Source organism: Halichondria panicea, chromosome 5 (assembly GCF_963675165.1).
Source record: "Halichondria panicea chromosome 5, odHalPani1.1, whole genome shotgun sequence".
NCBI lineage: Eukaryota > Metazoa > Porifera > Demospongiae > Suberitida > Halichondriidae > Halichondria > Halichondria panicea.
The window spans coordinates 6,764,874-6,834,718 of record NC_087381.1 but is presented as its reverse complement, the minus strand read 5'-3'; the positions used below and the strand labels follow the sequence as shown (position 1 = coordinate 6,834,718).

Genomic DNA, 69,845 nt, shown 5'->3' with positions numbered 1-69,845 from the left:
GGGGGGTGTGTTGGGGGCAACATGATACTTAAACACTATAACATAATTATTTGCAATGCTGTAAGATGCTAGCTTCATAATTATGGTCAATATAATGTCTGCAAAAAAATTAATTCTAGTGACGTTTATATACTGCTAATGCTAACTAGACTTTACTTCTAAGATAGTAACTTTATATCATTAATGTACGTACAAGTTTTCAGCTTATAGCTAGTACTAAGAACATTGCAGCAATATACACAGACCTCAACAAGATGTGGGCTAGCTAGCTATGAACTGTGAGCACAGTATATAATTATATACGTAATTACTATCGTCTTACCAATTGCAGTTCCATCTTGAGTGAAGAAGTTTACAGAAATTTCCACACCTTCGGCAATCTCTCCGTCCAGGATAGACAGCATCATGGCAACAGGGCCGTCAGTCTCGCTCACATTATAGCTATCAGTTACAAAGCCGATTATCACAGCTGTGTGTGTGTGTGTGTGTGTGTGTGTGTGTGTGTGTGTGTGTGTGTGTGTGTGTGTGTGTGTGTGTGTGTGTGTGTGTGTGTGTGTGTGTATACATGTGTGTGTATGTGTGTGTGTGTGTGTGTGTGTGTGTGTGTGTGTGTGTGTATACATGTGTGTGTGTATGTGTGTGTGTGTGGGGGGGGTTATAAATAATTACGTCTGCAATTCACAATAAATGAAAATATTTGCTACCCGATTTAAATAATATTTTTTATTAAAAGTTGTTCAAAAAATTCCATAGTGATGTTTCTAGTCACATCACGGTCCATGTATGGAGGTGGTAGTATATGCAACGGGTGATAGTTGTACAACACAACAAGTTTTAGACAAAGGCTATTATCAGCAAGCAGACGGTCACTGTCTGTTATGGTATACCTTTGAACTATCATCAGACCACTACAGAGATAGCATTGTCTCAGTAGCTCACTATAGGCTGTACACATTGTGAAGGCAATACTCACACCATAATGATTAGAATAGCAATTATGATATCATTGATATCGTACTTGCATGCATAATCACTATGTTTCTAGCTAAAGTTATGTGATTACAACCGCACTACGCAATATATTATTATGTGTTAAACAGCCCTCCTATAATTATAATCCTTGTAATAATAATTATGCACACACATGCAACACAACACAATAACTATATATAACGTACTGTCATCGTCAGCAATGTTAGCTTGAGCCATGTCTGGACCCAGGGTCACAAAACTGGGAAGCACACCAGAGGCACTCAGTGAGGCAGAGAAAGACTCAGCAAACTCATAAATCTGATCATTCTCAAGGTCCACTGAGATGACCTGCTCCCCCTGACCAGTCAGAGTGATAGAAGTAGAGGCCTGAGTGTAGTCACTGCCACTGCCAATGCCACTGCCAATGCCACTGCCAGCTAAGGGGGGGTACATTATATACATGCATGTAATAAAAGCTTTTACTCGTATTATCGATTTGACAGTCGAGTTTTGTCAACCTAAAGCATGCGGTGTAACGAAAAGCTTCAGTGGAAATTATGCATGCATGTCCTTACAACGCAGACAATTGTGTTCGACTCAGCCATATAGTGCAAGCTTTATGTGGTTAGATGTGAAAGAGGGACATGCTTACAAAAATTACTCGGTAAAAGTGAGTCTGTGCATGTGAATAGTTAGCTTAAATAGCTTTTCTCTTCTGATCTCCATGCATGCACTTACTAATAGCTGATCCGTCAGAAGTAGCAAAGTTGATAGTGACAGGGACAGCCAGGTTTCCCTCAATGACACCAATCCTGAAGTCTACTGTGCCGTCAGCTTCGTTCACATCATAGGAGGTATCCAGGAAACCAATACGGGCAACTACAGAATTGATCAGTACATACATGCAGTTACACATGCTAATTAAGACCATGTTTACAGCAATACACATTATGCTATAATAATTATTAACTATGGCTCCCACAATAATTTCTAAACAAATTTGAAATATAAAAATAGACTATATAATTTTCCATAATATGCACTCATTATAATCTGAGCAATAGCGTTGTCTTACCATTAGCATCTAATATCTCCACGGTAGCAGTATCAGTGCCTAGCTGCAGTCTATCAGCCTCATCGGCCTGGAGGTTCAGGCCCACGCCATTAAACTGGATCGACGGGTTGGAGAGGGTCAGCCCGAATGACTCGATTCCCTCGGAAAATTCATCAGGAAGGATGGTCACAGAGTGAGAGGTCGTTTGCTGGCCAGAGGTCAACTGGACACTACCACTCCCGGCCATATAGTCCAAGCCAGCTGCACAAGGAAAATAGTACAACATTCATTATTAATGTTCTCTAAACATGGTCATCAGTGTTACACAGTAGAGATATGAAGTGGTATTGCTTGCATAATTGAAAAAAATATGCACGCTGGTCATTACTAGTGGTCGGTTAAGTTTACCACTTGTTAGGCATTAATTGAAAATAGCTACCACTGATATAGAAAATTCTCGAGTGCATTACTGGCATGAAACATTTACTCTTAAAGAAATAATAGGATTTATAGCTATGGAACTTACCTTGTGCACCTCCAGTTACTAGATCTTGTGTCTGATATTGTGCCAGCAGTTGGAAAGCTCCCGGGTCACCGCTGGAGATACTGACAGAGACATCACTAGATCCAGAGTTCTCACCAAAGGAATAGCTGACAGGATTGTAGCCAAATACGACCACTGCATGAGAGAGAGGATGAAACCATGCAGCCATTGAATTAATATTGACAATAATAACCCTTTGTTTGTTCCCCCACTCCCCTCAACTCATAATTGTTGACTATATGCACACACACACACACACACACACACTATATAGACATAATTTTATACATACCATCCTCATCAGTGATGGTTGCCTGAGCAGTATCTGGGCCGAGTGTAAACCTTTCAAGAGAACCAGAGAAAGACAAAGAGCCTCCAAAAGTTTCCGTCAGCTCAAAAATGGAGTCTTCTTCAATGACTACATCCACTGAGGAAGTTAGACTGGATGGGCCAAAGGTGATGGATTGACCAGCTATAGCAGTGTAGTCAGAACCAGCAATGGCGGCTCTTCCTTCACCAAGACCGGTTAGATCATTCGTGGAGAAATCAACAGTTACTTCTCGTCCGAGTGTGACGCCATTAGTGACACCAACCTGGAAGCTGACCACCTCCCCGGCCTCAGCACCAGAGTAAGGAGCATTGATAAACCCAATAGAGAGAGCTGTACACAGGAATGAATGAACACTGTTTAGCAGAATATTTACTGTCAACACAATTACAGTAACAACACTTGTTTATTGTTAGGCTGTTAGCATCTAATTAGCAGGTAGTGTGGTAATTTTGTAACTACATTATCAGCACAAGGTATGTTACTGCAAAAGCATAATCATCATTTACAAAATGTTTGCTCAAGCAACTGTGACAAATTTGGGCACTTGTTATATACGTAGCTATGTATGATAGATTGCAGATCACTCACGTGTAAGGTCTAGGATTTCCACATTGACCACACTTGGTTCAATGGTGACCTGATCTCTCACTTCCTGAGGCACAAACTCATCGAACTCTAGTGAGATAGAGAAGCTCTCTGTCTCCTCGTATATGTTATCAGGGTTGATCCTCACGTCCACACAAGCTCTGCGATTATTGCTATCAAGAGTTCTAAAAGCATCAAGGGTGAGGGGCACGAAGTCACCACCAAAACCACCTGCAAAATACAATAATAAAGGCGTGCTGTATGTACACAATAGACACAAATATTACACTACCCTATTATCATTGATTTACAGATCAGTTGATTTACCTATTGCACTTCCATCATTAGTCACTGGGACAAGGTCGAGACTCAAACCAAACTCCTGATCATCTGGTGGGTTCATCACTCGGAAGCACACTTCAAATGTGCTGACATTCTCAAATACAGTATAGTTCTGCTCCAATCCAACAACGATAGCTGCGTGTATGTAGGTCAGTAACATGACACAAATGCAGACAATTTCTTTCAAGTATGCTCTTGCTCATACAACACTTTTATTGTACAAGAGGCAAAGCAATCAGTTCCTGAACTGTATATAAGCTGCATGCACAGTCACTGTGGAGCGCCTATAAGCAGGCCACCCTCTATAATACAGCCAGCACCAAAGTTTCTCCAGTGTAAGTGTTTGCATGGACCTCTATTAACAGGCCCTCTTTATTACAGCCAGTGTTTGTCTATAAAATTCACAGTTTGTATATGTACATCAATTTGCCACTCCACACTGCTTATAATTATACAGCCAAACTTACGATCATCATCTGCGATGACAATGAATGTAGAGGGGAACAGGACATCATCACCATCAGCACTGGGAGCAGTAAACGATGGATGCAGTGGATTTTCAGAAGGCTGGGAACTCGCTTGGAAAGCTTCCGTACCCTCGGCAATATCATCGGGGAAGAGTACAAAAGGGAAATCCAATACTTGATCATTTGGTCCAAATTCTAATACAATCGTATTTTCTCCAGGTTGGCTTACAACGTAATCATTGTCTGCGACTGCAGTGGATAGGGTGGCTGCTCGTATGTTCGCATTGGGCGTGGCTTCATTGATGCCGACAATAACCACATAACTTTGTTCAGTAATTCGACCATTTTGCTTTCGCAGAAACACCACCCCGGAAATCTCTTCCTCAAATTGAGGCTCATTGAAGTTATAACTTATATTTTCGAAACCAATTTGAAGGTCTGCAGGAAAAAGAGAATAATAATTATGTTAATAATTAGCTTTGAGAAAAAGCAGCAAACAAACTGAACTAGCTGTTATTGAACGGTGCATTGTAATATCGAAAACAAGCTGCGTGAGGCATGCATTCACGTAATACTGGTAGATATCCACGGTTATATCAGGGATGTACCCACATGCACTGCATGGTTAGTGGTGGTGATGGTGGTTGGTACTAACCACCTCTTAGGCCTATAGCTTACTAAAAGAGGCAAATTTGTGTATTCAATTGAGGCCACTTCGAAAAATTCTGGACACACATCACATTAACTGTTAATTAATATACTCACCGTCATCATCGTTGATTCTAGCTAGTGAACTTCGACGACCAATCGAAATCTGAGAATTTATAGACGACTGAAGAGTGAGGTCAATCACAAACACTTCCTCTTGAGCCTCATCAATATCATCATCAGTTATTGGCACTGGAACCGGAACATCGTTCACTTGGTTACCAAATTCGTCAGCTTCGAAAACGACAGTAATCACACTGTCATTGAAATCTTGACGTTGAGGTGCTGTAAAAAAATACGTAACAGATAAGTTACACTAACAACATGAGCTATAATTATAATAATTATACATGCAAGTATTCCACACGTAGTGCATGGTGTTACTAACCACCTCTTAGGCCAATTTTACTACGTGTTTTGCTTAGCAAAAATCAGGGAGAAACTTATTGTGTTTGACGCAAACATTTACATACAAAATTAAAAAAGCTACCACTTGATGAAAATTCAAGCTGTAATTTTTATGGTCAGAATTTCTATATCGTGCAGCTTACTGATTAGAGCACGATTGGGGGAGCGAGTGTTGTTGTTAGCTGGTACGTTGGGTAGTGCAGGTATACCAGCCAGCAAGGCATCTCCTACAGTGTACGGAGTGACCTCCAACACGACTCGACTGGCAATACGGAGATTCTTGTTCACTTGAGCGTTGATTTGAAGCTCACTTTCACTGGATCGATAATCGTTCTCAGTCAGCTGGAATATCACCACTGCAGGGGAAGAATATTTACGTCACGAATGAACTTCCATTAATTTCACCTCACTTGAACAAAAAGCAGAATTAAATGCTACACACAGTGTATAGAAGAGCCTCTATAATTATAGTGTGGTTCCCACTGCGTAACTCAGTAAATTATTATAGCTATAATTATTATAGTACGTTTTCTCTTGCAATTCTACATGTATACATTCTACACTACTCTCTGGTATTATTAAGTTATAGGCACAAACATCCAAAGTATCAACATAGTTACATAATCCTTACTGTCACTGTCGATGATAGCCAGCTCAAATGTGTCACGTGTCAGCAATCCCCTAGGTGGTGTTGTACTGATACTCAGTTCCAGTTGGGCAGACTCCATGGGCTCTTGAGCAACACTGTCCACTCGATACGTAACAATGATATCTTGATTCACACCCGGACGAACTGTGTATCTCTCGGTACTGATCTGAAAATCTGTGACCGGATCTGCAAAAAAATAACAATTTAACGCAAGTCCAGTGGCAATGATTATAGATTTGCAGCTAAAACAGAATTTTAACAATTTTGGGATATTTCAAGAATTAATAATATTAGACAATTAGCCTCACCTGCAGTCCCACCATCAGCTACAGCGATGTTTCCTCTGATAAGATTGTTAACCGAGGCAGGTCGTTTGATGTAGCCAATACTAACCGTATAGCCTTGTCCCCTCTCCTCTTCTTCCAGCCTCTCCTCAAGAAATCCAAACACTGTGGAGATTGTACAATGATACATGTACTCATAAGTTACGCTATATATAGTGTCTATTGTGGTCACCCTATAATATGCTAGGCCACTATTAATACAGCCAGGTTAATAGGCCCCAAGTCTCCATAGCATGTGTGTCACATCTAAGGGTGCGTGACAGCTAGTTTCACTGACATTAACTCGATAATAATTATAATTTTACATGTACACAATAACTGCAGTGCCTATTGAGAGATGACATACCAACACAGTCGATGCATTGTCCCAGTAGGTTGTAGGAGAGTCCGGCAGTGCTGACACAGCACTCTCTGACTTGAGCAGCAGCTGACTCAATCAAGGTGAGAGGGATGTTGTCTCCACCACACTGGTTCCCAGCGAAGCAACCGGTGATGTTAGTGGGACCTTAAAAAGGAGCATTATATAATTATATGCAACACAATTACATAATTATAACAAGTAGTTTTCCACTATAATTTATGCCACAATAGTAGATAGACTCACATGGTACACATCTTCCTGCACTGTCTGTGTAAGCCACTCCCCCACCAGTAGCACAACACTCGCCACGACCCTGAGCTTGACTGGGCTCAAAGGCAGCAGTGCAGCCAAGGTTAGCCGAGCAAAGCACATTGCCTGGGAATGGAGGAGAAAAAATTATATAATTACATGAGCTCTATACAAAGATATGCAATCACATAATTCTTAAAGCAGGGATGTGGTCATGTAGTGGTTGGTACTAACCACCTCTCTAGACAAAAATACCCACAACCATCTAAACACAGGATTTCTTAGGCCTATTGTTTACCACATAGCTAATTGGGCAAAATTTGAGTGTTGAATTAATATTGAAGAATGGCCATGTATGAATCTTATAAATCTTACCTGAGCACAATTCACAGACATCGCCTCCTGCATTGAAAGCCAAGAATCCATCATCACAGCAGTCCTGACCTGAGGCCCTGAATCCTGCACTGGTACCACTGCAACCAAATATCTCAGTACTGAAACATTGGGCTTGAGCCATACCTGCATGTTCAAGGATCAGGAGAAAACAATGAGATGATTTGCACAAAGTTGCATTGTCTGCAAAACTGCATGAAGGCCAATTACGATGTACATGCATAATATATATGCAGTGTGTGTGGTACAAAATGGCCCCTCTACAAAAGCCACCTCTGTATAATATTTGTTCCCAGTATGAAAGACGTTCAGACAGCAGGGTAACAACATGCAGTTGGGGTTAGGGTTGTGCTGAGCACAATAGAGGATAATAAATATTATAGAAGCCATGCATGTATGTCTGACAGCTCTTCCACAACAGATGGTGTGGTTTCTATCACCTTTGTTGTCTAGGAATGTGTGGATTTGGTCTAACTAGTCACAATGCTAGGCACACACACACACACACACTGTACTGGTGCATGCAGACACAGGATCTGTTGCCATGCATAGCTAAATAATTATGCCATACATAATTTTATATACATGTACATTTATGTAGAGTCATGGATTTTAACGTTTACTGCTGACAGCATGCAACCTTGATAGGTGCAGTTTGCAACGGCTCATATCATGCAAAGTAATAGCTAGATCTCTACATTGTCAATTAAACAAAAGGTTGATTTCCAGTACATAAAATAAAATGTTGTAGCCATAATTATATCTAGAGTGCATGCAATTTCTGCTCACCTAGATCGACAGAACTTGCCAAACACAGAAGGGCCAGTGCAACGTAAGCAATACACTGACCAGCCATGGCAAAAATCTCGCTCTCAATAAACTAACTAGCCACTATAGCTAGAAATTTGTGGGGACAATGAATTTCTTCAACGTTTTTATACAATACTTTGCGTGGGTGTGTGAACACCCACGCGATTTGATTGTGGTATTGTATCCGTGTACATGTGTACATGCTGCCATGTAGCTATCTCTACAATTCTAGTATAGAGATATTAGAAAAGAGCTGGCTTTACCTAGCTTGTCTAAATAACTACCAGCATGTCATATTATATTTATGCCCCTCTCTCTCTCACTCTCTCTCTCTCTAGTAAAAGCACATAGATCTATAATTATACTGAGTGCTACAATCCAATATCCTCAAGGGATTAGGTTTTAGACACTGTGTGGCTGCAGTACGTATATTGTGTGTACAATGGTGCAGAGCAGGTGGTATATGACTTATGACATTCCAGTGACCATTCAGTTATAGCCAGATGGTACACAATAGTATGTGTCCACCACTGGAATTTATTGTCACAACAATATTATACTCCAATCTTTAACAACAGCTGAAGTATCACACACACACACACACACACACACACACACACACACACACACACAAACACATCACCACGCTAGCCCACTTTAGCTCAATCATATTTACCTCGCTAGCCCACTTTAGCTCAATCATATTTACCTGCATTGCCGAATGATTCTCGCTAAAATTTAATTTCAATCTGTTACCTCGCTTGATTCTCAGGTGCAGAACAAGTGCTCTCACCCACTGTCCTCATAATGTTGGCCCCTTTTCCTATTGATAACCAATAACCTAGTGAAACCTCTCCCCTTTTCCACATAATAGCCGGAATGTGCAGAGGGATCCTAATTTATATGTTTTCGGCGACCTCGAGCTCAATCCTGCAACTGCAGGATATATTGTACACCCTCGGCTACGCACCAAATGATACCTCCAATTTTCAGCTAGCAACTTCATGCATAATAATATATTGCGCTCTGTGACATTAGTCAATAGTATCTAGCTAAAAAATATTTGGTTCCTATAATATATAATTTAATTTAGCTAGTAACATGCGCATGTATATACAAAGCAGTCATTTTCAACATCAATCGTATAAGCTAGTACTATAAAAATGGGTCATAGCATGCATGCATGTATCGAATAATAATTAAATCACTGTTTATAATTATTGTTTGCTAATAAGCTAGTGTTTTGTCTGTCAACGAACAATTATTATCATTATTTATATTACACACTGTCATAATCAGTATAATTATTATCGGAAACTGCTCAATACATAAACTTTATAAGTATGAATAAAAGCAAAGACAACAATAAAAATGTATAACATGCAGAGTGATGATAAGTTGAATTGAACACTTTGAATGAATGACTGGATAGTAAGAGTATAATGGCAGCTAGTTCAAGAGAGGTGAGAGGTTAGTTAGTTTCTTTGATGCTGTGACTTGCAACCAATTCCTGCACAAGAGAAAAGTCAAAAATGAAAGCGTGCAATGCTCGTCAGTGCACCAGATATCCCCCCCCCCCCCACTGCATTGCACAGACAGTCCCCCACCATGCATCTACCCATTGCACAGGGGACAAAAAAATGGCATTACTCAAATCGCTTACGTACATTAACATGTGGACATTTTGGGACCTATGGAGAGTCACATGACCTGTTTAAGTGGTTGATTTCTATGATTATGCTTCTATTGAGTTGGGACTTAATAGATATAAGAGGTGTCCGTGTTTCAAGGGGTTCCACTGTAATACTACTGAATTGAAACTCCTCCCCCTGACACACCCCTCACCATAGCAGCTGTGACGTTCATCGACCCTTCGGCAGAAAACAAGTCTAAAGTTGTTTCTTCGTTGCAAGCTTGGAGCAATTCACTCAGCTCATCACTAGCTGTACGAGCGACAAAAGCTGGCTTCTGTGTGTGTGTATGGGGTGGGGGGGTAAGTGACTGTGTGTGTGTGTGTGTGTGTGTGTGTGTGTGTGTGTGTGTGTGTGTGTGTGTGTGTGTGTGTGTGTGTGTGTGTGTGTGTGTGTGTGTGTGTGTGTGTGTGTGTGTGTGTGTGTGTGTGTGTGTGTGTGTGTGTGTGTGTGTGTGTGTGTGTGTGTGTGTGTGTGTGTGTGTGTGTGTGTGTGTGTGTGTGTGTGTGTGTGTGTGTGTGAGGTGTGTGTGTGTCTGTGTGTATACAAAATGTGCAATATACATTGAACGTTGTAGCATGCAGTTCTCTTCATTACGTATCTTTGCTCAGGCAATATACACCTAGATGTATAGTCTAACAAGAACATATACCGTGCATGCAGTAATGTTTTATTCCCCCAGGGGATTTCCAAACATGCATAGGTACCAGTATTCCTTCAAACACGTATATATAAAGATATTTCCTGTTCCCATGCATTCTCTCTATTGAAGCTACTCTTGATCTCAGCATTAGTGCAACCACGAGGTCACAACACAGAGAGAGCAGTAAACAAGCCTAACCACAACATATGGAACAACCCTCAGTAGTAGCTCTGCTGTGATCACAAAGATGCAGTTTCCTTGTTTAGAAATAAATAGTGATGTCAGATATAATCTAGTAACTTCAAATAAAATATGCGCAAACACTTGACAGGCGATTGTATTTGTAAAACATAACAAAACGGGTTCAATCGAAATCGTTTTCTAGTGACTTTATTATTTAATAACGTGCACGCTTGACCACGAGTATTTTGACTGGGGCTACTGTCATCAAAGGTTGGTGGATGTGTGTGTGGTGACTGTGGTGACTGTGATCCCCTCTAAGCAGGTTAGAGCCTCTGATAGCACTCACTTGTTTGTTGCTAAACACCTGACCACACCTAAAACTGATTAGCACCTTCCAAAGAGAACAAACACATGCACACACTTTCAAAACATAGATAGCTTGCTATCAGTGTGCAAACTGTTAGGAGTTGGTTGCTACGAACAAAATACGTTTCACAATCGACTAAGTATAGTATCGAGTATAGCTCATTGGATACATTGACTCAGTTGTGCCTTTGCCCTCGGGCCTAAGTCACTACTGAGCCAATATATCCCATGTGGCACTCGTGCATGTGTCATAAAATACCCTACAGCGGGTGTAGGTATAAAATTTTGCAAAAAGACCGTTCGCGAATTCGGAATAGCAGCCTTTTGTAGCATGCATGCATGCGATATTAAATTGGTGGGTGTAAATGTTTGTGGTATAATTATGCTTACTCAGCGAAAACCGTGAACATTAATCTTATACCCTTGAAATACATGCAATTATACCTGCATAAATTATAATTATGATAATGGCTACTCATTTTGGAACATCTATGGATATTTTGCTTTTTTGTCTGCTTTTTAATCAACAAAATTCACATACACACACTAAAACCAATTTAATTTTTGTCAGCACATTTCCATTTCACACATAATTATATAATAGGACCTGCAGAGTGAGTGAGGCAGGAGACATGCTAATAGCCTCAGGAATACAATTATGGAGGTACTAACAAGATGACACTAGCTGCTAACTGGAAGTACACAATGCTCAATACAGAGACTGCTAAATACAAACATTAGCTTCTAACAAGGTTCCTCCTGTAAGGTCAGCCATGAGGGCAAACAGATGGACACCATAACAGAGTGTCAATAATCACCACATGAGGTGATAACCATGCATCATAATGCATCCTCATTGGCACCTTTCGAGCACTAATGTGTTAAAATATTATTGCAGTATAGCTAGTATACATGTAGGCGAGAAAACAAATCTTACCTGTGCATGTGTAAATATCTAGAAACAGGTTTTTGTGTGCACAGTGGAGCTGTCTATTGTAGTCACCCTCATGAGGCAGGCCACCCTCTATAATACAGCCACTGCATGTTGGTCTGCTTAAGGGCAACCACATATATAATTATAGAGACAGGTTTCGCATTTAATATTCACGACAACACAATGAGATTCTCATTTTAGGTTTTACAGACAATGAGACATACAGATGAAGGTATAGAGTGCATACTTAGACACAATACAAATAGACCATGTGATACAAAGATGTATTGTGCGTTACTTGAGCAGACCAACAGTGACTGTATTATAGAGGGTGGCCTGCTAACACAGGTACAAACACATGCTATGGAGACTTTGGGGCCCATTAACCTGGCTGTATTATAGAGACCACATAGTACAATTAAAAACTAAAAATTCCTTGTTTTTAGTTTATCGAGATAATGGAATGCTTTCAGGATATAAAACCATGACGCTACACCACTCTTCTCCTACACAAGCGAACCAGACTTATTATTACAAAACTGTATCGATATCCATTCCAACCTCGGGTGGGCCGCCTCTTAAACAAGACTCCCATAAAAGAGACAATCAGGCATTTGTCATGGCAACTGATTGCTGGCCAGCTTTGAAGACCTGGCTAAAGAGACTGTTCGTTTTAGGGAGTTGTTTGATGTGGCTGAAGACACAGGTGGCCTGATGTCAGTCAACAGATGGGGCGGTGATGACAAGTTATGCCACACACATTGGCAAGACCTCCTTGTATACTAACTAAATTAATTAACACCTTGAGGCATCGTATTACTAGGAATACTTAGCGTCTGAAAAACTGTTTGCGAATGAGCCAAAATTAGTGTCTTTGCGATCTAACTTGGCAAGGGTCGTGATGTCATACAGCACCATAAAGTATACGTTTTTGCAGTTTTTACGTTCATCATTGGTGGATCTACACAAAAAAATACGTTTAGTACTCACAAAACATTCATACAGTAGATCATTGGTGGATCTACACAGTGTTGCTACACAGGGCATGTGCATGTACAGGGAAGTCTTCAAAGGCCAACAGTGGCTGCATTATAGAGGGTGGCCAGCTAACACAGGTCCAAACACATGCTAACACTTAGCCCAGCTGTATTATAGAGGGTGGTCTGATTATAAGGTAACCACAATACACAAGATATTGCATGTTACACAACAAACAAGCAAACCAACTCGCACATGTATACCCTCAAATAAAAGATCCAAGTATAAGTATAGCAATGTGTACGCACATTTTCAGCAAACTTTCTATAAATGAAAGGACGGACAGACGTAATAACTATGCTCTGAAAGATCAGACTGAACAAAACATCAAGGGAAGCCTTGAGTCTCATACCCACATATACTGTAGGTTCTTAGTACAGCCATTAAGAAGCTCTAAGATACAGATGTGGTAAATTAGATCTGAGTAATCAGATTCCATCTGTCACCATACCAAAGCGATGGTATCAGCACAGACCCACAGTGTGTGCAGTGCATACTTGAGGTTCCGCAGTCACAAAGAAACAGCTGGTTGGTGGTGGCCAGGGCGAGCTGGGAACACATCTGAACCCAGCCTAGGAATGCACAAACACTTATAACCATCTGACCACATTACAAGCCACTTCCTGTGATAGCCAATAATAACTATGCCAACTATGACTATTGGTACACAATCTCATCTCGTGCTCATAGATAAAGGTCAGAGAAGGTACGATGTTTTTGTCCCCTTTGGTCCTGCAACCCCAGAAACCCTGAAAATGGGCTTATGTTAACAAATCAAGCTTCCTCGTCGTCCTGGGCTGTTGGGGTTAGCTTTTGTGAAGTTAGTACCGATTTGGGACGCTGTTCAGGAGCAAATAGGCGCTTGATTGAGCACTTTAATTACATTCCGTTCACATGTAGGCCTAGTTTGTTTAATGCTGAGTTAGCTAATCAAGTGTTTTAAATTACTCCTGCACGTCATACCTCCTTTGCTGGTGAAAAACCTTTACGAATGAGCCAAATCAGCAGAAAATTTGACCCTTTGCGATCTAACTATTGCGTTCTGGCAAGGATCGTGTGTATTTACTAGTACTAATTTACGGATCAGTTCGCAAATGTTTGATGCTCGTAAAACATTCTAGTTAATACGGCACACGCCTTATGAGTGGGTTAATAACATTGCAGTCTAGTAGACATGATAGCCCCGCCCACTCACAATATCTCCGACATTGACGAGTAGGAAGCCCTCCTGTTCCCCCGTCACTGAGAGTGAGTCCAGCCCCTCCATCACTGGGTCATCATCACCCTGTAACAAGTTATAATTATATAGCAACGGTTACAACTGTAGGAACAGTTATTCAAATACTGTATAGCGGGAAATGTTCATAAATATAAAATAATAAAAACAGTAAATTTTCCCGTTTTTTTGAGGACAACTAGGAGAAACTACCACGCACCAGTGTTTTATATATTATCATTTCGCATGCTGCAGATCTTACTTGCACAGTGCCTGCTGATTCTTGTCTCTCGATGATCTCTCTAGGCAAGACCGAACTGAACGGATGATGGGGTTGTCTCTGTGTGTGTGGTGTGGGCGTGTGTGTGTGGTGTGGGAGTGTGATGTGGGTGTGTGAAGGTGTGGGTGGGTGAATGAGCAATGAAGAATTGTTTATATGCTGTAGTCCGACAACTATTTCTTATCATCACTCGGTGTTTAATCAGACCGGGCCATTGTACTCACCTTGTTGATCGGTGAGTAATGACCCTCCGCAAATGGCAGCTCCATCCTCTTCAACGAGGTACTGGGGAACAATGGACATCTTATGAGCAGAATGCAGTATAGCTCAATGTTGTCAAGGCAATGGCTTAACTTTTGTGGATTGTCGAATGAATTTTGCATTACGGTATGTCAATGCAAGTTAATGTGTTAGCAAGCCACCCTCTATAATACAACCAGGTTAATAGGCCTCTCTATAATTATATACGTGTAGTTCCACGTTTCCAAGCAAAAGCAATGGTCAAATTCCTCATTACAACTGAAAAGTTGGCCAAAACAAGTAATTAGTTGGCAAGAGAAGCGAAACTTTCAGACTACAAACGATTAAACAATTAACGGATTAGTTACTGAGCTTACTGTTCAGTGTCCTTAGGAGGTGAAAACTGCTGAGTTGGCAACAAAGACTCGCTGATAGATCTGTGAGGTAAAAAGAAATATTGAAATCGTCATCACAGGATAAACCATCGTGCGTGCCATAACCCATTGTATTACAAAATCTACAGACCACAACAAGACCAGATGTACAGATAATTGTGATACTGTAATTATAGACCTTCTGTTTTTCTGCAGAAAGTGAAGCCTTTTTAATTGGCAACTAATGTAAGTGTGAATCATAAAGATGTATTCAGTAGCTCTAAGGAGGCCATCAAATGGTGTGCTTAAATCTAAGATCTGTGACTGCTAAAAATCCTTTAAATTACACAAAAAGATGGTTTAATTAGCAAATCCTACATACATGTACAGTGTATATGAATAAGGAACAAGTACACAGGCCCCGCCCACCTCTCTCCGTGCAGTGTGAGGGTGCTCCGATAGCTCAGGGATATGCTGATGGTGCCGTATGGACAAGCAGTGGACGCAAATTTTACGTGTTTGAAATCTCTCTCGTAGTTAGGGAGATCAGGATGACCACAGTACACTCTGAAACTGTGTGTGTAAGCGTGGAGGGGAAGAGGTCAGCTTCAAAGGCTATTATAGTGTTTATGCAATCGGCCTTTGTGGGGATCTAAACACACCATAAGATTAGATAGGCCTTTCACAGGACAACAAAATGCATTTAAAATGTGAAATTAGACAATCTAATTCCTGTTATGGGCACTCTTGGTATCAATACAGGTACATTTTGAGAAAATCACTGAAGGCAAAGAGCTATTGAATGAAACTTTTTTATTGTAAATGGGCTTCAAACCAAACATGAAAAGGCCTCTCACGTTACTATAGTTACTGTATCTTGTTTAGTTGACTATAACTATCTGCATGTATTGTTATAGTAATACATTATTATTGAGTTATGGTATTGCCCGTGTCTGTGAAATGATATTCACAACTTTGCTAACAAGTTAGCAGGTGGGTGACTTACTTGAACTTGTTCCCATCATCCAAGTGGCGGGAGTAGCGATAAGCCGGGGTGGAGCGTGAGAGGGTGATGACACTCTTGAGCATGAGGCTGAGTCGAGGATAAAGGGAGTGGCCCACTGACACACTAATGTCACGTGACCTGTATTTGTGGAGGGGGGGGGGCAGAAGAGTTGAAGTATGCACCTTGCAAACTATATACATGTATATACAGAGCACATGTATCACATGTATCACATCTAAGAAGGAACATTTCGTGTGTATGACTGATAATAATTATAGTGAAGACAGACCAACAGTGACTGTATTATAGAGGGTGGCCTGCTAACACAGGTCCAAACACATGCTATGGAGACTCTGGAGCCCATTAACCTGGCTGTATTATAGAGGGTGGCCTGCTAACACAGGTCCAAACACATGCTATGGAGACTCTGGGGCCCATTAACCTGGCTGTATTATAGAGGGTGGCCTGCTAACAGGTTAACCACAATAGACTAGTTTCACTGTGTAATGAAAACATTGTACACGTAAATATATTTGTACTCACTGTGGGTCAAGGGTCAAAGTCCATGTCTCCAGTACGAGTGAGTCCCCATCGTTAGTGTCCATAATGATCTCAAGGCATACCGGACAATCCTGCTCTGGTAGTCGTCCCTCTAATGATCGTCTCAACTCAGCACTCACTTGCTTGTCATCAGGCAGGGACAAGTTGAACTGTGTGTGTGTGTGGAGGGTGTGTGTGGGCGTGTGTGAGTGTGTGTGTGTGGGCGTGTGGACTTACCCAGTCATTACCAGTGGGTACGGAACGTGTTCGTATCTTGTCTCCTCTCCGAGACTGGACCACCGTCTGTACCACCTGTACACATCACACATATCACACACACACACACAATACACACCCTGGCCCCACACACACACCATACACACGCACACACAGCCTCTATATACCCCCTATGATAACCTCCCGCGTACCTTGGCCGTCAAAAACTTGAGAAACTTGTCAAACTCTCTTTTCTCTTGAAAGCTCATTGTTGATAGATAGGGATCAAAGGTCAACAAGCTAGACAAAAGCTAATTTGAGCCCCACCCACTTTTCAGCTAGTGGGTGTTGAATTGCGGGGGCGACCTAGTTTCTCCAGGACATGAGACGACGACCTTTACCGATTTTGCAATTATGTTATAGGTAAAGATCGTTTTTTCCTTGTATTAAAATTTGATGCCAGCACCTCCATAATTATCACATCATATCCCAAAATTCTACCTTCAAACCACATGAATATCATCATTAGCAGCATCATTCAATTTTTTTCACAAAAATGGTTGTATATAAAAATATTTAATTTGGGGAGCACCTGAGACATGAATCTAAAAGCTGATAATCTTCTACACATGCTATATATGTAGTCATGGAAACGTGTCCATTCTGTACGAGGGAGTTTCTTATTTAGTATGGTCGACAATTTCCTTCTTGAGGTCAGAGGTCACTTTAGGGGGTGCTTTGCCGTCCATGTCCTTTACACGCCCACGCTTCTCGTCCTGTGAGGAGTGAGAAGTGGAGTGTGAATAAACACTCTCTATAACAGACAGTGCCCAGAAATTTTGAAATGCATGGTGAACTATTTTCAAATCTACACAAATATTTGCCGGTAAACTATATAGGCCTATAGGAGGAGCTTAATACCGACCACCACGGCCAGTGTGTGGGCACAATCCTGCTACCGTATTACTAGTGAGCATTTAACATTTGCGAACTTAGCGAGGGTTGATCAATTCGCAACAATAAAATCACAAAATCTATACTAGTAAATACACACGATCATTGCCAGAACACAATAGTTAAATCGCAAAGGGTCTGATTTGGCTCATACACAAAAAGCTACAGGAGCATGCATCAAACATAAATATACAAACTTAATTTAATATCACAAATACATACACCACTTGTATGACATCACAATCTTTGCCTGTTTGATATAGCAAAGTGTCTCGTTCGCAATGGTTTTCACTCGCACAAATTAATTTTTATACGGTATTGGTACAAGTATAGGGCAAAAAATATTGAGGTATAGATTACAGTACTTATAGTAACAGTGACTATACAGCACACTTGCTACTACCCACCCCCTCACACAAGCCACATCCACTCACGTCCATTGCACGGTCGGCCTGCTTCTGGTGGACCTTTCTCATTGTCTCCTCTTGAGAACGGGTTTTAGCTTCGGCCGTCATATACTCTTGTCTAGCAGTCTCTGCCATAATCTTTGCCTCTTTTTTTCCTGCCTCCCTTGCGATCGACTCGAGCACCGCGGCCTTGGCATCGGATAGAGCACCTTGAGGAGGTTCCCCGTTCTCAATGAGACGTCTGTGTGTGTGTAGTGTGTGTGTGTGTGTGTGTGTGTGTGGTGTGTAGTGTGTGTGTGTAGTGTGTGTGGGTGTAGTGTGCATGCGTGTGTACTGTATAATGTTTAAGGCAGGATTATCCGATACAATAATCACTTCTAGACAAAAATAACCACCTTGACTTTTAGACCTATAACATAGTTTACCACATAAAAGACGCAAATGACATTATTATTGTGTGTGCTGAATTGAAAATGGCAACCACTTATAGAAATGTTTAGTGGGCACATCACTGTTACTAAGACAACGCGTATACACTTGCTATACATACAGATAAGCCTATCAACATGTAGTGAACTAGACCTACATCGTAACATGTATAAGATACCAGATGTGGTTATAGTACCAATCAACCACCACTACCGACCAGTGTGGGCACATGTGCCCTTGGAATTACGTGCAGTGCGGAGGTACCCCCTGGGACTACATGCAGTGTGGAGGTACCTTTGTCTCTCTGCCTCCATGGCTGAGATGGCCTCTCTCTGTGCTGCCTTGCGTGTGAGCTCCTCCTGGAAATGAAGCTTCATGTCCTCTAGTACTTGACTAGGGGGAGTGGAGTAGATAGGCTGTGTGGGTGTGTGTGTGGGTGTGTGTGGGGAGTGTGTGTGTGTGTGTGTGTGTGTGTGAGGGTGTGTATTTAATAGTATACAAATCAGAGTTAACAATAATTATTGCCTGGACAAGGCTAACGTAAAGTCCAAGTATTCTACAGTATGTACACTAATTAAGAGTCCTGAAAATTGAATAGTTTCTCCAGTAGCAGTAGCTCTACTAGTGTAAAGTGGTGAACTAATATCCAGGACCTAAGGAAAGGTGACATGGCGCTAACTGTATAGCTAGACCAAGAAATCAATGAGCACCAAGAGTGTTAACAAGAATCGAACACCTCGGTAATATAATTATAAAGAGAGGGACGGCCAGTTTAAGTTCTAGCACCCCCCCCCCCACATGCACTCAGTTATAAACAATCAAAGATAGCTTGCTGTGATTTAGATATAATTATAATTATAGCCACACTTTTTCAGAATAATTACGGACAATTTGGGCCTATGCAAAATAAAATACTGATTCACTGTATTGTAAATACTCTTACGTTCGCCACACAAGATCCCGCCCACTCACACACACAAGACCTGCCCACTCACAAGACTCCCGCCTGCCCACCCACACACACACGACCCCGCCCACTCACCTTGACCTGGTGTTGGGTGGCGAGCAATTCTTTCTGCACGTCCAACAGACGATTGGCAATATTCACACGACGTGTTATCTCCTCCTCGTTTAGTGCCTCCTCTACGCGTCTCTTACGCTCTGTTTCCATGGCAACATCGGCTTGCTTGGTCTCCACCTGTAACAAAAAATATTTATAAGAACATTAACATTATAATACAGGCCGTTCTTTATAAAAAGTTTGGTACATCATTTAAAACAGCTAGTAGGGACCTGCATCGTTTATTTCCTATAAATGGAATTTCAAATGACTACAGGTTTCACTAACCGCTTGGACGAGTTGTTGCTGCATGTTCAGTTTCCTGTCCTCAGTGATCCTCCGAGTCTGCTCCTCTTTAACAGCAGCATCCACCTGTGTAGGCAAGTTAGTGTTGGTCAATATTATAGTAACGCTTAGAATGGGAATTTAACAATAAATTAGTGGTGGCCCTTGGGAATTAAGACCAACAGTGGCTGTATTATAACAATAGACAAGATTATTTTGCTTTGTGCATAATCATTATAATTATAATTATATAATAATACGTAGAAAGACCAGTGTACTGCATATATATATATGAATATTATCAACTGTACCTATAGCTAATGAGTATGTGTGTTTATGGCTACTCTACTGAGAGCTGCTTTGAAGGTAGAGGTGTTGGTAAGTGCTCCAATCAAAATCACGTTAATACAATTATTAATAACAAGCGAAATTTGCTTGTGCTTTGAGAATATTATCAACAAAGTGAGCTAGTCTACAAAGGGCCGTGGTGTTGATGTAACGACAACATTCTACAAGCTTCTAGACTACATAGCTGTATGTAGATAATTAAAAGCAGGCCAAATTCTTAACCTATATAGCACAGCTGTAAAACAAGTGTATAATTATTGTATACCATCAGAGATGTATCTACCTCGAGGAGGGAGGGCGTGTAACTATATGCATCAGTCAACATACTCATCAAAATTCAAGTGAAGATTGGATGCTAAAGACTTTTCCTCAATTCATGGAGTAGGCTAGTTAACCAGCTATAGGTGTTCTTGGATCCAGGATCGTGACTATGCTGATATACAGTACTGATAGTGCTACAGTTGTTCTAGTGAGGTCTCTAGCTAAAGAGCTCCAGGGTCAAAGTTTAAACCAATGGCTGCTAAAACATGATCTATGAATAATTTCTTATTAATTAGTATGCAGCCAGTTGCATCCCTCTTGTCTATACTCTAGCTCTCGTCTATGCCCGCCTAACCTTCATGGTCCGGATCCTCTTGAGTAAGTCTTCCTGCACGTCAATCAGTTTGTTGTATGTCACCATACGAGCCTTGCCCTCGTCTGATTGGTCGTTAGTGCTGGCATCTATCCGACGCTCACGCTCAGCCTCCACATCCTCGTGGACCTGAAGGGGTTAATGCTGTAATTAATTGCTCTGGACTAATGGTCAATATTATTTCAACACTTGTTACGCAAATGTCCTCAAGTTATACACGTAGCTAATGTGAAAATAGTTTCTATAGTGATGGCCCTGGGCAGACCAACAGTGGCTGTATTATAGAGGGTGGCCTGCTAACACAGATCTAAACACATGCTATGGAAAATTTGGGGCCCATTAATCTGGCTGTATTATAGAGGGTGGCCTGCTAACACAGATCTAAACACATGCTATGGAAAATTTGGGGACCATTAATCTGGCTGTATTATAGAGGGTGGCCTAGCTGCTTCATGAGGGTGACCACATAGCTAGAGACAGCTCCACTAGATACTGTACAACAGTTCTTATTGATAATGATAATACATCACTAGCTCACCTGTTTAGCGGTTGCCTTTCTGACAAGTTCATCGTGAACATCTCTCTTCTTGTCCTCAGTGATCCTCTGTCCTTGTTCCAGCTCCTCAGCAGCCTTCACCTGGGGGTTAAACACAAGGGGTTAATCACAAGGGATTAATCACTGAAACCAGAGGAGGTCCGACAGCAGCTCAGCAATTAGCAAGCACTTAGCCTCTGATTGCACTCGGCAATAACGCTATACGTGGGAGGATTAGTGTTCAATCGGACACAATAATCTCTAGAGCTGCACTGCGCCAGTCGGACCTCCAGTACACTGACCATGAAATGATGAATGAACAGCCCAAGTTGGAGTACTTATTTTTATCGTTGTGGTTTTTTATTGAGTGAACTCTCAGTGGTAGCTGGAGCACTCAGTTATTTTGTGTTGAATTAATTACATGAGAATAATTGAATTGGCACCTTCGTGCTGTTTAGTGATGCATGGCAGTGAGTCAAAGCACCCACCCACGGATTACGTTATATGTGGAGGGTGTAGGTTGAGTGGGCGTGTACTCAGCAGTATGTGAGTGGGCGTGTACTCACAGTATGCGGGGGAGGGAGGAGTAATTCATTAGTAGTCAATACAGATCATTAATTATCCAGTACAAAAGGTAATCAATCATAATCATGTTTGATCATGATTGTAAGCTGAGAACAGAGTATGCCAATAGCTACTGATAGGCACATGTGCTTGTATTTATTTATTAGTAGACCCTCGCTAATCCGGACCCCTTTAGTCCGAAACCTCGCAAATCCGGTCAAAATGAAAAAGAGCGGCTATCAATAGTCTAATGAATCAGCAATCAGCAATCATTTTATTAATAATACCTCGCTCAGTACAATGGCCACTGCATAGAAAACTCACAGATCTAGACTACTCTATTGGAGAGAAAGATGAGACAAAAAGATTCTATAGCTATAGCAGCTCCCTCCTGGCCACAGTAATAGTTCATACTAACATGTACACAATGACATCCGTGTATTCGGATCAGCGATACTACTGTCTGTATGTTTTACTGTATACAGAAAATCATGAACTGCAATTCTAGTTAAGAGTCAGCAACTATTTTAATTAATCAGACATGACCTGTATACAAACTTGAAATACGAGTGTTCTGGTTCCAAATCAGATGAAAAACATAACCTACAGCTATGACAACTGAGAAAAAATAATGAACCCTTAGCTCTAATTATATTCACGAGATGTATTAACCATTGTTGTGGTAAACTAAGACCTGATGATGCTTCACTACTATTGACTCTAGTGCTAGTTTGTCAATAAAGGATCTTTGACCTCCCTAAAGAGACCACCTCTCTATTGAGACCACTCAGTACTGTCCCTACAATGCTATCACTATTGACCTCCCTAAAGAGACCCCTCTCTATTGAGACCACTCAGTACTGTCCCTACAATGCTATCACTGTTGACCTCTCTATTGAGACCACTCAGTACTGTCCCTACAATGCTATCACTATTGATCTCCCTATAGAGACCACCTCTCCATTGAGACCACTGTCCCTACCATGCTACCACTATTGACCTCCCTATAGAGACCACCTCTCTATTGAGACCAATCAGTACTGTCCCTACCATTAATGCTCTGCTATTAACACTGCATTCAATGGACCTAGCTGTTAAACTGATACTCTAAAACTTTAAATTAATTGCAAATGGCATTTCTGCACACAAGGAATGGCGTCAAAACACAACCTTTACGAAGCACTAACCCAATCAACAACCAGACATAACTTAACCACAAACAAATATTTAGATGAAGCTACAAGACTTAATAGTTTGGCAAACAGCTCTGGACATCGCCCTCAGGGCTATACATGGTCAGGGCAGAGGAGACATGTAGCTATGACAACAATGCATTAAGTTATCAGACAGCTCTCATCTGTGCCCAACTTTAGGCATACCCTGAGAACTGTTGAAAGTGCGTACTCCCCTTAACCTTTGTTTTGTATGCACAAGAGCGTAACTTGTAGAATTGGAGCTATCGCAATATATTGTACACCATGCATGCATATATAATTATAACTTTATCGATGAGATTGAGTCTATATTGCAATGCAACACTTCGAGGTTAGGGGGGAGAGTTGACCACATGCTGATGTGAGGGAGGTTACAGTTAGGCTGGCATGTGTGTTTGGCACTCTTATACTATAGTACAATACTCAGGAGGCCCACTACAGACACAGATACATGTAGTGGAGGGAGCCTAACCTTAGCACACTATAATTAACATAGAGAGCTAGAAAACACACACGATTACAGAAAGCTAAGAATTACACGATCGAGAACAATAGACCAATAGACCGAACAATAGACCATTCGAAGGTGGAAAATAAAATGTTAATGACAGACGAGGTGTCACTTTCCAACAAGAATTTTAATACTGTCACGTTAATTAACCACATAACTTGTATTGTATTTCAAATTTCTTACTATTATTATTCGTTGAGCCCTACGTTATTCACAGTGCACACAGCTACCAGCTAACTAACTAGTACAATGCAGCCTGCAGCAGCTATACATACAAGCACATGTGCCTATATAATTAAAGCACACAATATATATTACATACCTTCATGAGGTTGATGGTTCTGACCAGGTCTTCTTGCACTACAATCAGCTTGTCATAGACTGCGTTCTTCTGTGTGCTCCCTTGCGTCTCCTCGCTGATGCGTCGCGCACGCTCCTCTTCCTCTGCTGCAGCCAGCACCTTGATCGCCATCTCACGCATTAGCTGCTCTTGCACATGGTCTAGCTGGTCAACTGACACGTCTGGTAGCGCTTGTACGGTAGTCGACATCTCTTGCTTTGCTTCGTCTGTAGCTGTACTCGAAAATTTGCTTGAACAGAAAGCTAGCTCGTCACTTCTTTGCCAATTTGCAGACCTGTGTGTGTCTTTGGCTTTTAGACTGGACCACATTACAAGAAATTTACAAGCCATTTACAAGGCCAGTCCCACCCACCCACGCATTTGGCATGTCACGATGTTGATCTTTTCCATATGAAATGAACAAACGTCACTACAGGCTAATTGCGTGGGAGTTTATTGCCACAACAACTTCAATTTGCAAAACAACTCAATTTTAGGGCCAATTTTGTGGTAAAATTGGAGGTTTATTCCATGAAAATATTCAATGACTTGCTTATAATTATTGTGAATATATAATATTATTTTATCTGTTTGTTCCACATCACAGAGACACACACACACCCCACACGGCAGATATTCCTGGGAGGGCCCATCTGTACGGACAGCGGTGTCAAGATGACAGAGGACAAGGAGCTGACAGAACAACCTGATCCTGTCTTCATCAACGGGTAAAGAGAGGTGATAGAATCCATGTAGATCTAATTAGGGAGGTACTGAATCGCATTGAGTGCATGCAGCTAGCTTGTGCACATTCATTTTTTGATGAGTTCACTGATTATATTCATTAGCTGGTATTCGATATGAATATCCTCACCACTGACATGCTAGACACACCCTCTATTGTGTGTAAGGGAAATCCCATTACACATGTGACTGCATGCATGTTCATGAATAAACCATACTAGAGTACATGTTACATGCATGCTTAGCCTCGATTCCAGGCCGCAGGGAAAACCACTGTTGAAGGGGCTGGAGTCGAGGCTATTAGAGACATCTAAATGTTCCTGACCCACTTTAATTTCAATGCAGAGATAATTAATTAAGTAGTTTGCTTTGATAAATTATGATTATGTTACAAAAATAATTATTATATGTACAACTGTGGTCATTTGCTATTATTATTACATACATAAATTACAAGGGCGTATACGCCCTTGATAATTATAACCTTTGTGACAAAATCTATTTTACAGGCAAAAATAAAATAATACATGTTCATCATGCAATATCTCTACTGACTAGTCGGTTATCTAATCAGTAGCTATTTTACAGTCAACTATAGCACCAGGAGTACATGAATATTCATGTATACTCCTGATAGCACACAATTATATACACATCACTATATCTATCATAATCAGTGCTTGTACAACCCGACACACTGCATGTGTAATCACTTCATCAGTCCAGTGTACGATCTGCAATCAGGAAAAGTGAAAATAATCATGGTATATAATCATAGCTATGCTCAGTTGCTTTCTAGAGGGGAGAGGGAAAGGGGGAGGGGCACTGATGCACATGTACTTACAATTGCTGACAGATTTTAACAGCTGACAGATTTTATCAGCTGTGTCTCCTTTCCCCAATATCAGTACAATATCCAGTAGACCTCTGTAAGTTGCTCGTAAAGGATCATGTTGTTTCCAGACTCGCAGGCACTTCATCATGGCTGTTTGAGTTCCTTCGCTATGGTACAACCTATTCATATCGGCTTGTTCAGCAGGAGCTAGTCCCATGGCACTCGAATAGATGCTCACATCATCAAAATATAAGGCCAGTATGGAAGTATCAGAGTTCTCTATTTTACTATTGAGTTGCTTGTCAGTCAGATTGTATCGCCTCGTTAGTTCTTGGAGAGTGACTCGATTAGCGGGTGATCCTATATAGAGGCAGCAAATAACAATGGTGGTAAATAATTCACTGTCTTCATCAGCTAAAAAAAAGCCACGTGCATGTCTAGCGTGGCTCTGTCTACATGGATTCACAACAAAATTAATCTATATATATTCCTATTGACATAATTATATATACCTGAAAGAGAAAGCATCGAAAAATATGATGGGTGTTCTTCTCCAAGTGTAGCATAATAGTCATAGTCCTGTGAATATTATTATTATCGGAGTATACGCATAGTCATTTTCACACTGCATGGCTATTGAGCAGTTTTGTTACATTCATGCAGTATCTCACAAGTACATAATTATTACACCATTACGTAAGCATCTCCGTGCATCAGATGTTTCTCCAATTGTCCTCCTGTACAATTTTTGCAAGATACAATTATTAGCTATAAATTGGCTCATACATTATAGCAATGTTAGTTAATATAACAGCATACAAACTTACGAACAAAAGTGGCTGATGGCCTCCTTTTCTTATCTTCCTGCAAGCAGGCCATAACGTGTGGCTTAAGAGGGTGCAAGCCGGCTTTAATTTCTTCAAAATATGATGATCGCTCCCTTCCAGAATTGACGTTTTCCAGTCTGAGAGCAATCTGTATCATGATCACTCCACAAGAGAACACGTCTAGACTTTGATCATAATCTTCCTTTTCCTCGTGAAGTGCTTCACGAGGTAGGTAACCCATGCGATGACCAATAGTGGTGTTGAATTTTAAAGGATCGAGTAGTTTGGACATTCCAAAGTCAGAGATCTTAGCTATGGGAAAGGGTTGACTTTGCTTTAACAAGACATTAACGCCACAAAGATCGCGGTGAATGATATTCCTGCTGTGGATGTAGGCAAGACCAGAAGCCAGGTCCTTTGAGAGGCTAATCTCACACTGACTTGTGAGGGAGCTCGAGTGATCATGTGTAGAGAGATAAGTGCTCAAGTTGCAATCCATCAGCTCTGTTACTAACATGATATTTCCTGATGAATGCTCAGTTGTTGCCAAGTGTTGAAGTACATTTGGATGCTCAAACGATTCCAGAACAATGCTTTCACGACCAAATGCACGAATTGCATTTTGCTGTCCTGGACCAACAGGAAAGTTGGCCTTCATTGGTGTGGCAACATGGTGCAACATCTTTACAGCACACACCTCATTCTTGTACGTTCCTTTGTAAACCATTCCATAGGCTCCAGAACCGATAGCTTCATTGAAATCAATGAAAAGTTCATCATTTATCTTTTGAACACCTGACATTTTGTGCTAGTGTAGAGATGAAAGATTGCAGGAACTATATTATTATTTGACTATCACATGCGAGTTTCTACATGTAGAATGATGCTTTTACTGCATGTAGCTATAGTTGGTATTCTTGGAAGCACCTCACCACAGACATTCCATACACACCCTATGTACGTATATGTCAGAGGAGGTACGACATAGGTTGACCTTTTGCTAATGAGTTACTCCCGTATTGCATTCCTGCAGCATGACAGGATGTCACGCCCACATTTACCTAGAGGAGGTGTGGCCTCGCGTCATAATTAAATCATCAAGTTTCACAGAGGAATTGTGAGTGTACGGAGAAAGAAGGGAATATACGGAAGCACAACACCAAAACTTGCTCTCCTAGCTAGCTAAAAGGCTACAAACGATGGTAGTACTCCACAGTAGTTATAAATAATGCCTAACTATATCCTGTGACATAAGAAAATGAATAGCATAGTCATAGTTGAAGAAATGAGCTATAAACTTACAGTGTAAGAGTTTGTTGCGCTTTCTATGGCTCCTGTGTTAATGTAATACTTATAGTAGATACTAAGATTGATAAACTAGTAGAAAATGCCTCTTGGAGAGACTCCAGAAGAGATAAACACAAAGAACAGTAAAATAGCGCTGACGGTGCATAAAATACTTGCTGAGTCAACACAAATAGCATGTGGGCGTGACATCCTGTCATGCTGCAGGAATGCAATACAGGAGTAACTCATTAGCAAAAGGTCAACCTATGTCGTACCTCCTCTGCGTATGAGATGCTCCCTCTCTTTCAGCCTGCTCAGGTCCGCCATTCAATGCATACGTGGCGCTCGTTCATCAAGAGGCCACGCTATGAAGATGTCACCTGTGGACCTGGTTATAGCAGAGGCCAGCTTGCAGCAAAACTAACAAACTAACTGTTCACCTCATGTACACACTATTTTACATACACTGTTCTTTGTTTTATTATTTTATTATACTATTATTTACTTGCTTCCACCATAAAGGTGTTGTTTACTCCCAAAAAAAAAAAAAAATAATTATAATTATGGTGGAAACATGTGACTATGAATAATTACACAGAGAAAATAGGTGTGCTGTATTAGCACCGTGGTGTGCTAAACAGTGATTCAGCACACTACATGTGCTGTTTTGTAGGCATATAGCACAGCCTACGTGTTGTATTGGTGTGCTTTTTCATGGCTTGTAATTTTGATGTTCGATTAATGTACTGTGCTAAATGTAATGGGTGTGCTGAAACAGGTAAACATGCTAATTCAGCACAGTGTGCTGTTTTCAGTACCAAATAAGGGCATGCAGTACAACAGATGTGCAGCTGCAGCTGCATAGCAACAAAGACTTTATTTGCTGTTCTTGCAAAGAAGAAAAGAAGCTGAGTTTAGACTGTTTGACAAAACCTGTGGAACTCGGTAAGTTTCCTTCAACATGCTGAACAATGCTGTACAATGTAATTGCACAGCTATTGTATAATAATTATTGTACCAGGTGTCATACAGTACACAGGGGAGCATCTGTACAATGTAATTGCACAGCTATTGTATAATAATTATTGTGCCAATTGTACCAGGGTGTCATACAGTACACAGGGGGAGTATCCCCTCTGGCTCCAACCCCCCCCCCCTAAAATTTGCATTCAGGTATTAGTAATGTTGTATGACTGAGTATCCATAGCCTGTATACTAACAGGGTATTGAAGTAACATGCAGTTGACTTTTTTTTAAAGAATGCCTTATATTTCCCCCCTCTACTTTAAAATCCTGGGTGTCATACAGGATTTTAAACTCACAGTTCTTTACTGTGAGACTACTCTGGTCCCGGTGAATGTCCGGAGCGCTATAGCTATTCGTTAACACATAAAGCTTAGTTTCATTGCATGCATGTCTGACCAAGAACCACTGCCGTTTTCGACTGTACTTGTCATAGCGTACGTTGCACTATTATTGTATAGATGCAGTAAGCGGTCAATATAAGTTCCGTTTATGTAGTACGCCAGTACGTTTACACTGTATTAAAAGCATTGCAATTTACCGTTGCACGTTGCAAGTATACATTTTGCAAAAAAACAAACAAAGAGACAATCCTAGTCACCTCGAGTATCGTAGCTAGACTAGTTACTTAGCTATATGCTGTACATACTTGATGCTATGTTTCAATATATATAATTTATAATTATTGTACATACTAGATCTACTGCTTTTCACGTGTATATACATTATAGTTGTGAGACGCCAACTGCCCAGAGGGAAACCACGCCATTCGCAAAAATACACCTAATTCCCTCTCACGTCTAAAGTTCTTTCAAAATGGTGGTCGTACTTTTTTGAAGGTACTATAATTAATTATTGTTGTAAGAATTGATGTGAAAAACCATATTGCAGGATGATGCTGAAAGTGACACGTGTTGGAGAGAGCATTATACTGGACACCCTTGTATGACCAGACCATTGTAAAGTATCGACACAATTGGAGGTATGTATTATTATGCTGCTGTGTTGCCACAATGTTTTAGGTATAGTGGCTTTGCCCAAAAAAACAATTGCAACAGTATACCATACTTATCTGACTTAGTTATCTGTCTATATACGTATACAGCGGTCAATATCCCATTCCGTTTGCATAGTACGTTTAAAGTGTTTCCATTTTGATAAGTTAAAAGCGTATTTTACTGTACTGTTGCTATATACCATTGCACTTTACAAATGCGGAGTGCTGTGTTTTTGAATACAAAGCGACAATCCTCTAGTAATAAAATATCCAGCTAAATTTTGCTTAGCTATAAGCCTATATAGTTCTAACATAGATCTAACAAATATATATAACGCACCATTCACCGCACTATTTTTATTAGCATAATTATGCCTCGAGGCGTAGCCGCACGAGGGATACGGTAAAGCTGACTGTGTGTGTGTGTGTGTGTGTGTATTCCAGCAGTAACTGCTCAACGGTTGCAATGCGACGAAAACTAACAGCTTCTATAGGCTTTTAGCCACGTTCTCTTGGATTTTGATTCGTGGATTAGCAAACTAAAGCTTCTTTCTCGAGTTATGGCTAGTTTGACTCACATTGAAGGCTGTTGCAGTCTCTTCAGAATCTTTCATAGCATCATCTGTCCGCACAAACTTTCTATTCAACATATGAGTTAGCCTTGCACTAAAGCGCTAGCTTTTTGTTAGCTACAATACTCAGAAAATATCTGTTAAAACAGCTAGCTAGCAGTAGCCATTTGTGACACACCCTTTAATTATTCCTGTGGATGTAATGCGCATGCGCGCTCATTCCCCATGTGTGAGAAAATAATATCCAAGATCCAGATCCTCCTGGCAGAATCGTCTTTGTCTTGAGGGCCTGGTAAGCCACCATATAACAATAATAGATAACAATATGCATGTACACAGGTCTTTTCTTCTTAGATATTATATACACTGAACTACAGTACAGATCCTGGAAGAATCAATTTTCTTCTTTCTTGAGGTCCTGGTAAGCCACATAATACAATCAATAGATGCATGTAAATAAATCTTTTCTTCTCAGTGACTTTATATAGATAAGCTAACTTTAATATAAAATTCATTATAGAAACTAATAATTATAACACTCTAATACTTTTGAGCGAAAGCACAACATGGCGAGAGGCATTAGCACAGCGCCAGCTTGAACACTAGTTGCTATAGCTATCTTACATGTAGCTATAATACAAAGCTAGCAAGCTGCAAAATTTCATGATAACTATAGCTGCATGGGTGACCAAAGTAATTTTAACAACAGAAAAAAGCTCTTATCTTGAGCGTCCTTTTTAGCGTTTAATTTGCGCTGTATCAGTGTATTATGCACGTACTACGTAAACGGAACGGGGACTTTATATTTACCACTTTGTAAGTTCATAATTGATAAAAATTGCTGCTACGAAAATCCCAAATTTCCTTGTGCGTAAAACGATTTTTGATTGCCACACACCCTCCTAATTAATGCAAATCTATACTGCCACCTGGTGGCACATTGTCTGCCCGGCCTTGCAGCTGTAGCTGTTCCTCTTAAGCTAACAGTTCTATTGATATAATAATTTATAGGATAACGCAGTTTAATTAAACTTTTCGGATTAAGCTTTATATGCAGCTCTTTTCTGACAATTAAGGGAAGGCTTGTAGTGGATTATATTTGTTGTTTAGCCCTTACAACGAGTATTGTCAGTGGAAGACAACTTCTCAATCTGCTCTCTGTACGAGATAATTGATGGGCCCGAATATTGATGCTGCTCTATAATAGCACAACAAGAACTCATTTGCATTATCATAGTCTTGCAAACTTAATTGTGCGTAAAAACGACTATAATGTCTTACTAAGAGTTCATTAGGAAGAGTACGCAACTCCACTAACCGTACTAGTAGCATAGATTGAAGAGTTAGAGGGATAGGAAACGGAGTGGTGCACATGATGATTTTACATTGAATCTGCAGTGGAGCCTCGAAAATTATCCGCGCTACGCCCTATGAACGAGGCTATTAAGCACATTTTTGCCGGGTAACTCCCAAAGCTGTGTTTCCTCGAGACATCATCTCTTTCAGCAACTTATAACACGCCTAGTCCATGAGCCACGTGTAGTACTTGCTAATGACTGACCACACCCAGTAAAAAGAGACTTTCCAATAAGTACTAGTTAATGCACGGTTGCGAGTGCTCTATGGATATTATTGGCCAAGCGGAAGTTCGAGAAGCTTATGTAGCTCGAGGCGAAGCCGAGTGCTACATGATGCTTCGAGAACTTCCGCGAGGCCAATAATATCCATTGAGCACGAGCGTAAAACAGTGCATTAACTGGTTTGTAGTTTTTAGCTTAATTCTTGCAGCTACCAATAGCTATCGGCTCTAGTATAGAGCTAACTACTAAGTAGAATAGCAACCTTCTACGAAAAGATTTTGCTATTTCTGATTCTGGAGAGACTGAAATGCCGCCTTCAACGTACTGGTAAGCAAAACTAGCCTTTACTCGAGAATAAAGCCTTTGTTAGCAAGATAGCATTGCTAGAAGCTTATAGAATCACTTAGCTGTACTCGCATTGCAACCATGGAGCAGTTGTAGCTATTATAAAATTCGATGGCTTAAAAATCAATTATTTTGACCACCAACCGTGCTCTACCTACCCCAGCCATGCTCTAACTACCAAACTGTTCCAAAAATGCCAACCACAGAATAATAGAGCACGGTCTGTGGTTACTACAGTTGTAGATCCTAGTCTATGGCATTTGTTAGCATAGTTTTTCCTTTGATCTTTGTACAAAAAAACTACAAAGTTATATGTTCCCAAGGCTGTTTTAGAGCTATTGGAACATGTAACGTGTAAGCGTGCTGGTTATGACTACTACAATAGGTATAGACCTTGAAATATAAGTGAGTTGCACGGACTAAGCACAGTTTATTATATATGCACTGAGTGTAGAAATAGATATTGTTGTGATGGCCTCGATTAAACCGCAGCGTAGCGCGGATGTTACTCGAGATACCAACCGTTTCCTATCCCTCTAACTCTTCAATCTATGCAAGCATTCTGTCTAACTTACGTACAACCACATGCTGTTGTATAAACTGTAAAATCTTAAAATTAATCTGCACGAATGGATGAAGTGATGATTACCACTAATTTTATTCATTGCTTTTCCTTATCAGCATTGTTATTGTTATTGTTGTATCTCAAGTGACTGTGGTTACATGCAATAGTGAGTTTGCCTCCTGTGTACAGACTATTGGTGTTGCGTACTCTTCCTCTTGGTCTTACCTGTGTTATATGACTCTTTCTGTAGCTGGAATTCTTTGCTTTTGGCTCATGTACTTTTCATGCACTCGGCATTTGTCATGAATCACAGCAAATACTTTTCTTATTTCGCCCCATAATAATTATAAGTTTCATCGCAATGCATACTTTGTTCATGCTATGACTGATGTTATGTACCTAATCTATACGCACTTAATTATTCTTATATAATTTTATACTTGGTTATAATTCTACTGGCTTTTATGTGACATATTTTTCTACTTCACGCATGCAGGTGATACTGAGAAGTCAAAGGCAGTATCTTGCAATTGCAGTGAACTGAGTGCAGACTTGTTGTGTTGCATGTTAAAAGAAACCTTTCACTTTCGTATATCCTTATCGTTTGTTTAGATACAATTTTAATACTGAATTGATGTATTGTTGTTTTTAATGTTTGAAATTAATTTAGCACAATACAATCAGCACAGATGGATGTTTCAGCACATTAGAATTTAGCACATGTGTCGGTTTAGCACATTAGGTTGTTTAGCACATGTGCAAATGTGCTAAAACTGGAGACATTGGTTTAGCACGGTTTTCTGTGCTAAATCAGCACGTCTTTTTTCTCTGTGTATACAACAGTGTTAGTCTCGAATTCCAGCCGTTTCAAGAATGCAACCGATTTAAATTGTGGGTTATTATCCATGTGGACCAACTGCGCAGGCACAAAAAGCTTCTAAGTCTTGCATTCAACATGTTGAAAAAGGTGGCAAACCTAGAGACCTTTCTCACTAACCCCATAGTCTAACTACAAATCCCAAAAGGGAAAATTCAGATCGGAACTCCGCCACCACATGCATGCAGGAAAGACCTCCTCAATGAATTTCTAGACAGCTTGGATGAGACAGACAGAGATCAGAAAAAACTGTTTAGCGACATCAGAAGGTACTTTGGTAAATCTCACACACCTACCACCTCACTAGTGGTAAACGGTATTGAATTCACCCCAGAAAACATTTTGGAGGGATGGATGACACACTACACCAAGCTGTTTTGCCCTCTGACGATCCGTCCTACAATTCTAACTTACTGTAAAAGCTGCTATGGAAAGAATACTGGCATACCCACAGGAACATGCATGCACCTACTCTATAAGCTTTAGCAGCATGGAGGTCTAGGAGGCCATCAAATCGCTGCCACTAGGCAAGGCAGCCGGCCCAGATTGTATATAGAGCCAGAGACATGCAGGAGATTCGCTGGTGCTCCACATACTCATCTCTTTAATGCAATTGCAAACCAAGGCTACATCCCAAAGCAGTTCAGGGTTGGCCTTCTCATTCCTATCCTGAAAGGTCCAAGCAAATTAAGACCACAAAGATCCAGGCAATTATCGTGCACTGCACCGGCAGCCCTGCCCCCATCCAGTGTAGACAGCACTACTTCAGTTACTGATTCAGGAGCACTGGTATATGTGACACAAGCTGTTGTAGTGCCACCTTCAATGGCAAGAACAGGAGTTCTCGACAATGCTGAAAAAAATATAAGATTATTTAACTTGCTCTTTGGATTGTTGCATGTAACAACATTAAACTCTGCGATGTATTAAGTACTGTGTAGCGGGCATATTTCGAGGGTATAAATTTTTGCAGAATGACCGTTAGAAAGGTGTTCACGGATTTGCATGCAGCCTTTTTGTAGCCATGCATGCAATAGTAAATTCATGGATATATAAAATTTATGTTCGCTGCACATGCTTAATCAGCGAAACCTGCGAACATTTATACTCGAAATATACCGGCTATAATTATGATATACTTACTCTGAGCATTGAGCAGGTCAAACTGGACACCATGCAGTAGTAGCACCAAACAGGGATTGACTTCATGTTAGCTATAATAAAACAAAGTGTGCTGAGCAAAGGGTTAGTATAGCCTCGATCCCAGGCCGATTAGGCTAGAGCACATGCACTTTATTTTTTAGTGTATGCTGCAGATTTCTTCAGAGAAACAGTATTACAGTAACTATAATAATAGATCTATATAGTACTTGAAAAATGAAAGGAATTTTTAAACTATACTGTATGCATGCATCTGTGCGTTGCTCCAATTAAAGAAGTCTGTTCTACTGCATATTGTTGCAGCTTGTTAATTATTCTTCTGTGGTATATCGTGCCCATAAAACGTATTTAGGTCATTAGTCAAGAATAGCTATTGTCCAGGACTATAGACACATGCAATTAAGTAACTCTCAGCGAATATCCCTCTACATAATTATGTATAATAATTATACAGAAGAAGGTAATGTCGGGTGTACTTGATTCATGCATGCATGCAGTGCACATTTTCAGCTCCTGAATAGATCTATACTTGAATTCTTTTTGCATTATTATGTTAATTGTAATTATAGGCCTCGGTTGTTATGTTAGAGATATTGCTTATTCAGTATTATTTTATTATTCTATTTAACCTATTATTATTAGTTATTATAACATGCATGTATATATATCGCTTCTCTCCAATTTTGCCAAAAACTACTTTTAACAAGGATTACTCCGTTAGTTCAGCTCAACCCATGAGAACCGGCTGGAATTCGAGACTACAACAGTGTATAGTTATGCACCTCTGCAGGGCTTATACCTATACATGTATATATCAATTATTATGTACTCTTGTGTGATTATATGTTTTATATGCGGTTAGCAAATACCAGAAGTCAAACTATAAAAGAAAATAAGTGTGTGCACAGGACAGACATTGTAGTACATTGTTCCATTGTAGAGGGTAAAACACTCTTTCAATTTTATACACATGAAATCTCATGTGAAATCGTAACCACAAATGCTGCAAGCTTTGTATTGTAATAATTATTTCATCTCTGAGAACTAAATTATAATTCAGTCTTTTATATAATTATTTCAGTTAAAAACAACAACAAAAATTGTCCAATATCTCCACTCTAGATCCAAATATCCGAGGTGCAGTCGCCGCCAGGGTAACGTATCTCATGGGCCAATGACGGGCCTTCGGGCTCGAGGCCAAAATCGATGAAGAAGTCTTTGTCCAGAGTCAGTCCTCCACTCTCAGTGTTGACGTCCATTCGCAGGAGGAAGGAGCCATTTCTGTAGAGGAGGGGGGCGGGGGTTAATAATGATAGCATTGTAGAGGAGGGGGGCGGGGGTTAACAATGATAGCATTGTTGTGTATAAGGACAACTATTAAGACAGAATCTGTTGTCTGCAATGAAACATGACTATTGTGTGTCCCATGCAGGCCATGATACAGCCGATGTCTCCTTTGTTTGGACCTGTGTTAGCAGCTAGTCACCCCCTCTATTTTACAGCCAGGTTAATGGGCCCAAGAGTCTCCATAGCATGTGTTTGGACCTGTGTTATTATGTATGTTGGTCTATCCCTATACAGAGACAATTATAGCAATGGGGCGGATAAAGAAGTGATTTTTGGTATGTTCAAGGGGGCCAGGACCACTATATAGAAAGATATACATGTACATCTTCAACAAACAAAATTAAGGTACTGTATACAACATTCATTTGAGTTAGTTCACTGTTCTAAGCTTTAATGTGGTTTGGCATGGCGTCAAGAACAACCATGCAGTGGCGGATCCAGGGGGAGATCCCAGGGCCGGTGCCACGGATCCCCCCTTTCAGACTAAGCTATTGTGGCTTTACTACAGCTACCAGCTAGCTATTTATCAGTTTTGTAGCTATTGTAATTTGATTGTACCTGTTGTTCTGATGCATCAACTGCCAAAGGAGTGTTCAGGCTAATTGCGTGGGAGTTTATTGCCACAACAACTTCATTTGCAAAACAACTCAATCTCAGAGCCTCCAACAAATCAGTTTTAGGGCAAATTTTGTGGAGGTTTATTCCATGAAAATATTCAATGACTTGCTTATAATTATTGACATTGTGAATATTTTATCTGTTTCCACATCACAGAGACACACACACACCCCACACGGCAGATATTCCTGGGAGGGTCCATCTGTACGGACACGGTGTCAAGGTGACAGAGGACAAGAAGCTGACAGAACAACCTGATCCTGTCTTTATCAACGGGTAAAGAGAGGTGATAGAATCCATGTAGATCTAATTAGGGAGGTACTGAATCGCATTGAGTACATGCAGCTAGCTTGTGCACATTCATTTTTTGATGAGTTCACTGATTATATTCATTAACTGGTATAGCCTCGATTCAAGGCCGATTAAAATACGTATTTTAATCGGCCTGGAATCGAGGCTATAGCTGCATGGTATTGATATGAATACCCTCACCACTGACATTGCTAGACACACCCTCTATTGTGTGTATAAGGGGAATCCCATTACACATGTGACTGCGTTCATGAATAAACCATACTAGAGTACATGTACATGCATGCTTAGCCTTGATTCCAGGCCGCAGGGAAAACCACTGTTGAAGGGGCTGGAGTCGAGGCTATTAGAGACATCTGACCAACTTTAATTTCCATGCAGAGATAATTAATTAAGTAGTTTGCTTTGATATAAATTATGATTATGTTACAAAAATAATTATTATATGTACAGCTGTGGTCATTTGCTATTATTACATACAAAATTATAACCTTTGTGACAAAATCTATTTTACAGGCAAAAATAAAATAATACATGTTCATCATGCAATATCTCTACTGACTAGTCGGTTATCTAATCAGTACAGTGCAACAACCAAAGAGAGTAGATTTTTTTGATTTTTGATTTTTTTCACATTTTGTGGCATATCTTCTGAAGTAAAAGTGATATGATCTATTTGAGTGCAGGTACTGAAAGTTCAACTATTGGCGCTTCCATTGGACCACCACCTGTTACATCATATGACATCATCACTATGAAATGGCTATCTGAAGATGTGTACCTCCGAAAATATGTTAGGAATAGTTATTTGTTTGAGTTAAGATCTGAAATTTGTTGTGTATGTACCTGAGTATATTGCTCATCTTTTGAGCTTCAACGGAAGTCTGGGCTACTAGTAAGTTCTGAGAAATACTGCATTTTGTTGTTTTTTGGTGGCAAATATTGTTAGGAATACAACTTTCGATTTTATGCTAGTTAAGGTCTGATTTTTGAGAAGCATGTACTACAATAGTGTAAAATTCATTTGCACTAACTTACAGGAGCTAAACAAGTCTCTTCTTTGCTAGAGCGGCCCTTCTTGTCAAAAAGGTGATTTTGCTCCGTTTTGCTACTTTTGCTGACGTATGCAATGATATTCATTGATTTGTGACATCACAAATCATCTTGTTGTTATTTGCTACATCAGGTCATGTGATGTCTACCTGCAACTACACAGTTGGTGTTGGTCATTTTGTGTCACAGGGGCGTGGCAATTGAGCTTACTACGTAGCCAAATCGTCCAAAAAGTCATAAAAACCACTGTTTTTGACAAGATGGGCCACTCTAGCAAAGAAGAGGCTAGCCTAACTCCTGTAAGTTAGTACAGATGAAAAGTACACTATTGTAGTACATGCTGCTCAAAAATCAGACCTTAACTAATATAAAATCGAAAGTTGTATTCTTAACATATTTGCCACCAAAAAACAACAAAATGCAGTATTTCTCAGAACTTACTAGTAGCCCAGACTTCCGTTGAAGCTCAAAAGATGAGCAATATACTCAGGTACATACACAACAAATTTCAGATCTTAACTCAAACAAATAAGCTACTTCTATTCCTAACATATTTTCGGAAGTACACATCTTCAGACAGCCATTTTATATTGATGATGTCATGTGATGTAACAGGTGGTGGTCCAATGGAAGCGCCAATAGTTGAACTTTCAGTACCTGCACTCAAATAGATCATATCACTTTTACTTTAGAAGATATGCCACAAAATGTAAAAAATGTGTACCAAAAAAAAAAATCTACTTTCTTTGGTTGTTGCACTGTAGCTATTTTACAGTCAACTAGCACACAATTATATACACATCACTATCTATCATAATCAGTGCTTGTACAACCTGACACACTGCATGTGTAATCACTTCATCAGTCCAGTGTACGATCTGCAATCAGGAAAAGTCAGTGAAAATAATCATGGTATATATAGCTATACTCAGTTGCTTTCTAGAGGGGAGAGGGAAAGGGGGAGGGGCACTGATACACATGTACTTACAATTGCTGACAGATTTGATGAGCTGTGTCTCCTTTCCCCAATCCCAGTACAATATCCAGTAGAGCTCTGTAAGTTGCTCGTAAAGGATCACGTTGTTTCCAGACTCGCAGGCACCTCATCATGGCTATTTGAGTTCCTTCTCTATGGTACAAATTCACATCGGCTTGTTCAGCATGAGCTAGTCCCATGGCACTCGAATAGATGCTCACATTATCAAAATATAAGGCCAGTTTGGGAGTATCAGAGTCCTCTATTTCACGGTTGAGTTGCTCGTCAGTCAGATTGTATCGCCTCGTTAGTTCTTGGAGAGTGACTCGATTAGCGGGTGATCCTATAGAGGCAGCAAATAACAATGGTGGTAAATAATTCACTGTCTTCATCAGCTATAAAAAAGCCACGTGCATGTCTAGCGTGGCTCTGTCTACATGGATTCACAACAAAATTAATCTATATATTCCTATTGACATAATTATATATACCTGAAAGAGAAAGCATCGAAAAAGATGGGCGTTCTTCTCCAAGTGTAGCATAATAGTCATAGTCCTGTGAATATTATTATTATCGGAGTATACGCATAGTCATTTTCACACGGTTATTGTGCAGTTTTGTTACATTCATGCAGTATCTCACAAGTACATAATTATTACACCATTACGTAAGTATCTCCGTGCATCAGATGTTTCTCCAATTGTCCTCCTGTACAAATATAGCTATAAATTAGCTCATACATTATAGCAATGTTAGCTAATATAACAGCATACAAACTTACGAACAAAAGTGGCTGATGGCCTCCTTTTCTTATCTTCCTGCAAGCAGGCCATAACGTGTGGCTTAAGAGGGTGCAAGCCGGCTTTAATTTCTTCAAAATATGATGATCGCTCCCTTCCAGAATTGACGTTTTCCAGTCTGAGAGCAATCTGTATCATGATCACTCCACAAGAGAACACGTCTAGACTTTGATCATAATCTTCCTTTTCCTCGTGAAGTGCTTCACGAGGTAGGTAACCCATGCGATGACCAATAGTGGTGTTGAATTTTAAAGGATCGAGTAGTTTGGACATTCCAAAGTCAGAGATCTTAGCTATGGGAAAGGGTTGACTTTGCTTTAACAAGACATTAACGCCACAAAGATCGCGGTGAATGATCTTCCTGCTGTGGATGTAGGCAAGACCAGAAGCCAGGTCCTTTGAGAGGCTAATCTCACACTGACTTGTGAGGGAGCTCGAGTGATCATGTGTAGAGAGATAAGTGCTCAAGTTGCAATCCATCAGCTCTGTTACTAACATGATATTTCCTGATGAATGCTCAGTTGTTGCCAAGTGTTGAAGTACATTTGGATGCTCAAACGATTCCAGAACAATGCTTTCACGACCAAATGCACAAATTGCATTTTGCTGTCCTGGACCAACAGGAAAGTTGGCCTTCATTGGTGTGGCAACATGGTGCAACATCTTTACAGCACACACCTCATTCTTGTACGTTCCTTTGTAAACCATTCCATAGGCTCCAGAACCAATAGCTTCATTGAAATCAATGAAAAGTTCATCATTTATCTTTTGAACACCTGACATTTTGTGCTAGTGTAGAGATGAAAGATTGCAGGAACTATAATTATTATTATTTGACTATCACATGCGAGTTTCTACATGTAGAATGATGCTTTTACTGCATGTAGCTATAGTTGGTATTCTTGGAAGCACCTCACCACAGACATTCCATACACACCCTCTTATGTAGACATGTGTATACGGAGGAGGTTGGACACAAAGCCAAAATGTTAATAATGACATAGTCTTTATTAAAATACTTGAACCTTGAACCTACTTTAACAAGCTCTTTTCTAGCCGGCCAGCAGGCCACCTTTTCATTCTGGAAACAAGAGTATACTTAGATGATGATATAGCTGAGCTATACATTCACTCTACAGCACGGTAGCTCCTACTTAATAAAGGTCAGAGGTCAGTTTGACATGACAAAACTACGACCTTTGTGAGAGGTCACCCCTTTTAGGCACTGCACGATTTCTCTGGAGGGGCGCAGTAGCTAAAAGTTCACTAATTTGCAGCAGCAGTAACATGAAGGGGCTACTTTATCACAAGAATCAGGGCGCGATGTGTAGTCAAACTTGCAAATTTACTGCACAAAACATAAGCTCACGTGATGATTCATTAGTGACCTTTTGACCCTGTCCACCCTCCTCTGGTGTGTATATGGAAACATGTGACTATGAATAACTAACAACAGTGTTAGTCTCGAATTCCAGCCGTTTCGAGAATCAAAAGGGCAAATTCAGATCAGAACTCCGCCACCACATGCAGGAAAGACCTCAATGAATTTCTAGACAGCTTGGATGAGACAGACAGAGATCTGTTTAGCGACATCAGAAGGTACTTTGGTAAATCTCACACACCTACCACCTCACTATAGTGGTAAATGGTATTGAATTCACCCCAGAAAACATTTTGGAGGGATGGGGACACACTACACCAAGCTGTTTTGCCCTCTGACGATCCGTCCTACAATTCTAAAAGCTGCTATGGAAAGAATACTGGCATACCCACAGGAACATGCACCTACTCTAAGCTTTAGCAGCATGGAGGTCTAGGAGGCCATCAAATCGCTGCCACTAGGCAAGGCCGAGCCGGCCCAGATTGTATAGAGCCAGAACATATAAGACATGCAGAAGATTCGCTGGTGCTCCACATAACTCATCTCTTTAATGCAATTGCAAACCAAGGCTACATCCCAAAGCAGTTCAGGGTTGGCCTTCTCATTCCTATCCTGAAAGGTCCAAGCAAAGACCACAAAGATCCAGGCAATTATCGTGGTATATCGCTTCTCTCCAATTTTGCCAAACTCTTTGAAAAACTACTTTTAACAAGGATTGTTCCGTTAGTTCTGTTCAGCTCAACCCATGAGAACCGGCTGGAATTCGAGACTACAACAGTGTATAGTTATGCACCTCTGCAGGGCTTATACCTATACATGTATATAACAATTATTATGTGTGATTATGTTTTATATGCGGTTAGCAAATACCAGAAGTCAAACTATAAAAGAAAATAAGTGTGTGCACAGGACAGACATTGTAGTACATTGTTCCATTGTAGAGGGTAAAACACTCTTTCATTAATTCAATTTTATACACATGAAATCTCATGTGAAATCGTAACCACAAATGCTGCAAGCTTTGTATTGTAATAATTATTTCATCTCTGAGAACTAAATTATAATTCAGTCTTTTATATATTTCAGTTAAAAACAACAACAAAAATTGTCCAATATCTCCACTCTAGATCCAAATATCCGAGGTGCAGTCGCCGCCAGGGTAACGTATCTCATGGGCCAATGACGGGCCTTCGGGCTCGAGGCCAAAATCGATGAAGAAGTCTTTGTCCAGAGTCAGTCCTCCACTCTCAGTGTTGACGTCCATTCGCAGGAGGAAGGAGCCATTTCTGTAGAGGAGGGGGGCGGGGGTTAATAATGATAGCATTGTAGAGGAGGGGGGCGGGGGTTAACAATGATAGCATTGTAGAGGAGGGGGCAGGGGTTAATAATGATAGCATTGTAGAGGAGGGGGCAGGGGTTAATAATGATAGCATTGTTGTGTATTACACTATTAAGACAGAATCTGTTGTCTGCAATGAAACATGACTATTGTGTGTCCCAGGCCATGATAGCCGATGTCTCCTTTGTTTGGACCTTGTGTTAGCAGCTAGTCACCCTCTATTTTACAGCCAGGTTAATGGGCCCAAGAGTCTCCATAGCATGTGTTTGGACCTGTGTTATTAACCCGAGGCGCGTGGGCGGCCACGGGTTATAGTAGTCGTTTGGTTTGTTTGTTTGTTTGTTTGTTTGTTTGTTTGTGACAGGTGAATCTACTCACCTGGATGCCACAGCACTGCGTTTACAGCATGGATAGCCTTCATACAACAAGTTATTAATTTTAATAGTGGCAGAATTTCATGTTAAACCTTCGTTGTCAAATAAAAACGAGCAAAAGCTAAGAAGCTTGTGACTGGGTCTGCTTACCTGGATGCTCTAGCACTGCGTTTACAGCATGGGTAGCCTCCACACAACAAGTCAGTACTTCTAATAGTGGCAGCTTTCGGTGTTAAAGCTTCGTTGTCTAATAAAAGCGAGCAAAAGGTAGCTTGAACAGAACTTGCACATGCGTTACTTATAACTGAAGTGATCCTGTACCAGGTCCAGAAACAATGGAACAGGGTCACTAAAGTAGAAAGCTGTATATACCAGGAACAATGGAACAGGGTCACTAAAGTAGAAAGCTTGCTTTAGCTGACTGGGATCCATGCAGGACCTGGAGCCATACTTCTCTGAGACTCCATGCTTCTTTGCTGTGATCCTAATCCACAGTGCATATATTTATAGTACTACTACCTGTTCTCAAATGTTTCAGCATGCCTCCAGTCTGGTTTAGTTTTATTGCTCCTGAGTTGCTGTGCAAGTCATGCATGATGATGATAACAACATCACTATATGCACTGCATTATATCAGTCTTTTGGTTTCTTTATAATCATGTCACCAGCCGAGGGTTTGCACTTTAGTGCTCTAGTTATGTATGTTGGTCTATCCCTATACAGAGACAATTATAGCAATGGGGCGGATAAAGAAGTGATTTTTGGTATGCTCAAGGGGCCAGGACCACTATAGAAAGATACATCTTCAATGAACAAAATTAAGTACTAAAACGTTAGTTCACTGTTCTAAGCTTTAATGTGGTTTGGCATGGTGTCAAGAACGACCATGCAGGCTAGGAGCATCATTATCCTAACCCCCACCGACCCACTCACTTGACTAGGTCTGGGTAGAACTGCTTGTCCCATGCACTGAAGAGGGAGGTCGTCACGTAGAGTCTCCGCCCATCCAGGGAGAGCTGGATCATCTGGGGACCACCATCAACACGCTTACCTGAGGATCGAAGAGAGAGGAATAGACTTGTTACAAATCAGACAATTAACACAATAATTGTCAACCATTACGAGTGAAATAAATAATGTCTATACTCATTATAAGTGCAACTTTATATAGACATTCAATTGTTCTCGCATCATGTGGTAATTTCCATACACAACTATTATAGTATTTCAAACCGTTTCAGTGAATTTTAATCACAGCTGTAGATCTATATGCATATAATTACGGCAACTCAAAAAAATAAAAATGAATGTGTACAAGCTGTACTCAAGAAGGCAATCAAAAGTAGCCCCTCCCCTGTCTAATTGACCATTGATTTTTTCAGTGGCATTTTAAATTATAACATAATTGATTAAACACCTGGGCATTAATTTCATATCGAAGTCTGTAAAGGGGGCGTTTAAACGAGATGGGCGTTTATTGGTCACCAACTCTTGCACAGCAGTTATTATGCTCTTTTTTGGCTTCTGCCACAGCTCTCAGCTTAAATCTTAAGTCATAGGAGTGGTGTTTCTCCCTCTGTGTTAGTATCTCTCTCTCTGCGATCATAACAAGTACATATTCTATGCTGCCATGCATGCTTGCAACTGGTTCCACGTGTTAGTTCAGCTCCACCCACAGTGCCACTCCCATACATGGGCGATTATTTAAGAGGGGCGTTTATTGACAAAGACAGAGCTTTTACCCTGGGCGTTTAAACGAGATGGGCGTTTAATCAAGGAGGGCGTTTAATCAAGTAAATACGGTACATGGATTCTATCACCTCTCTTTACCGTTGATAAAGACAGGATCAGGTTGTTCCGTCAACTCCTTGTCCTCTGTCACTGTGACACCGCTGTCCTTACAGATGGACCCTCCCAGGAATATCTGCCGTATGTGTGTGTGCGTGGGCGTGTGTGTGTGTGTGTGGGGGGGTTGTGAAACCTATTACCGTATTACTAGAATGTTTTGCGAGCATCAAACATTTGCGAACTTTGCGATGGTTGATCAATTCGCAACAATAAAATCCGCAAAACCTAAATTATTACTAGTAAATACGATCCTTGCCAAAACGCAATACTTAGATCGTAAAAGGTCAAAATTTCTGCTAATTTGGCTCATTCGCAAAGGTTTTTCACCAGCAAAATATTCTAGTAATACGGTACCTCCTCGTGCAGACAAATTGGTTGGCGATTTTCAATTCTCAATTTCAATTCAACACACACAAGTCAGCGTGACTTGTGGTACTAATGTTAGGTACTAGGCCTAAGAGGTGATACTGACCATCACCACCGACCAGTGTGGGCACATCCCTAGCTGCATATGGCCTACGACATAAAGGACCCTTAGCTTATACATGTAGGACAATCGTGTCTAGGCTAGGTTGTCATTAATGGCTATAAAAACTAGCTCCTGCTATTAAAATCATTGCATATACTTTTAGCAGTAACTAGAACACACCCTCGCATGCACAACTCACACACACACACACACACCACACACACACACATACACACGCACACACACCTCACATCTCACACACACTCACCTGACCAACCAGACGTGGGTTCGCCCTGTCGCTGATGTCGTACTGACGGATGTCACCATGTAACCAGTTGCTGAAGTACAGGAACTTATCGTCCAATGAGAGGAGGCAATCTGTTATCAGTCCTGGCATCTCCGGCAGGGCCCATCCCTCTACTTTCTTGCCAGGTATGTCCACCACTTTCTGAGTAGAGTAGGAGCCTTGCTGTGTGTGTGTGTGTGGGAGGGGTATATGACAATAAAAGGGACAACTTATTGTTTAAATAATCTACATAGCTCGATCACAATCATATCTTTTGAAACAAAGCTTTCAGAAAATCAGAAAATGTTGGCTAGGCATTAGATCAACGGCACTAAAGTCACGGCTGTTGAAAGGTGTACAAGTACAACCCCCCTCCCCCGTTCAAACAAGCCTACAGGCAATACTTATAATATGGCCTATAAAATAAACCTAAGCATGCCGACAGACTGTATGTACAAGCTAGCTATTTCATACATGCATACCTCGTTCTTGTAGAAGCGTATGATATTGGAAGAGAGAGCTGCTCCCACGTAACCTTGAGTGGCAGTAGGATCGTGGAGGAACCGCAGCTCCAGTGGAATGAGGCCCTCGTCACCAAGGTCTATGGTCTGGATCACCTACAATGAACAGGGAGGGAGGCTGGGAGTGGAGTGGGGTATTACAAATGTTGTGTATAATTATTGTGGTCACCCTATCTATAAGCAGGCCACCCTCTATAGTTAATGGGCCCCAAAATGGTCTAGCTTGCATGCAGTGATTTAGTTGTTACACTTCTGTACTCACTTTATGCTCTGTCCAGTCCCACACGTGTAGAGAGTGGCCGTACTTACCTGCAGGGGGAGGCATTTACATGTTTAAGCCAATCAATCAACACTTCTATCACTGAAACGAGCGTGCTTTTGCAAGCCAGAGAGATAGGGAGATAAAGCAAGGTGCATGCACAGACATTTTAGCACAAGGCAGACAAAAATATCAGTAATTGTACTGAGGTTGCTATAATTATACGTACTGTAGGTTGCTTGCAGGCCAGATAGATTGATTTTGTTTTACCATCTTTGCTCATTACTAGATTAGTACCTTACATTCATACATGTCCTTGCTTCAAAAAATATAGTGAGGTTGCTGAAATGTTCTCACCGTTGGCCACATGTGCTGGGTTGAATCCTTGCAGGAACGTGTTGGGTTCCCCCCACTCACTGCTGATCATTACGTTCTGGCGAGGCTGGTACCAGAAGTCGTATCCAAAGGGCGTGGCATTCCCGGGTGCCTCCCAGTTACCCTTGACCGTGAACGTGGTTCCATCGACCAGAATGAACCCACCTGCATGGAGAATGGTGGGTCAATGTGCATACATGTACGTCTATGTACACACATGTATGTCCTACTTCACACAAATTTGACCAAAATAATTATAAGGACTCAGTAGAATTTTGAGAGTGGGTTCCAAATGTGTTACAATTTTACAAAAAAAAAACTGTTTTTTCTTGACCATGTGCAGTGCATGGGAGAATGGTGGGTCATGTGCATACCGTATATAGCGGGTAACCGTATAGCCGGTAATTTTTGGAGGGTAAAATATTCGTGGTTGAGCAATATTTAGTCACTTATTTGTAGATAATATTTTCGTGCACTGCAGGTAAAGGTAGGCAAGGTCGCTTCATTCGTGGGTGAAATATTCGTGGTCTGGTGTTAAACACAAATATTTTGTCCCCTGAATTACTAGCTATAAGGTATTTTCGTATGGTGGAAATTATTGTATTGAAAGGCATCATACGAAAATTAAAACTACGAAATTATTCTTATTCTACCGCAATAGATTCAATGTCAATATCCTAAACTGTACGAAAATAAAAAATGGGTAGCCCATACGAAAATTTAGACCGACGAAAATTACCCGCTATACGGTACATGTATGCATGGCCCCCACACTCCACACCAAAACAAAGGACTTGCGGTTTTTCTCTCAAAATAAGAGCAACGTTATGACCAACCTTTAGCATTGCCGTCCCTGTCCCCCATTGCTGAGATCATGATGTCACCTGATCCAAGGCAGTGGGAGGTGTGTGGGACTGACAGACCCGTTACCCTGGTAACCTCATCACCCTCAATCACCTGAGAGGAAATTAATTTCAGTCAACCCATAAAAGATACAGTGATCATGAAATACGTCAAGATCATGGATCTTAATGCTATTATAGGCTGAGTAAGAGTCAAACAATTTCGTATGTTTTAGGATTTAACAGAGTCATGTGCACCATGCAATCAATCTTCCTGCTAATCCTAGCATATACGAAACTATATAATTATGCTTGTCACATAATTATAATAGATAACAAGAATTGAGGAAACTAGAAAAAAAAGCCTCTATAACTAATTATATACATTGATGTGTTAAATTCACGATACTCTCAAGGCCCAACCAGATTGCCTAGCTCCTACCTTGTGTATCTGCGGTGCACGAGGGTCGGTCCCCACGTCAATAGCGTAGACCCGTGAGGAGACCAGGGAGGGGAGCATCAGACGATTCCTCTTCCTGGACGAGTCTCCGAAACAGCTGTGAGGTGGGCGTGGCATTAGAGTGGGCGTGGCATTATGGCGGACAATCTCAAACAACAGTAATGCATTAATCACTGGAGTTTGCAGAATCTTTGCAACACATGATTAAAAGTATTGAGAGTTGTGCTTCAGTGTGTATACAGTGCTTGCAGCCTAGAGAGTAAAATAATGCAAATTTGCTGGCATTGGTACATAAATGTGAATATCTTGTGAGGGGAATCTTTCTAAGAAATGTTGCTGATACCATTGTGTAGATAAGAGAAAACTCTAAAATATCCAAAATTGTTTCCATGGAAACCAAAGGTGGTGGATATGTGGTGGTTTATATAAGAGCAATAGTGGACAATAGCTTAGCAATGGAAAAGACCAATCATTGTCGGCTAAGGTAAGGGAACTGTGGCACAACATTCCTGAATAGTTTATCTAATTATGCATGATTTCGTAAAGTTTAAATAATTTTTTATGTACACAAACTCAATAATGGATGCCTTTTCGCTTAGCGATGGAACTCAAGCAAATTTGTCGGTAAGGTCTAATTGTTTTTGCACATTAATTGTTAATAAATTTTCTATCTTTTGATACCAAAAATTTCTCCAGAAATACCTTTAGTTCTGATGTTACTTTACGATCACCCCCCATTTTCACCTAAAATGATTGTCCACTACAACAACTTTTGGGGAAATATTTTCAAATAATGTTGTAGCTTATTCATTCACCTATAAAATGGTTTCAGCACAATTTCTTCCAATCTTGAGATACATTAAATTAAGTACACCTATTGTGGTATTTTACTCTCTAGGCTGCAAGCACTGTACATATTCCATATAAGGAAAGCATAACACTCAACGCTGGTGTGTTGCAAAGATTCTGCAAACTCCAGTAGAATACGATACTAACCTTTCCCACCAAAACTTGTAAGTAACATTACAATCAAGATGTAGACTATAATACAGAGAGATGTTATAATCATTGTACATAATTGCAGGTTAGATATGAAATGATAAGGTAAAATTAGATTAATGACAGCTGCATGCACCTGACACTGGGTATGAGGGGCATGTCAAGTTTGTCAGAATCTACAATCTATGATGGTGGTCATAATTAGTGTGATAACTAGGCTTCCCTTAGAGCTACGGGAGTCCATATTTGGAGACTCCTTTTTATGAACTTTTGAAGCTACTGAATGCATCTTTCATCAAAGTGGGCAGTCAAGGACAGCTACCAAAAGGCTTTTTATTTTTACAAGTGTGCAGTAGTATTGACTAGTGTGTGTGTGTGTGTGTGTGTGTGTGTGGGTGTGTGCGTGCGTGTGTGGGTGTGTGTGTGTGTGCTGACTGACCTGCTGCAAGCGTTCCACCCACTGTGATGCAGCTCATCTCCAATATAGGGCATGGGGAGGCGATGTATCACCTGAGCATCATGTGATAATAATCAAACCCTCCACAAATATTTTGTTAATACAATCAGTTCATGCAATCTTAATCTATACACAATGCAAACAATAGTTGCTGAGTGTACACACTCAGAGCTAGGAGGGAGGGGACACGTACAATTTAACCTTATGTACTTAATTATAATTATGACCTGTTAATGAACATCTCTTCATTTATATTATTGACACGCCCACCCTCTGGTAGCACTATAGTGCCAAGAGGAGGCCATTAATAAAAGAGAGAGAGTATAATTATACACATGTACACTGTGCATCGGAGAGTAACGTGACACTCCTGTCTGAAACGCGTGATCAATAATGACAATTTAATGTTATTGCTGCCTCGAGGCAAGTGGCGGCTCCAGGCGCTCGGATTGGTCAGTTACCATGCAAGCAGGAAGTCACGATACTTTCCGAATACATCTGATGCAAGGTAAAGCTTCGTTTGACCCTCTCTCTCTTTTATTATGGACTCTTGATAGCACATACACAATAACAATACTCTCATGCATGTGCCCCAGGACGTGTAACATAGCAACCTGAGTAGACTCAACTTCTTGCAATGGTAGATTCACTAGATGTACACACAATTACATGACAGACTGTATCCATATGAGGATGGAATTAGCACCCCGGGTAGGAATTAAGCGTCTACGAGTATACATTGTTTAACTTTCATATTGAGGTGGCCTGTCATAACAAAGGTCCAAACCACAACATTTCTAACTCTATGAGCATAACTTGTTTTCAGTCGTGGATGGACTACTTCAATACCAAAATGACAAGCTTCACCGTGTACAATTGCACAAAACTAAACCATGCAGTGGATTACAATGTAGTCTAGACAGACATGCACACACAATAACCGACTGTATCTTGCACTAGTAATAAGCACACACTAGTAATAAGCACACACTAGTAATAAGCACACATTAGTGCATGTCTGTTGGACTAGCTTCTCCCACAAGTACATACGATTCAGTATAATTACACAATTGTGTGTTTTATTTATTTATAAATAGACCCCCCCCCCACCCAGTAAACAAGTGTGTCTAGGAGAGTAACGTTGTTTAACTTTCACTATTGATCACTAAGGGTCACACAACATTTGCCTGCATCATGACCTACAATGAGAGCACATGTTTAGATCATGCCATTATTCACACCCTCGAGCTCTAACCACAGAATGCATATCTAGCACCAACACCTAAACTAGCCTCTTCCCCAGCCCCCAATTAATTAATTATCGACTTGTTTGTATTGTAAAGTGTTTCTAAACTGGCCTGGTAACGAGGCTAACCTTGTTACTATTCACAGAGCATTAATTTACATGTGCATGAAACAACTACATAATCATGCCATGCTAGCCTCTACCCCAGCCTTTTCTCTGTTAATAAATTGGCCTGGTAACGAGCATGGCTCCCGCTAAACAACTACATAATAATTATTATTAATCATGCATGCATAATTATATCATACTACAATAATTATTTTATGCAACTACAATGCCTCATTTACTGGATAGATAGATGTGCATGCATGACTAAGAAAGTGCACAATGCTCAAAAATTCCAGCTCAAAACATGGGAAAATTAATTCAGCACATGACCACTGATAATAATATATTATTCACACTTACGTAAAACAACAAGAGGTGATTCCCACACAGCACAATACATTATCATCACACCTCTTTATACTATAATACTCTATTGTGTGTTTCAGGATTGATAAAAAAAATCAATCAGCTAGCACTTTTATTTATTCTGAGTGAGCACATTAGGGTTTAAATACATGCGATCCCATGTTTCTCACCTGTCTGTAAGTGGGAGAGTCCGGGTCGCAATCAACCGTTGCAAGATAATCTGGCTTATTCTGCTCTGTACCTCGATAGATGCAAGGTATGTAGAGGAGCTTCTCACGAGGTCCCTCCATTGCCTCTAGTGGAGTGGCATAGCCGGGACCACAACCACATGATCCTGTGTAAGGTAGGCAGAGAGGAAGAACGATTGCAATGAACAAATCAATACGTAGCACACTTCAAAACTACAATATAAAAGGTCGTAATCAATCATCATGTGAACATCATAATGTGGTAGACCAGCTATTATAGCTAGCTTACACAGCCGCGAACCGGCCCCTAAAAACACGTTTCATGTACATTGCATCCCTAGCCAGCTAGCTATATTATAAAGAAAGGTCACCTCATCACAGTGAGGAGTGAGCTATTGCACACAGGTCGTCATGCAGCTATTCATGCAGCTATTCATGCAGCTAGACCATACGTACATGTACACAGACCTGCTTCTCCACTCATGAATGTCTTCAATGCGTTAGCAAAGGACTGCAACCAGATACCTGCAGACTGCATCTCGCTCTCTCTTTATAAGCACCAGTCAGTCGACTTCAAAACAAATCAATCAAGCTATAAAATCCACTCTAGTCACAGCAAGCACATAATTATGCACATGTTGTGTACATTCATCAATCAATAATAAGCCACAAAGTAGTTTGTTCAAAAGGCGACCTTTCCCCATTCAATGAGTGAAGAGGACCTGTTTTTAATTATGAATGTGACGACCATTTTCGCGTGGAGGTAATTGAATGACCACGTGGCTGCACTGGAATGCCAAATAAACCTCCTCGATCTACTTAAAATGGCTGCTCTCTCTGAAGACGAAGATGACGAGCTGACCAGAGATCTAGAATCGCTAAACGAAATCTTGCAAGGAGGAAAGTCAGCCGAGCTACCTTGTAAGTCTCTTGTAAAACCTTGAAAAATGTTGAATGTGGGTAAAATTGAAAACTACATAGTTTTGTATACCACAAACAAATGAATGTACTGTCTATGACAGTATAAAACAGAGGTAGCGTCACTGCATATTCAATTGTAAACTTGAGAAGCTGGCACAATAAAGACAATACAGGTAGAGGGCTAATCTGAAACTCGGGATGATGTGAGATATGCATCACCGAATGTTAGGAACGCCTATCTTTAGCTAGCTAATCTGAAACCCCCTCGTGCCACGCCTACTAATAATGTAAATCTGCTGTGTACTTAAAATCGTCATTGTTATATTTAGACTATCTTCATCGAACTTTTAGTTAGTTACTATAAAGCGCTATACGACTATTCCCCAACGCACACACACACACACGCACGCACACACACACACACACACACGCACACACACACACACATGCACACATGCACACACACACACACACACACTCCCCCCCACACACACACACACACACTCCCCCCCCACACACACACACACTCCCCCCCCACACACACACACACACACTCTCCCCCCCACACACACACACACACTCCCCCACCCACCCACACACACACACACACACTCCCCCCACCCACACACACACACACACAGCTGCTGTTGAGAAGGCTAATCGAGGTGATGATCAAAGCACAGAGAAACTGAAACAGTGTCTACAGAAAAACTATGAAGTCCAGGTAAAACAAATTTAGAAGTGTCATTAATATTAAGCCGCTGAAATAACATACATTGTAAATGATTATACATTGTAAATGATTAGGCTATTTATATGTCAGTAGTGTATTCACTCTTGATGGTTTTAATGTATTAGATTTAGTTACGTACGTTATACATCTTTTGAGCAGCTGCATGCTTGCTGTAAGTTGGATGTGCTTTACCTACCCTAGGCGGGACTACAGAAGCAGCTGGACAAGCTGGAGGTTGCCATAGCAGCCAACAAGCAGAAACTGGACACTGTCACTGCCCCAAAATCTAGGAAGGTGGGACACACTGACTGCATGAGTGATCTTATAGAATCAGTGATCTTATGTGGATGATATGTGCCCTACATTTTTCTAAGTGGTGGCTATAATTATTTTCAATCCTTAATCTCACAAATGAACCTTTTTTATAGCCTATCAACGTACAGTAAACCATTTTTCAGCAATTAAATTACTGTAATCTGACCTCATACCAAATACTAACATTTTTTCTATCAATAGCTTTCTTTTGGTAGTAATAATTATTGCTTTGTATAAAGTAGTATTGGAGGCTTTGGTAAACCTATTACAGAATGTGTTTAGGTACATGTACAGTACATGTACAGATATACAGTCATATATTATATGTAAGCTGTAATTGTGTCTACATGTCTTTATATTTAGTCTTTACCTCTGTGTGTGTGTGTGTGGTGATCAGGTGCTGCATAGGAGGATGTGCATGGCCACCTTTAAGAGGGGCAAGTACTTCAGGGACCATCTCGGCTTTGTGAGTGTACATGTACTTACAATTATGGTCATGAGGTATCTATGGTTATAGTGTCTCCCAGCTCGAGGGCTATATAACAGATAAGCACATGACTATTATAGTTATCGTGAACTAAACATAACTAATTAATAAAATGGGATCTAACTTATCACTCAGTGGCTAGCTTGACTGCTCGTAACATAATTATAGTTTGATAACAAAAGACATCTAGTAGCTTTCTGCTTCTGACCCCCAAAATTCAGCCTTGCAATATTTTATCTATTTTTTAGTGACTACCAGCAAAACCTAAATTATTAACGACCCTTGCCAGAACGCAATAGTTAGATCGCAAATGGTCAACTTTTCTGCTGATTTGGCTCATTCGCAAATTAAGGTTTTTCACCAGCAAAATATTCCGGCCAGTAATACAGTACGTGTCCATAATGTCCGTTACAACAAAGGTCATCAGTCATGCACCTCAAGCCAATACGTTTGATGTAGATATTTATTTGTGAGTCACATACTGTATGTATTGAAGTATTATCTTCTCTCCTCTCTTTGTCTCCTCCTCATAGTCCCCGCCCATTTGCCACGAGGGTGCCGGGGAGAGCTGTGCTGAGATGGACGGAATACATCGCGAGTCACCTTGTAAGTTTTGTACCAACAAGTTACTTGCAATCACAACATTACCATATCCTAATAGCTAGAGTGCTGAAGTTTTTGAACATCAAATTCTGCCACTATAATTAAAACTAATAACTTGTTGTGTGAAGGCTATCTCCATGCTGTAAACACAGCGCTGTGGCATCCAGGTGAGCAGACTCACGTGTCACAAACTAACCAACCAACTACGATACCCGCTGGCCACGACACGGCCTCGGGTAATTAATAGTGTGTACAGAACTTCAGAGGGTGGCTATATTTTCAATCCTCAAACACACAATTTTTCCTTTTTGTGTTTTTAGCTAATAATGAGGTCCAAGAGGTGTTTGTTTGAGCATTCCCCTGATCACTAAATGTACATGTATATCCATAGCTGTCAATGTTTCTGAACACCCCCCCCCCCCACACACACACACACACACCACACACACACACTCACACCCCACACACACACACACCCCAGGGACAACCCGTGGTTCAGCTGAGACTCGATTGGTGGAGGGTGTACGGTTCCAGTTGATAGAGGGACGCACTCGACCACTCCTGAGGCAACTGGAGACTCATGATCTGAGTGGGGACGGTCTGAGTGAGGCGAGGCAGAGGGAACTAGTACTCGCACAAGTGGAGGCGGTCAAGTGAGTACACTGTACCGTTGCTATGGTGGTCGTGATTTAGTATATTCAGCTAATCTGTAGCTATACGTATCTTTGAGATCAAAACTACCGTATTACTAGAATGTTTTGCGAGCATTAAACTTGCGAACTTTGCGATGGTTGATCAATTCGCAACAATAAAATCTATACTAGTAAATACACACGATCCTTGCCAGAACGCAATAGTTAGATCGCAAGGGTCAAATTTTCTGCTGATTTGGCTCATTTGCAAATTATGGTTTTTCACCAGCAAAATATTCCAGTAATACGGTAGCATGTTTAGATACATGGTTATGCGTATATGGTACCTTTATACCACATAATTATCATAACCCTTCTCCGCCAGGGCACTGAGTGATGAAGAGCTGTACAGTGACAAGACAATGGAGGAGGTCAACTGGAGTTCCCTCTCCTACGAAATGGTGGGTGTGTCGCTATTTATTTTGTCCAGAGGTGGTTAGTACCGACCACCACCACCACCGACCAGTGTGGGCACACATCGGAATTCTAAGTACATGTTTCTTAACTTACCGTATAGCTAGAAATTTCTGCTGCCCAAAAATTCAGTGAATAGCTGTAAAAAGACCTTCTGCGAATTAAACTTTCAACTGTTAAGTTAATAAGCATTTGCGGATATCATTTCTGCGTTTACTCATTCATTCGGAGAATTTGCAGAATTTTTGGGCTACAGAAATTTCTAGCTAATAATAATATTATAGCTATTTGAAAATGCTATAATACACTAACTAACTGAACTTTGTACCCTGTAACTGCACATGAGCATAAAAATTATGTACTGTATAGCGGGTAATTTTCGTGGGGCAAAATATCGGTGATTTTCATGGTTTAACACCAGACCACGAATATTTTGCCCACGAATGAAGCGACCTTGCCTACCTTTACCTGCAGTGCAAGCAGCAACCACGAAATGGCTGAACCACGAATAATATTATGACCCCCGAAAATTACCGGCTAACAGTATATAATTTCATTTTCCTCTCTCCATATCTTAGTTTGGGCACAAACGTTCGGGGAATGATTGCCGCATCCATTGGACCAATCACAGTTCTCCGTTGCTCAACAAGGAGGCGTGGTCATCTCAAGAGAGTAAAAATCTCTTCAAAATTGCTCGTAAACACGAAGAGAGAGATTGGGCCAAGATAGCCCGGGAACTAGGCGTGAGTAGGCGTACTGTAATTTGTGATCGTTATAATTATCTCCAGTATAATAATATTATTCCTCGGTGTGCCCAATAACATGATAATGCACTGACGATACACATTCCTGTGTCCATGGTAACAGCTGTTAATTACGCATACGCATTAAGGGACACACCCATTTTCGGGAACATTATGTCCCGTTTCAAATTTGAGCATATCATCTAAGCTTTCAGAAAATTAATCATAATTTAAATTTAAATTCATTGAAATGGGTGGGACCATCATGCAATAACAAACCTATAAAAAATATGAAAGAGACCTATAAATTATATATCAACTTCAGCTCGTTTTCTCCGTGCCCCTGCAGACTGGTCGCACAGCGTTTGATTGCCTGAGGCACTACCAGACATCTCGGAGTCGTGGGAAAGGTGGCAGGCGATGGAGTAAAGAGGAGGACAATAAACTCAAGAGTGCGGTGAACCTATACGGACCACAAAACTGGGTCAAAGGTCAGTGAAAGTCAAAGATCATAGGAGGGTCAAAGAATACGTAGGGCACTTTGAGCATGTGGATACAATGCCAGGAATGTTGTTACAGTAAAGGCATGTACCGTATTACTAGAATGTTTTGCGAGCATCAGCAAACTTTACGAGTGTTGATCAATCCGCAAAACCTAAATTAGTACTAGTAAATACACACGATCCTTGCCAGAAGGCAATATTATAGTTAGATCTCAAAGGGTGTTGATTTGGTTCATTTGCAAAGGTTTTTCATCCGCAAGTAATAAATTATGGCACTAGAGATAATTGTAATAGTACATATACCTCTTGACAATAAATTATACATAACTGTAATTATAATGATGTCCACACACACACACACACACACACACACACGCACACACACACACTCACACACACACACACACACACACACACGCACACACACACACTCACACACACACACACACACACACACACACGCACACACACACACACACACACGCACGCACACACACACACACACACACTCACACACACACACACACACACACACACACACACACACACACACACACACACACACACTCACACACACACTCAGTGGCTCATTATATTGGTGGCAGCCGCACATCCATAAACTGCTATCACCGTTGGACCATGTCCCTCTGTCCCGACCTCAAGAGAGGAAAATGGTCTGAAGCAGAAGATGAGGTAAGCAACTCAGTATTGGCTCGTACGTATTCTTTGACCAGCCTATGACCTTTGACCCAGTTTTAAGAACCGTATCATAATTATCATGGATATAAAGAATTACAGAACGTTCTTAGTAAACAAACTAGCTAATTTTAATACGGTATAATTGTTTTACGTTCATAGTACAATTACCTATTACGATCACCCTAGGCTTGTCTTTCAGTAGCCTCGTTCCCAGCCCCACTTTTCTCTAATTGAATGCATGTACATTTTGTAGATCAAAAAGAGGGTCTGTGCGCATGCGCTTCAAATTACCCAGAATATGGGTAATCGTACTACGAACGTAAAACAATTATACCGTATTAAAACTAGCTACTCAGGTGCATTAAGGACTGGGACCTTCAATTATTGCTGAATCTGCAAATTCTAAGACCCGCCCACACGGTCGCCATGGTTTCCGCCCACGCGTTTATTACTTCAACGTACCACTCCCTATTCATTGTGCAGTAAATCAGTTAGTTTAGAGAAGTGACTTATGCGGGGCTTAAAACACTCTCTAGTAAAGCTTGTGAGGCAATAGATGACTTCCATAAGCCTTCCTTAGCTGATTTATCCTTCTACTTTGTCAAAAAAATTGTTGATCGTGTCCCTGGGAAGCCTACTATCCAAGATGAGGCTGCTACATCAAACAACTTTCTGTTATTTCTCTGTTGCAAAGACCAGTAGTGCTAAGCGCAAGAGTGAGTTGTTAGCTTAGATAGAACTAAGTATAATGAGCAGCAGCAATAGCTAGTAGACTTAGTGTTTAAACCCCGCATTCTCAATAGAAAAGTGAAATAGTGCTTCGACAAAAAGGACCACCCCCACTGATTAATTAGTGGGCGGGGCTTCATTTAAATATTTTCTTAGAGAATGGAAGCTAGTGTTTCATTTCATCATAAAAGTTTTACACAGATTGATATACACAGTAAACAACAGCAGGTTGAAGTGCCTCTTATAAATGTCTTTTTTATGTTGGTCCCAGTCCTTAATGCACCTGAGTAGTTCGTTTACTAAGATTGTTCCGTATTCTCTACATTGTTATACATGCAGTTATACATGTATCTCTTCATTCTCACAGCAACTAATTAAAGGCGTGGGTGTTCACGGGAAGAAGACGTGGTCAAAGGTGTGTCAGTATGTTCCCGGGCGTACCCAAAGCCAATGTCGTGAGCGCTACCTGAACGTATTGGACTCTGACCTCAAGAAGGGTCATTTCACTATGGAGGAGGATCGGATATTGCTGGAGGCGTGTCAGCCGTACGAAGGTGAGTCGTGCATGTGACAGCATCCCCTACATTTGCTTACGGTCTACATACCTTTACATGTGTGTGTGATGAATTGAGATACAGAAAAGTCTAAGGACCCACCCACACACACACACACACACACACACACACACACACACACACACACACACATACACGCACATATACCCACCCCCCCCCACACACACACACACACACACACACACACACACCCACACACACACTCACAGAAAGCAACACATGTATCCCGTGGTCTAAGATAGCCAAGAGTTCTCTCCCCAAGCGAACGGACGCCATGTGCAGTATACGTTGGAAACAGCTGAAATCAGACGACGAAGTGTTTCAACAATTCACCAATCAGGCTCTCAAACGATACTCTCACCCAATCAAGAACGTGACCACCCTCCCTGATACTGTGAGTGGGAGGGGAAAGCGTGGGATATAATCATAATATATAAGTGGTTTTTTATCCGGCCGAGCCTGTTTTCAGAGCTAAATTTGGTTGTCCATAACTTGTGTTGCAAACATCCAATTTAGTAGCTGTTTGTATTGTGCTTATTGTCCTGAAAAAAGCGTGTAGCTGTATTTCTAAATCAAGAGCTTTACCTTGGATGATGGTCCATAATTTGAAGCTAGATGTAGTTGGTAGATATACCGTATAGCCGGTAATTTTCAGGGGACAAAATATTCGTGGTTCAGCACTATTTAGACATTTCGTGGGTAATATTTTCGTGGTTTGCACTGCAGGTAAAGGTAGGCAAGGTCGCTTCATTCGTGGGTAAAATATTTGTAGTCAGAGTTTCAACCACGAATATTTTATCCCCCGAAAATTATCGGCGACTATACGGTAGATAATTTTAGTGCGGATGGATATAAACACACAGTGAGAGACTTAGGTCATTCCTAATACTGTACATTGTATATTTCACGGACATCTTTCTCTCCTACACACACACACACACACACACACACACACACACACACACACACACACACACACACACACACACAGACTGATATCCCTGAGGTTGTAAAAAAGAAAGTCGAGAAGTTTAAATATCGCTACACTACACGAGACAAACGTAAATCCTCTGCCGTCAATCTCGACTCATATCCAAGTCCTGGCACGATTATCTCCTGGGACAATTCAGAAATGAACGACCACTTAACAGCGAGACAAAAAAACGCACTCCCGTTTCTACCAACGTATAATTTTCGGCAATATTCGGCCGCTCTTAAAAACGGATCGTCAATGTTTAGCTCTCAACCGCTACACGATTCTCATAACTGGGAAGGACAATCGTCGACCAGTCGTAATCATAGCGATCAGGATCCAAACAACGACCAAACGATGGATGGAACTGTACAGAATATTCTCTCTAATCTAAGAGGGGGCACAACGTCGGCTAATGTTGGTGCCCCCCTGAACGGGGGGGAACAATCGGGATCGCAATCTTCTCCTGAACCAATAATTGATCTCACTCAAGATGATGATGATGATGATACAAGCTCTAATGTTACAGCCGGGAACCGCACTGTTGCTATGGGAACGACCGCCGCCATGGATATGGAGGTTGATATGATCGACATGATTATGTCTCAGTATGACTCATCACACAAACACCCCACCACCCTCAAGCCACTTCCGAAATCCTTTCATATGCCACCAGCTGACCTGGCCACTCGGACAGAAACTGGCCCTCATAATGTGGAATCACACATGAACACTGAACAATATACCAGAAACTCTGATACGACACCATTGATGATAAATGATACCGTGTCATGTGACTTGCGTAATGGCCACACCCCCACACTCATCACAAGTGGGTCACGTATGGGAGCCCTTATAGACATTGGTACTCGGACTTATAGTCGGGACGGGAACGGGAAGATTGTACGTTTACTGAGTTTTGGGGGGAAAAAATCTGATTCTATGGACACTATGAGAGGAGAAGGGAATTTCCCTGTGGGACCACGTTTTGTGTTGCGTCCGCTAATTTCAGAGCAATCATTCGAGACAACAGCTGCTAGCCATGACAGCGGAAACACTGGAAATGAAGAATCAGATATGGAATACAACGACAATGAGCTTAACGCTGTAACCACGGTTACTACTACATGTATGAGCTCTTCTATTTTCAGCGTGAGTGAAGATATTTCGACCAATGAGAATGGAGGTCAAAGTATACTACTCGGAGATGAGACCACGGCATGTGTTGTACTGCCAAACGATTATGGGATGTCTCAAAGATATTCAGTGGATTTGCATATGGTGGACGGTACTTCATTGATTAATAGTGAAACTGGCAGTGACGAAAGTAGAAATCAAACAAATGATTTGCATATGATGGACGGTGTTAATAGTGAAGCTGATATTTTGAGCAGTGGCGAAAGTACAATTAATCAAACAAGTGTAACGTACAGTCAACCATTGGCTGATACTAATATATTGTCTAGTGGTGCAACAGATTCTATTGTGTCCAACATTCCTGTTATTTCTAACTCTGCTGGTGGTAGGAACTTTACGGAAATTGAACGTGTTTTGGCAGCTGAATTGCTTCGATTCACTCCGAGAACGGATTATAGAACAAAAGCAGACGAGAGGAAATTGGAATTGGAAAAATTTGTCTTTGAAATGGCCGGATTTGATCTCCCTGTTCAAATAGCAAGTGAGAAAGACGTTTTAATGGAAGCTGATGCTCGCATGATTGTGTACGAGCCAAATCACGTGTGCTACGGTAAATTCCAGCGTCATTATCGTCGGAGAAATACTGGATCGATTATCACTCCTCTGAGTAACGATGACCTCATCTCACGTCATTTTGCACTGTCTCAAGTTCCCGTACATGTACTTCCCGTGAAAGATTTTACACATAACATCATCAATGCGGCTATCGTGGGTGACTACCATTACCGGCTACAAGTCTACGCTACGTATGACATACTTATCTACGATACTTATTGTCCGAAACAGAAATATCGAGCACCCGCAAAACCACAGAAACGGCCAACAGCTACTAGTCAAAGTACTACTGGTGGTAGTCGAAAACGAAAAAATCTCGAGAAAGCAAAAAGTCCACAACCCAAGAGAGCGAAACGAGCATACGTACGAAAGAAAGGTGTGGCCTCTAAAACAGTGGAAGAAGTTGCCCAAGGTTCAATGGCCGCTGCTATCAATGCGGCTATTGTGAGTGACTACCAGTTCCGGCTACAAGTGTACGCTTCGTACGATGTACTTATCCACAATACTTATTGTCCGAAAAAGAAATATAAAAAACCACAGAACCGGCCAACAGCTACTGGGAAAAAAGCTGCTGGTAAAAAATCTGCTAGTGGTATTGGTCAAAAACGAAAAAACGTCGAGAAAGTAAAAAGTCCACAGCCCAAACGAGCGAAACGAACGTATGTACGAAAGAAAGGTGCGACCTCTAAAACAGTCGAAAAAGTTGCTCAAGGCAATAAAAAAAGAGCGCCAGCTAAGAGTCAACAAGGAACTCGCAAACATACTACCAAAAGAGGTGCTTCAAAGACTGCTACAGAATGTGCACCTATTGACCCTCCCTTTATTGAGCAAGTATCAATCACACCAGAAGATCCTTCTAACAAAACTGTTAAGAAGAAGCGCTCATTCAGAAAACGCAAGTGTCCTCCTGATAATTCAAACACGAGTGAACAAAGTGCTGCTCATCCATCCACTAGCAAAGCAATGGATTCCACCACCATACCCTCCTCCGATCACGATGCTGGAAACATACCCTCCGATGTTGGAACCACACCCTCCGATGTTGGACCTAGGGGCTCCAAGAGACACTCTAACAGAAAGCAAAAGCCTCTAGTGGAAGATGGTGATGAGACGGCCACCGTTGTCGTCGGTGTGTCTCCTTCAGAAAGTGTCAAAAGAAGAAGAAAAACTGTTAAATACTATTAACCGGAACACTTGTACACTACAATTGTTGTTTGATTTGTTATTATTTTACCTTAAATTTTTTTATACTATCAAATATTTATTACAATGTACTGTAAAAAAAAATTTGTTGTGCAACACATTAATTTATTAGTTGGTGTATATACGGGGCTGTGTCGAAGAGTGAGTAATGATCGACCTTAATTATGTTAAGAACGATCAGTGCCAAAAGTCCAAATCTAAGCCGCCCTCCATATAACTGTCGACAGCAGCAGAGCTCCTGCAACCTAGCCTCCTTCGCAGCCTCTCCTTTTTCTGTTCTTTGTCACAGAAGAGAAATATTGGAGGAACAAAGAAAGAAAGAAGGAAGCAACTAAGAAAAAGGAGAGCCTGCCTTGCTAAGTCGCGTGATCCCCTACTGACGTAGACAAATTTTAACGAGCGTGGGCGAGAGAAAACCTCAATAACTGTCCTCCCACACAGTACTTGGAGCGCATTTACCAGGAACATAATCTGTTATGAACAGAGAGTCAGCCTTTGTGAGACCTTTAGTCAGTAGAGGAAGTATGAAAGACTAGAGTAGAGTAGACTATACTGCTGTAATAATTATATCTACTAATCAAGTGGGTCTGTTCTGAACTCAGGAAAAAAAACTGAGCTAAATTTAGATATTTAGTCTCTTTAGTCTTTACTAGGTAAGCCCTCGTCTACGATGTTGATTCTGGCTTACTATCTACGATGCTAACAGCTTTTATTTAGAGTTTGCAATGCGTAGGCATGCTGTAGCTTTTTGCTCTGTCAGGCTCCACCCAGCTAGTGATTGCCCACGTTCATTTTCACTCGTCTACCACTCGTCTACCACTCGTCTGCCGTCACGCGACTTAGCAAGGCAGGCTCTCCTTTTTCTTAGTCTCTTCCTTCTTTCTTTCTTTGTTCCTCCAATTAGTCCCGTATTTTATCTTATTGAACTATGACAAAGAACAGAAAAAGGAGAGGCTGCGAAGGAGGCTACCTGCAACCTACTTACAAAGGATAGTGCAACGTTTCCTGTATAGTCTACAGGAAATTTTGTACTATCCTGAAAGTATAGGAAATTTAGATACTGATTTTTCCTGTGTTAGTGCAGAGCTAACTACTAAGTAGAGTAGCAACACTCCATGCATGGACAAGATTGCTACGCACTCTTCTTCTGAAAAGGCTGCAATGGCATTCCAAGTACGTTAAGCAGAACCAAGCAGTATTTTGCAAATCCACGAATTAAAATCCAAGAAATCATGAAACTCTTACTTGCACTTTATTGATCCTTGAGCAGCTGTAGCAGTCTACACAGACACACACATGCACATGCATGCACATGCACATGCACATGCACATGCACATGCACATGCACATGCACATGCACATGCACACTGATCGAGGCATAATTAGTAGTGCGGTAGTCACTACCATATACCCTCGTGAAAATACACTCACCCTTTTCTATACACATTGTTGAACATGTACTATTCACAGTTGTTATAGACAGTTGTTAGCCTACTTAAGTAAGTAGAAGTGTGGCGTGGGTATGAGGCTACAGCTTATGTGGCAGTAGGGAACACTCTGTCAGCTCATGAATTGATATTGGCCCTGGCAAATTAATATACTCTTTTCCACTATTATGCTTTTGAGCACTGCCCCAAATTCAGCCTGTTACGCTTCGAAACAATATAAATGGTGTTAAAAAAAGATATGCCGTCAGGGTTGTTTTGAAGCATAACAGGTATACGAACCATTTTTCTCTTGTTGTATTGACATAACCAACATAATTTTCAAGTGATTATGATTATAAAATTAAAATTAAAAGCGTAAACACGTTCAGCAATAGAGGATTGTTGCAGTTGCACCTAACCTATTAATAATTATGCCAAGGCCTACACTTCAAAGCAGGCATGCATGCAGCTGCCAGCCTGACTGTGGAATGTACTCACCACTTCAATCTCACTTAGTGAAAGCTAAGCTCAACCATTCGAGCTACTAAATATCGTCCCATGAAGCACTTAGCCATGCAGAGGGGAGTATTGAGTAAAGTGCAATGCACATTAGTTGACATGGAGATCTCAAATGGAGCATAGTGTAGATATGGTCAAATTAATGCACCACACATCGTTGACATGGTGATCTCCAATTGAGCATACAGTTGCAATTATATAGTCTAGTATATAGTTATACACATAGTTACACGCTGTGACCTCAACGGCATAGCTGCATGCATGGACAACAGTACAGTTACAGAGGTTCTTTGACCAGTGCTAGTGCATGTGTATAATTATAGTGATCGATCATTCAACAACAGTCACACCTGAGCTTCAAGGGTATATTGTATGAGTCACTGTGACAACATTATTGGGGAAAAGGTGTCAGCAGGTAATTTTCGGGGGACAAAATATTCGTCGTTCAGCCATTTCGTGGGTAATATTTTCGTGGTTGGAGCTTGCACTTGCAGGTAAAGGTATAGACAAAGTCACTTCATTCATGGGTAAAATATTCGTGGTCAGACCCCAACCACGAAAACCACGAATATTTTGCCCCACGAAAATTACACGCTATACGGTATATGCTTTCTAAAATGATCTACACAGATCTCCCCAACTCCGACGATGACTTCAATGAGTGACGGTGTCCATCAAAACTAGGGGAACAAAATATACCGTATAGCGAGCGGGTCATTTTTGGGGGACAAAATATTCGTGGTTGAGCAGTATTATAGTCATTTCATGGGTAATATTTCGTGGTTGCTGCTTGCACTGCAGAGATAAAGGTAGGCAAGGTCGTTTTATTCGTGGGTTAAATATTCGTGGTAAGATCTTCAACCACGAAAACCACGAATATTTTGCCCCACGAAAATTACCAGCTATATATGCATGGTATGCGATATGATAGGCGGCGATTAGGCGCTCACATAAACATGATAAAATTAATGGCGTATCACGCATACATTTCTATAACACTATATACAGTGCATGTTAATGTCCACAATTAATGTTGTCGCCTTAATTATATAATTATATATAGTTAATGCGTGGAATATAATTTTCGTCGGTGCATGCAAATTTTCATAATTATATAAACTACACACGCATTCAAATTATAGTCTATAATATAAAATATAAGTGTATTGACGTCATACATTATTCATCAAGCAGTAAAATTCCTGGCTATGTGGGTGGTTAATTAATTAACGAGCACAATTTCCAATAATAGATATTCTGCATTTTGTATATAAGGAAGAGAGTCAGATAAGCCAAACACAAGTCAACGGTTAACTCAAGAAAACTAGTCTCATCATGAAGATTCAGGCCATCACCTTTGCCACTTTTCTGGCTCTACTGCCTCTTTTTCAAGCAAAGCCGATGGATATTTTCAAGAAGAATAGTCTTATCGACTTGCTCACAGCGATCATGCAGGAAGAGAGCATGACTCAGCACTCAAACGAAGCAGTCGATCGGGAGACAGTCGATATTGTACAATACCCTCACCCGTTGGCCAAAATGCAGGGCTTCTCTCTAGCAGTGACCGGCTGCAACAAGAAAGTGACCGAAGAAATGAAGGTGAAGTTGGGTCTCCTTCTGAGCAGTGCTGATATCACTGGAAAGGTTACCATCTCTTGCGGCAGAAGTCCTAAAACAGGTGATTATAATTATACATTTCTATCATGTGTTTAATTCATCGAAATACATGCAGCTATATATAGGCTAACATAATTATTAACTCTCTTCCATGCAGCTGGTGCCGGAGTGACTTTCACTAGGTGGGGCCATGATGCCTGTCCCACTGTTGCTGGAACTGCACTGGTTTACACGGGGCGAGTAGCGGGGGCGTACTTCAGTCAGAGAGGAGGAGGTTCCAACTATCTCTGCCTAACGATCCGGAATATGACGAGATCGAAACTCTCTATCCAAGTGATCACTCACGAATTTATGGAACAGAATACAAAGGCCCAATTATTGCCAAGCAAAACGACCATGCATCATGTGCTGTGTGTTATGATTCTGTCCGAAGCAGCGAGCTAATGATCCCTGCAAAGACAAAGTGCCCTGTCGGTTGAGCTATACCTAATGGCGGATAAGAATCGTGATGATCGATCTCGTACCGAATATGTATGTGTAGATAAAGAACAAAAGTCAATTTCTGATGCGTCGTTTCCTGACATAAATGGAGCTTTGTTCTACCATGTTCGAGCCGTTTGCAAGAACTCGGGCATTCACTGCCCGCCTTACGATGCGGGAAAAGCATTGACCTGTGTTGTGTGCTCCAAGTAACAGTGGAAAACCAACATCAATTAGTAACAAAGTAGTCGTAGTATAGAAATCAAATACATTGTATATATAGTAGTCGAGAGTTTGAACATTGTAGTGGCTGCATAGTGTTCCTTAGTTGTTGAACAATTATTTTGTTTAGCTAGTTCTTTGACGTTCACATTGCTCTTGTTGCTATTTCTACACTATAATTATTATGTGTGTGCTGTGTAGATTTTCTATTTGTGAGTATAAAATAATGTAGACTCTAATATAATATACAATATAATTATGCATGAGAGCGCAAATTAAGTGTGTGCATGCATGACTGTGGATAATTATACTCTCCTAATTGATGGTACATGCATGCCTTAGTTAAGGTAATTAGTCCTGCATGGTGTATAGGCTCTTTAATTGCTAGTATACCTGAGCCACATTCGTCAACAATAATTATCTAGTCATGCACTGCTGATCATGACTGAATAACTAGCTAGCAACACATTACTTTTCAAGGAATAGATGACCTATCAGCTGAGCTGGGACATGCACTCTTCAGGACACAGTTCATGTTAACACATCTTCATTTTGCACACTAGGCAGAGAGCTGCAAACATGTGCAAAGCCATGACACTCATTCATGAGCTTTTTCAGCCAATAAAAATGGCTATACACATTCCAAGCAGCTAGCATTCCTCAATATTGGTCAAAACATACATGCCAAAAAACACTTTAAACAATTTATTATAACACCAAATACACAATTTGTGATGTGGTTCCACTTTTCTGAACTACACAACAGCATATAAGGAAACAGATTTCTGAGAGCGTAAATACAATTAAACTATAACCAGATTATACGGTACATGTCACATAGTGATAGTCTGCTAGTACTGCAGCCCTTCATTGTCGTAATGCTTTGGCTCCTCCACCGAGGCATCAGCACCCTTTGCTTTCATTACTGCATACCCATCAACGTTTATTTTGACTGACTACTGTCCATGCATGCAACATGCATGTACATGATAGTACAAAAGTAGTGAGGAAAAACATGATTTGAAACTAAATCAGATCACTCTATGGCACTATCAATTTCGGTGTTCTGTGTTCAGCTCTACTATGTATAATTATTTGCAAATAATGCTTCATTCTCGAGTTATGCCTAGTTTTGTTTACTTAGAATGCCAATCATTTTGTATGCTCCTCAAATAGAATTCAGTCAGGCTGGCGAGGGTACAAAGTTCGTTGCTGGTACAAGGTGTACAGGGAGACACACCCACCCTCTCACCCGTCACTACGGAAACGACATTACGAGGACAAACTGAGTCGTCTCACCGGGCAGCTGATGATGTCATGTGATGTCAGAGCTGAGGGCGTTGCATCAATGCTGAGTGAGTGTGACCATGCAGTCTCTGGAGAATGCAAGATCTGTTATGAGGTGATTATAATTATCTTTGAGCTGCATCCTTCCCTCCTGTATTTAAAGTATAATTATTTGCCCACGAAAATTGTGAACTAGCTATAAGTGTTCTAAAACATCATGATTTTTCTGTCATGGATGCATCTAATTCTATACAGAGCTTTTGATATCTGCACTGATCAAGATGACGACCTTTGTACCCCAGATCGCGAGAAAGCAAAGTCCCATCTCTTGAGTGACTGATCCGTATGCCTCACACATATCACACAGCCTCACACCCTCACAAAGCCACGCCCCCTCTCTTTTTTGTGTGGACACCTCCTACATACCTCATGTATAAACTCACTAGAACAGTATTCCGATAGTTGTGCTCACCTTTGCCCTCTGTGCAGATCACCATACAGCAAAATATCATTCACATAAAAATTTACTGTATTGTCATACAGAATAAAAGTTATGCAATTGTCAAGCCAAAGAAGTGAATCAGACAGGCATGCAATCAATCTCTAAATATAGGCTGCATGCATGTGACGAGTGTTTTATGACAAAAGCATGAGGTTATTACACCATTGTTACTATTACTTTGACAACAGTGGAACCTACGAATAAAAAGGACAAGTAGAGCAGCTTCTGTCCTCTTTTTAGAAGTTGTTCTCTGCAGGAGTAAGAATTAAATTGAATTCTATAATTATATCAATAACAGTATTCTTGTCGGCTGCAATAAATCAACAACAAATTGCCCAGAAAAAAGTGTCTGATAAATCATAAGATACAGATGTGATCCACGACGGCATCCCTTTTTGAGGCTGAGCCGTCACCGTTTATAATTATGAAGTAATTATCATTGGCACTTGCTCACCACTAATGAGATCATGCATGTTGATACATGCAGTTATAAGTGGCACAGACTCACTTACCTCTGGAATTGTTTTTGTATGGGAACATTTCCTGTCAAAGATTGTATTAAAGATCTTTAATGTAACAAGAGTTAAACAGATATTAGGCAACAATTGGATTCATTAACAACACACGTACAATAATCATAATAATGTTTTCACGAGAAACTCAAATTTCGCAGTTCTTTTCGTGTGAGAGCATTAATCAGGACTAGAGAATTTGCATGCAGGCAAGTACACAAAGCTGCAACACTTAATAATTGTACGTGCAGCATTTAGTTTCTGTGAGATTAGAT

General features: G+C 40.8%; 7 protein-coding genes and 1 long non-coding RNA gene across 14 annotated transcripts in view; 2 read left to right on the top strand and 6 right to left on the bottom strand.

Moving 5' to 3' along the window:
• Positions 1-8,333, bottom strand: part of LOC135335843 (uncharacterized) — a gene marked incomplete in the record, with an annotated part of 743,773 nt that extends 735,440 nt beyond the window's left edge. Inside the window, 17 exon segments of the mRNA XM_064531427.1 lie at positions 323-469; positions 1,179-1,409; positions 1,711-1,851; positions 2,048-2,287; positions 2,553-2,705; positions 2,863-3,231; positions 3,490-3,717; positions 3,814-3,963; positions 4,296-4,733; positions 5,061-5,288; positions 5,555-5,767; positions 6,043-6,246; positions 6,369-6,509; positions 6,751-6,909; positions 7,009-7,140; positions 7,390-7,533; positions 8,197-8,333. Of these exon segments, the coding sequence (XP_064387497.1) occupies positions 323-469; positions 1,179-1,409; positions 1,711-1,851; positions 2,048-2,287; positions 2,553-2,705; positions 2,863-3,231; positions 3,490-3,717; positions 3,814-3,963; positions 4,296-4,733; positions 5,061-5,288; positions 5,555-5,767; positions 6,043-6,246; positions 6,369-6,509; positions 6,751-6,909; positions 7,009-7,140; positions 7,390-7,533; positions 8,197-8,263 (3,385 nt within the window).
• Positions 8,334-9,436: 1,103 nt separating this feature from the next.
• Positions 9,437-17,263, bottom strand: LOC135336027 (autophagy-related protein 13-like). Its single transcript, XM_064531795.1, has 11 exons — positions 17,157-17,263; positions 16,966-17,040; positions 16,732-16,898; positions 16,189-16,326; positions 15,612-15,755; positions 15,186-15,245; positions 14,793-14,853; positions 14,551-14,628; positions 14,268-14,357; positions 10,063-10,185; positions 9,437-9,727 (listed from the first exon to the last, which is right to left on the bottom strand). The coding sequence occupies exons 1-11, from the start codon at positions 17,211-17,213 to the stop codon at positions 9,689-9,691; spliced, it is 1,032 nt and encodes a 343-aa protein (XP_064387865.1). The 5' UTR covers positions 17,214-17,263; the 3' UTR covers positions 9,437-9,688.
• A 198-nt stretch (positions 17,264-17,461) lies between these two features.
• LOC135336008 (dynactin subunit 1-like) lies at positions 17,462-24,572 on the bottom strand. The gene is made up of 8 exons (XM_064531769.1): positions 24,208-24,572; positions 21,600-21,698; positions 21,044-21,190; positions 20,083-20,166; positions 19,777-19,932; positions 19,029-19,150; positions 18,333-18,546; positions 17,462-17,720 (listed from the first exon to the last, which is right to left on the bottom strand). Exons 1-8 carry the CDS (start codon positions 24,553-24,555, stop codon positions 17,625-17,627), a joined length of 1,266 nt encoding a protein of 421 aa, XP_064387839.1. The 5' UTR covers positions 24,556-24,572; the 3' UTR covers positions 17,462-17,624.
• Positions 24,573-25,364: 792 nt separating this feature from the next.
• Positions 25,365-27,597, bottom strand: LOC135336009 (probable serine/threonine-protein kinase kinY). 3 transcript variants are annotated; one of them, XR_010394653.1, is made up of 6 exons: positions 26,632-27,597; positions 26,495-26,541; positions 26,317-26,383; positions 25,814-26,164; positions 25,606-25,703; positions 25,366-25,564 (listed from the first exon to the last, which is right to left on the bottom strand). XR_010394653.1 is itself a non-coding variant. In XM_064531770.1 (5 exons), the coding sequence occupies exons 1-5, from the start codon at positions 27,431-27,433 to the stop codon at positions 25,687-25,689; spliced, it is 1,284 nt and encodes a 427-aa protein (XP_064387840.1). In that variant the 5' UTR covers positions 27,434-27,597; the 3' UTR covers positions 25,365-25,686. The 3 variants fall into 3 exon arrangements, 2 of the variants coding, with proteins under 2 accessions (XP_064387840.1, XP_064387841.1); XM_064531770.1 differs by having other exon boundaries at positions 25,365-25,703; XM_064531771.1 differs by having other exon boundaries at positions 25,366-25,703; positions 26,501-26,541; positions 26,632-27,596.
• A 932-nt stretch (positions 27,598-28,529) lies between these two features.
• Positions 28,530-34,299, top strand: LOC135336108 (uncharacterized). The gene is made up of 4 exons (XR_010394703.1): positions 28,530-28,863; positions 29,833-29,923; positions 33,497-34,146; positions 34,212-34,299. It is a non-coding gene; the product is annotated as an uncharacterized LOC135336108 (long non-coding RNA).
• A 3,474-nt stretch (positions 34,300-37,773) lies between these two features.
• Positions 37,774-41,170, bottom strand: LOC135336011 (probable serine/threonine-protein kinase kinY). 3 transcript variants are annotated; one of them, XR_010394654.1, is made up of 6 exons: positions 40,126-41,170; positions 40,006-40,052; positions 39,836-39,899; positions 39,357-39,687; positions 39,131-39,246; positions 37,774-37,893 (listed from the first exon to the last, which is right to left on the bottom strand). XR_010394654.1 is itself a non-coding variant. In XM_064531773.1 (5 exons), exons 1-5 carry the CDS (start codon positions 40,925-40,927, stop codon positions 39,222-39,224), a joined length of 1,269 nt encoding a protein of 422 aa, XP_064387843.1. In that variant the 5' UTR covers positions 40,928-41,170; the 3' UTR covers positions 39,092-39,221. The 3 variants fall into 3 exon arrangements, 2 of the variants coding, with proteins under 2 accessions (XP_064387843.1, XP_064387844.1); XM_064531773.1 differs by lacking the exon at positions 37,774-37,893 and having other exon boundaries at positions 39,092-39,246; XM_064531774.1 differs by lacking the exon at positions 37,774-37,893 and having other exon boundaries at positions 39,092-39,246; positions 40,012-40,052.
• Positions 41,171-42,480: 1,310 nt separating this feature from the next.
• LOC135335992 (methanethiol oxidase-like) lies at positions 42,481-52,338 on the bottom strand. Its single transcript, XM_064531740.1, has 12 exons — positions 52,131-52,338; positions 51,645-51,808; positions 49,737-49,807; positions 48,281-48,395; positions 47,833-47,953; positions 46,979-47,161; positions 46,625-46,671; positions 46,324-46,458; positions 45,824-46,024; positions 45,069-45,162; positions 44,172-44,289; positions 42,481-42,811 (listed from the first exon to the last, which is right to left on the bottom strand). The coding sequence occupies exons 1-12, from the start codon at positions 52,198-52,200 to the stop codon at positions 42,649-42,651; spliced, it is 1,482 nt and encodes a 493-aa protein (XP_064387810.1). The 5' UTR covers positions 52,201-52,338; the 3' UTR covers positions 42,481-42,648.
• An 83-nt stretch (positions 52,339-52,421) lies between these two features.
• LOC135335872 (uncharacterized) lies at positions 52,422-63,100 on the top strand. 3 transcript variants are annotated; one of them, XM_064531499.1, is made up of 13 exons: positions 52,422-52,583; positions 53,225-53,307; positions 53,518-53,610; positions 54,029-54,097; positions 54,652-54,724; positions 55,203-55,374; positions 55,739-55,814; positions 56,406-56,570; positions 56,920-57,061; positions 57,657-57,766; positions 58,869-59,055; positions 59,286-59,470; positions 60,068-63,100. In XM_064531499.1, the coding sequence occupies exons 1-13, from the start codon at positions 52,487-52,489 to the stop codon at positions 62,984-62,986; spliced, it is 4,371 nt and encodes a 1,456-aa protein (XP_064387569.1). In that variant the 5' UTR covers positions 52,422-52,486; the 3' UTR covers positions 62,987-63,100. The 3 variants fall into 3 exon arrangements, with proteins under 3 accessions (XP_064387569.1, XP_064387570.1, XP_064387571.1); XM_064531500.1 differs by lacking the exon at positions 56,406-56,570; XM_064531501.1 differs by lacking the exons at positions 52,422-52,583; positions 53,225-53,307; positions 53,518-53,610; positions 54,029-54,097; positions 54,652-54,724 and having other exon boundaries at positions 55,233-55,374; positions 55,739-55,818.
• The last annotated feature ends 6,745 nt before the right edge of the window (positions 63,101-69,845 follow it).

What these genes read in the sequence shown, in the direction of transcription:
- LOC135336027 (XM_064531795.1), bottom strand. Translation starts at nt 17,213, where the DNA reads ATGAGCTTTCAAGAGAAAAGAGAGTTTGACAAGTTTCTCAAGTTTTTG. An exon ending in GATGATGGGAACAAGTTCAA is followed by an intron (nt 15,756 to 16,188) that starts GTAAGTCACCCA and finishes TTACACACACAG; the next exon opens with TTTCAGAGTGTACTGTGGTC. An exon ending in ATTACTCACCGATCAACAAG is followed by an intron (nt 14,629 to 14,792) that starts GTGAGTACAATG and finishes CCACACACACAG; the next exon opens with AGACAACCCCATCATCCGTT.
- LOC135336008 (XM_064531769.1), bottom strand. Translation starts at nt 24,555, where the DNA reads ATGTGGTCCAGTCTAAAAGCCAAAGACACACACAGGTCTGCAAATTGG. An exon ending in AGAGGATCCGGACCATGAAG is followed by an intron (nt 20,167 to 21,043) that starts GTTAGGCGGGCA and finishes TTGCCTACACAG; the next exon opens with GTGGATGCTGCTGTTAAAGA. An exon ending in ATGGAGGCAGAGAGACAAAG is followed by an intron (nt 18,547 to 19,028) that starts GTACCTCCACAC and finishes ACACACACACAG; the next exon opens with ACGTCTCATTGAGAACGGGG.
- LOC135336009 (XM_064531770.1), bottom strand. Translation starts at nt 27,433, where the DNA reads ATGTCAGGTGTTCAAAAGATAAATGATGAACTTTTCATTGATTTCAAT. An exon ending in GCCATCAGCCACTTTTGTTC is followed by an intron (nt 26,542 to 26,631) that starts GTAAGTTTGTAT and finishes AAAATTGTACAG; the next exon opens with GAGGACAATTGGAGAAACAT. An exon ending in TTCGATGCTTTCTCTTTCAG is followed by an intron (nt 26,165 to 26,316) that starts GTATATATAATT and finishes GCCTCTATATAG; the next exon opens with GATCACCCGCTAATCGAGTC.
- LOC135336011 (XM_064531773.1), bottom strand. Translation starts at nt 40,927, where the DNA reads ATGTCAGGTGTTCAAAAGATAAATGATGAACTTTTCATTGATTTCAAT. An exon ending in ACGGAGATACTTACGTAATG is followed by an intron (nt 39,900 to 40,005) that starts GTGTAATAATTA and finishes TAATATTCACAG; the next exon opens with GACTATGACTATTATGCTAC. An exon ending in TTCGATGCTTTCTCTTTCAG is followed by an intron (nt 39,688 to 39,835) that starts GTATATATAATT and finishes CTGCCTCTATAG; the next exon opens with GATCACCCGCTAATCGAGTC.
- LOC135335992 (XM_064531740.1), bottom strand. Translation starts at nt 52,200, where the DNA reads ATGCAGTCTGCAGGTATCTGGTTGCAGTCCTTTGCTAACGCATTGAAG. An exon ending in CCCAGCACATGTGGCCAACG is followed by an intron (nt 46,672 to 46,978) that starts GTGAGAACATTT and finishes CTCCCCCTGCAG; the next exon opens with GTAAGTACGGCCACTCTCTA. An exon ending in ACCCACGTCTGGTTGGTCAG is followed by an intron (nt 45,163 to 45,823) that starts GTGAGTGTGTGT and finishes CACATACGGCAG; the next exon opens with ATATTCCTGGGAGGGTCCAT.
- LOC135335872 (XM_064531499.1), top strand. Translation starts at nt 52,487, where the DNA reads ATGGCTGCTCTCTCTGAAGACGAAGATGACGAGCTGACCAGAGATCTA. An exon ending in AGAAAAACTATGAAGTCCAG is followed by an intron (nt 53,308 to 53,517) that starts GTAAAACAAATT and finishes TACCTACCCTAG; the next exon opens with GCGGGACTACAGAAGCAGCT. An exon ending in GCACAAGTGGAGGCGGTCAA is followed by an intron (nt 55,375 to 55,738) that starts GTGAGTACACTG and finishes CTTCTCCGCCAG; the next exon opens with GGCACTGAGTGATGAAGAGC.